The sequence below is a fragment of the Rhamphochromis sp. 'chilingali' genome, assembly GCF_963969265.1.
Source record: "Rhamphochromis sp. 'chilingali' genome assembly, chromosome: 11".
NCBI lineage: Eukaryota > Metazoa > Chordata > Actinopteri > Cichliformes > Cichlidae > Rhamphochromis > Rhamphochromis sp. 'chilingali'.
Genome location: NC_137938.1, coordinates 4,376,216 through 4,448,304, shown reverse-complemented (window position 1 = coordinate 4,448,304; position 72,089 = coordinate 4,376,216). Strand labels below are relative to the sequence as shown.

General features: G+C 41.2%; 2 protein-coding genes and 1 long non-coding RNA gene across 4 annotated transcripts; 1 reads left to right on the top strand and 2 right to left on the bottom strand.

Annotated features, from left to right (window-relative positions):
• The first annotated feature begins 38,092 nt into the window (after positions 1 to 38,092).
• Positions 38,093 to 46,701, top strand: LOC308406218 (sterile alpha motif domain-containing protein 3-like). Of its 2 annotated transcripts, XM_080897089.1 has the most exons (7): positions 38,093 to 38,353; positions 39,801 to 39,890; positions 42,313 to 42,466; positions 42,934 to 43,935; positions 44,558 to 44,716; positions 45,040 to 45,135; positions 45,546 to 46,701. In XM_080897089.1, the coding sequence occupies exons 3-7, from the start codon at positions 42,464 to 42,466 to the stop codon at positions 45,852 to 45,854; spliced, it is 1,569 nt and encodes a 522-aa protein (XP_080753215.1). In that variant the 5' UTR covers positions 38,093 to 38,353; positions 39,801 to 39,890; positions 42,313 to 42,463; the 3' UTR covers positions 45,855 to 46,701. The 2 variants fall into 2 exon arrangements, with proteins under 2 accessions (XP_080753215.1, XP_080753216.1); XM_080897090.1 differs by lacking the exon at positions 38,093 to 38,353 and having other exon boundaries at positions 39,686 to 39,890.
• Positions 46,702 to 61,459: 14,758 nt separating this feature from the next.
• Positions 61,460 to 64,875, bottom strand: LOC308406219 (G2/M phase-specific E3 ubiquitin-protein ligase-like). The gene is made up of 6 exons (XM_080897091.1): positions 64,796 to 64,875; positions 64,488 to 64,702; positions 64,100 to 64,367; positions 63,801 to 63,955; positions 63,346 to 63,584; positions 61,460 to 62,098 (listed from the first exon to the last, which is right to left on the bottom strand). Exons 2-6 carry the CDS (start codon positions 64,694 to 64,696, stop codon positions 61,848 to 61,850), a joined length of 1,122 nt encoding a protein of 373 aa, XP_080753217.1. The 5' UTR covers positions 64,697 to 64,702; positions 64,796 to 64,875; the 3' UTR covers positions 61,460 to 61,847.
• Positions 64,876 to 65,808: 933 nt separating this feature from the next.
• Positions 65,809 to 67,805, bottom strand: LOC308406222. Its single transcript, XR_013973480.1, has 4 exons — positions 67,619 to 67,805; positions 66,226 to 66,284; positions 66,078 to 66,143; positions 65,809 to 65,872 (listed from the first exon to the last, which is right to left on the bottom strand). It is a non-coding gene; the product is annotated as an uncharacterized lncRNA (long non-coding RNA).
• Between the last annotated feature and the right edge of the window lie 4,284 nt (positions 67,806 to 72,089).

The window sequence follows — 72,089 nt, the reverse complement described above, 5'->3', positions numbered from 1 at the left end:
GCCCATGCTGTACAGTAGCGGTCCCCAGCCTTTTTTGCGCCACAGACCAGTTTATATCAGACACGTAGCGGCCTTTAAGGTGTCGCGGATAAATACAACCACATAAAATGATCCGACCAAGACAAAAACTGTGGTACTTTGTAAATATAATAATAAACGTGAATGTACTGCTCATGCTGTACAGCAGCGGTCCCTTTTTTTGCACCACAGACCGGTTTATGTCAGACACGGTGTTCTGGGAATCCATCCAACCCAATGACTGTAGAAAACATGGACAACGTGACAGCGCCGCCTCCCATTGTGCAAAAATGAAGCCAAAATATCCCGCTTGTGGAGGCTGCCATCTTGCATTTTTGGAGCCAGAGTTTGCGCAGTAGTGACTTGAGGTGGAGCGACTGCGTCACACTCCCGCCCACATACCCACTGGACGTGACCGCAAACACGTCCCCCTACACTTTTTACGTAGCCCGGCTGCTCCATTTTTTTGCTGATGGGTTTACCGCGACTGACGACTCGTTAAATTAAGGTAAATACAACCACGTCACTGTTATGAAAAAGACACACAGCTTATCATCTTATAGTTCTTCAACATCTAAAATCACTCTGTTATTAATTTGCTAGATTAGCCGCTAGCATACGCAATGTGTTGGGGGCTTGTTGCTAGCCAGTTAGCGATGCTACACACCTGTTACTCTAATAGTCTGTATTATTGAATGATTCAGGACTCCTTAGGTTTTGTTTCCATTTTTAGACAGTGATGAGATCAGCTGCTCACTCCACAGAGGCCCAGAGTTACTGTTAATATCAAAAATGTAATGCTGTCCTTCAAGGGCGTAGATTTCGTTTTGGCATTGGTGGGGACCAATGACCAATGATTCAGTTTTTTATTTCCTTTTTGTCTGTGCTTCTTGATAACAAAAGGAGAAATGTACTTGCCTAAATATGCTCTTCTACATGGTTTTAAACCATTTAAAATTACAACTGATAGTTTTATATGTGTTATATAATGCTAAATTACAATTAAACAGTATTTTAGACTTTAGTTTACTTCACCCATATTCAATATAAATCAGGTACCATACAAAAATAAAAATGGCTTCAAATACAGCAGGGTTGGACTGGGACACAATATGAGCCCGGGCATTTTGACTAGTGACCAGCCCACCATGGTATTATAGGAAAAGTCATAAATCCTTTAAAGCCTTTATAATAAGCTTAAAACTACACAGCCTTCCCTATTCTGGTATTCTAAACAGTAACACCTAATTTATAATTACATATACCTAACTAATAGGGTTGCCAACTTCCAGCAAAAAAAGAAAAGAAAAAAGTAGGGAACCACTCTCCCACCCTCTACCTCAAGATGCTTAACTAACAAAACCGATTTTAATTTAATGCATGTATAAAACAAATGCACATAAATCTATTATTTTTCTCCAGTAATTAAATAGATTCAACATCTTTCTTCAACAGAATTGCAGACTGGTACCTTAACAAAGTAAAGAATACTATAACTTACTAGGGTATATACTAACTAGACTTAATATTTACTGAATACAATAATGGATTTCTACACATATTTTATATCACATGAAAACTTTGATTGTAAGATTCAGATAATTATTTATTAAAAGACATTTTACCTCTGAGCATATATTGGATTACATCAGGGAAGAATCCACTGGGAACAACACCTCTGGGTGGAAGCTGGTTTACATCGCGGATCAGTTGGCTGCGGTCGTGAGGTCTCAGAATCTGCTCTGTGAGCAAAAGAGTGAAAAGACCACGGAATTGAAGGTAAATAACATCATGGAGAAACTCACAGCTATCCAACGGGAGATTGAGAGACCAGTGTCGGTCTCGGAGTGTTAAAAACAGCTTGAAATTCTCATGAGTTGTTGTAAAAGAAAAATCACCATTATAATGCGGCTACCCCTTCGGCGCCAGCTGTGGGCTCAAGGCCGGAGCTGCGCAACACCCTGATAACGACTGTGTTGAGTCTGTTCCTTCCCATTCCATGCAAGGCCACCTGGGTTGGCTGGAAGACTGTTTACTTAGCCTGGCAGGGCAAAGCACACTGTCTCAGCTGAACTATGGACACGCACACACATACATATACTGATACTGATAAGCACTCACTGACGCATCACCCTCCCTACCCCGGATCCAACGCCACCTCCAACGCTTACCTCCCCTCTGATGTGGACATCGGGGCAGTTGGAGGCGCAGTCAAAGATTGCAGCGGTCCCAGATCAGATGTACACACTGGAACACTTCCCCATGTTGCTGTCTGTGTTTATTGTGCTATGGTGTGTTGATATCTGTGCATTCTTGTATTATCCTTCTGTGTTACATATTTCGATGTTTTTTTTTTCCTCGCTACCTAGCCTGACCTGTCTCCCCAATGTGATGTTTGTGTATTGTATGTACGGTTGGCAAGGTCTGTCATCTCGGTTGTGGGCAAAAGACCTGCAACTGACAAATAAAGGCTATCTCATCCATCCATCCATCCATTCACTTCCGCTTATCCTTTTCAGGGTCGCGGGGGGCGCTGGAGCCTATCCCAGCTGTCATAGGGCGAGAGGCGAGGTACACCCTGGACAGGTCGCCAGTCTGTCGCAAGGCTAACACACAGGGACAAACAACCATTCGCACTCACATTCATTTGCACATTCACACCTAGTGACAATTTGGGTTATCCAATTAACCTATCCCCACAAGCTATCTCATCATCATCATCATTTTAAATGAGAATAAGAAAGAAAAGTATTTCTTTGTGCCCGCCTCTCCCTGTTAATGCCCTACCTGGCCCCTTGGTAAAACTTTGCTAGATCCGCCCCTGCACGGTTACCAGCAGTCAGCTCCATAAAAAAAGATCTTGGTGTTATTTGTCTCTCAGAAACAGTTCCCTTCAATTCATCCATGTCACCTAAAAGGTAAACCTGTTTCTCCATCACCTGTTCAGCTCTGATGATTCAGTAAGGACATCTCCTGGTTTCATCATGTTTCCCTCTCACCAGGTAACCAAACCGATATCATGATCATGACCAGCAGCTTTTACAGCTGTGGCTTCAGCAAACATCAGCTTAGAAATTAATATTAAATAAATTCTAACAACAGCTGATCAAGCTTAAACGTGCTGCTGTTGTTTTGTGCGACCTCCGCTGGTTTCCTCTTTCTGGCAAAGAGAGAAAAGTCGATCAGCTGATCACTGATTCAATTCAATTCAATTCAATTCAATTTTATTTATATAGCGCCAAATCACAACATAAGTCGCCTCAAGGCACTTCATAGATACAGAGAAAAACCCAACAATCATATGACCCCCTATGAGCAAGCACTTTGGCGACAGTGGGAAGGAAAAACTCCCTTTTAACAGGAAGAACCCTCCAGCAGAACCAGGCTCAGGGAAGGGCGGGGCCATCTGCTGCGACTGGTTGGGGTGAGAGAAGGAAGACAGGATAAAAGACATGCTGTGGAAGAGAGACAGAGATTAATAACAGATATGATTCAATGCAGAGAGGTCTGTTAATACATAGTGAGCGAGAAAGGTGACTGGAAAGGAAAAACTCAATGCATCATGGGAATCCCCCGGCAGCCTATGTCTATTGCAGCATAACTAAGGGAGGATTCAGGGTCACCTGGTCCAGCCCTAACTATATGCTTTAGCAAAAAGGAAAGCTTTAAGCCTAATCTTGAAAGTAGAGATAGTGTTTGTCTCCTGAATCCAAACTGGAAGCTGGTTCCACAGAAGAGGGGCCTGAAAACTGAAGGCTCTCCCTCCCATTCTACTTTTAAATACTCTAGGAACAACAAGTAGGCCTGCAGAGCGAGAGCGAAGTGCTCTAATAGGGTGATATGGTACTACAAGGTCATTAAGATAAGATGGGGCCTGATTATTTAAGACCTTGTATGTGAGGAGCAGGATTTTGAATTCAATTCTGGATTTAACAGGAAGCCAATGAAGGGAAGCCAAAACAGGAGAAATATGCTCTCTCTTTCTAGTCCCTGTCAGTACTCTTGCTGCAGCATTTTGGATTAGCTGAAGGCTTTTCAGTGAGTTTTTTGGACATCCTGATAATAATGAATTACAGTAGTCCAGCCTGGAAGTAATAAATGCATGAACTAGTTTTTCAGCGTCACTCTGAGACAGGATATTTCTAATTTTAGAGATGTTGCGCAAATGGAAGAACGCAGTCTCACATATTTGTTTAATATGTGCATTGAAGGACATGTCCTGGTCAAAAATGACTCCAAGGTTCCTCACAGCGTTACTGGAGGCCAAGGTAATGCCATCCAGAGTATCAGTTTCATGATTGAATTAGCAACTTTCTAGCTGAAGTATTACGGGACAAATCACGTTCCTTTTCACCTTAACTTTAAAGTTTGTCCTCGTCGGCTGTAATTGGTCCAGCCCAGAGTCGATCATGACCAACTGGTCAATCCACCACCGTTCATTTATACTGTTAAAAAAAGAAAAGAAAGAAAACCCCATCGGTCCATAAAAATGAAAAATCACGAGCGGCCCACTGGGCAAATGCCCGGTATGCCCGATGGCCAGTCCAGCCCTGAAATACAGTCATGACAATAAACGAATATGAGTTTAAGGACTTAACAACATTACTTCAGTTACATTACACCAACATCTCTGATACATTAGCACTAAGGGAACAGTGAATGACCTGGTGGTTTATATCCATCTAAGATTACCACAAAGTAAAAGATCTCTCAGCAAAATTATGCAACATTTTAGGCACTTTTGCCCCTATCAAATCAGTGAGCTGGGATTTTTTATTCTAAACATGAACTACTGTTCACCAACAGACATTAATACTACTGGTGCCCCACACAACAACTCAATGTCCACTATGTGAAGGAGCCAAACACATGCCTTCTCCTCTCGTTAACTGAGATGCTGGCATATTGGTTTTACATCTATACTGTCCAGTCTCTCCTGGTGGACATGGCAAACAGCAGCATTGTTTAATCTCATTTGAGTTATTGTTGACTTTAGCCATGTTTTTAATCTTCTGAGAGCACTGAAGCTTCTTTCAGCCTCAACTGAGGATAGTGGGATGACTAAAAGCAGCCTGACAATTGTCATGATAATAAATACTAGTTAATCTATAGCACCAAATCATCAGTCAGTCACCTGTGACCTCGCCTCTTCACCTCTGTCTGAGCTACAACATGGCAGAGCTGCCTCTGTCACCTGATGAATAACAGTGAGACATTCCAAATACATGCAGTCACACATGTGCTTCAAATACAGTCATGAACCATCAAGTCATCATCCAGTTTCACCTGTGATCTTGTATCACCAGTACTCTCTGAGCTTTGTATTGGTTCTTCTGTCACCTGACAAATAGGACATACATGACAATTGAATAAAAATGTGGAGCTGCTTCAGTGTTTCTGTCAATTTGTGCAGATCTTGACTCATCAGTAATGTTTGCAGGGTGAGTGCATTTTTAAAACAATTTGTGCAAACTGCACTACAAGGTGGAATATTTGCAAAATCATGACTATTCATGACAATGACCTATGAATATGTCAGTGCCATTAGGATGAAATTTCTGGGTCACCAACATTTAACATTAGACATATAATTCTAACAGCCTCTGTAAACGAATATCCTGGCTTGCTCGAGGCTGCCGTTTTCTGAGAGTTTCAATCAAAATTAAAAATGCTGCTCTGAGACTGAGATAACTAATAGTGCTGCTTGTTGTGCAGTTAGTTTCCAAAACACGTTATTCATGGTTACATACAGTTTTAGACTGATGTGGGCCAAAGCCTAGCATAGCCTGTAACGTTATTATGATGGACACATTTTATGAGTGAACTTGACTTTAAAATACTTTCTTATATCCAGGTTCTTCCTTTTTGCTGCCGTCCTCCTCTCCTACTCGCAGGGCAGGGTTGCTGCTGCTAAAACTAAACAGAGCTCCCTGAAAGGCACAGCCAATCACATTGGCCATATTTGTCACATGACGTAAAACTCCAGTAGAGAACGGAATTTAACTCTTTCTGCGCCGGTGGGTGAATGAGACGTTGACAGATTGTTTTTTTCTTTCTATCGGGTTTGTTTTTCTTTACTCGAAGAGATCAAATTATTGGTGGGGACAATTCAATAATCGCAGGATATTGGTGGGGTGTCCCTTCCGTCCATGCCAAATCTACGCCCTTGCTGTCCTTTGAGATTTTAACATTTAAGACTGTGAGTGAAATTTGTTCTTTTCATTCAATAATTGTCCATGTTATATGAACAGCTACATTCACCCTGGTGAGAAACTAGTGAGGGAGACCATCAGGACTAAGCTGTGTTTCTGGGTCCAGAGGTTTGGAGGAACTTCCTCACTTTCTTTCATCACAGCTGTCCTGTGCCAGAAGTTCTGTTGACCCACTGAGAGAGGCTTCATCTAAGAAACAACAGGAAGACTGAAGCTCATTGCATTGATCAAGCAGGACTCATGATCTTCACCAGCAGCTCCCTCACAGGGAAATCTTCAGCACTCTTCAGCAGGCCCGCCCCAGAAGATGGACCCAGCATTTCATGAACACTGTGATGGAGACCTTTGGTTTGTGTAATGTTATAAATACTCGGATACTCCCCAGAGGCTCCGGACTTTTACATAACGATATTATATTCAGTCCTGTAGAAAGTTATATATTTAAAAATATGTGATCCTCTCTGGTTACTCTGGTATGAATAACTCTGAATCACTTTATGGTAAATAACACACCATCTGCAAAAAACAGTGAAAGAATTCCAGATCACAATTATAGTTAAGTGACGACCTTTGACCTTCATCAGGTTTTATTTAATTGTGTCAGAAAAACTCAAACGTGCTCTTCACGCAGCTGAGTACATAAAGTGTTTAAAACTGAAGCTGTGCAGGTCTGAGATCAGCAACTCTCTGAAACACCAAACTGAGGTCCTGTTAATGCTGATATACAGTGACACAGTTACAGGGGTGATTAATCAGTTAATCAGTTTGTTTTTTTGTCTTTAACTTTATCAATAAAACAGCTGCAGCTTTCACTACAGCACATGTGGTACTTTATCCTTTCTACTGTTTTCATCAGTTCATTTTGCAGTTATCATGTGAACATGTTGGATGATCTGTCTGCTGTCACTGGGTGGTGCTGAGGTCTGAATCTGAGGGCAGCTCCTGTATTCACAAAGAGAACAGAATCATCACAAACTGAAATATAAAGTTTATCTCTTAAATCTGAAAAAAGCCGATCCTTCTCTGTCCTCACACACTCAGGATCTGAAGCTCTTCTCTTACATTTTTTCAGTTCTACAGTTTAATCCATAGTTACAGATTAATGAGGAGTTACTGAAGTAAAAGCTTAAAAAAAAATTGTTGTTACTGTCTTTACACATGTGGAGACTGAAAACATGCTGTTTTTTTGCACATATTTAATAATCAGATCTGCACAGGAGCTGAAGCAGAGTGCAGCCTGTTGCTTTTACAGTATAACACTTGTAATGAAAGTACAGTAACGATAATTAGTGACTGAGCAGCCCAGGGCATTTCTCTTGATTTCTTCAAATTCAAATTCAAATTTTTTTATTTGTCACGTACACAGTCATACACAGTACGATATATAGTGAATTGCTTGGACAACTGCTCGTGACCTAAAGAAAACAAAAAAGGAAAAGGCTATGAATAAGATAGGAAATAAATATGAAAAATTAAAAAGGGTAAATTTAACTAAGAAGGAATAAAATATAAATTAAGGTTAAAAATGAAATAACTGTACAACACAAATTAGAATGAAGGGTAAATTTAACTGGGAAGAATAAGATAAAATATATAAATTAAAGTTGAAAATAAAATAACTGTACAACAAAATACACAATATAGAACTATATAAGAATGTATGAAGAAATCTAAATATAAATAAATATATACACAATAACAGCAGCTGTACAAGTATTAACCGGAAATGAAGACTATAGTGACCAGTGTTGTGCAAAAAAACAATGTGTGCAAAAACAATGTCCAGAAAGTCCAGTGTGTGTGTAAGAACCATATGTGTGGGTCAGTACTGTGTGGTGGTGTGATTGAGAGACCGTATCGCCTGCGGGAAGAAGCTCCTCCTCAGTCTCTCTGTGTTGGTCTAGTCTCTGTGTTGGTTTAGTCGGGGTAAATTCATTCACCTGCACGGATTAGCTAAACGAACTTTATGAAACAAGTTTCACGACAGCCGAGTGCTCATCTTAGCTAGCTAGGTCTCAGGACCTAGCTAAGGACTGTAGTTAGGGATTCGCTTACAAAATTTAACTTACCGAAAAAGTGCAGCGGGGCCTCGGGTCCTTCTGTCGGGTAGTCCAGTTTACTAGTTTACTGAAGAACACCTCAGGCTGTCAGGTTAAGACGGTTGTGTTTTTGTAACGTAAACGCTGGCCCTCCTCTCACAGCCTACGCTCTATCTGCTATTCCCGAACAGAGATACGCAAGTTTCTCCGTGACTGCCAGTCAAGGCTGCTATGATGACGTTTCACCCCAATTTAACATCACCGCAGTAGGAATTAGAATCAAACTTATGGGACAAACATTATGGACATAAATGAGCGTGATGAGAACTATTGATAACAAAAGAAAGAATCTTTGGAAAAAAATTATCTGAGGAGAATTTATTTATTTTAGTCTGACCCCAGTCCCCTCCGCTAACATGGAGGAGGCGGGGTTTATGACCTATACTGCAGCCAGACACCAGGGGGCGATAGAGACGTTTTGGCTTCACTTTTGTACAGTCATTGCTCCAGCCTTAAAAACCATCCTACCCGTTGTTTCTACATTTGCGCACAACACGAAATTCAGTGGCGAACCATCCTACCTTTGTGAATATAAGCTACAAACATGCTCTGATTGGTAAAATTAAGTGCCAAACCGTCCTACCTTTGTAAATGTGACGTACAAGCATACTTTAACAGCTATAATTAAGTGGCAAATCGTCCTACCTTTGTTAATAAGAGCTAGAAACATACTCTGATGGGCAAAGTCAAGTGGCAAACCGTCATACCTACTTACATTTGTGCTAGAATTACTCTGTGACAGCAGAAATGTGCAAAAACTACTTACGGCAGGAGGTTTTGCCAGAACAACGGACCGGCCTTTAAGGTGTCGCGGATAAATACAACCATATAAAATGATCCGACCAAGACAAAAACTGTGGTATTTTGTAAATATAATAATAAACGTGAATGTACTGTATAATTGTGTAACTTATTAGCAGCGTCCTCCTGAAAATGCGCCAACAACATCCTCCTCTCTGCCGCTTAATGCTCTCCAGTCGCTATGGTAACATGTAAATAGTTCTTTCAAAATTAGACACACAACAACAACAAGGGAAAAGACCCAGGGAAGCCGAGTTAACGATAAAAACCCTGAAAACCATAAATTTCACACCGGAGTCTTAACTCTCGTGGCCTGGTACCAAACAACTCACGGACTGGTACCGGGCCCGGGTGTTGGGGACCGCTGCTGTACAGGAGACACGGCACTAGACTGATTGACAATGGTCTACAGTAATCACAACGCACAACACAATGTGCTGTAAAAAAAAAAAATCAGCAAAACAGCGAGTCCGCAAAAGGTGAACCACGTTATAGCGAGGGACCACTGTACAATAGTTTAAAGTAGCACTGCTGATATATGAAATGGTGAGCTTTGAGTTTGTCTTCAAACAAGTGCATTGTACCAGAAAAGGGTGTTTGAAGGATTAAAAATGTAAAAAGTAATGACTATTTTATGTAAAAACCTTTATGCAGAAAAAGTAGCAAAGAAACAAAAGCAAAAAACATAACACATGGAAACTTTTGGCCATGAACAAGCTGAAGAGGTGATTTTTTAACAAACCCAGAGTGTTAAAAACACTTAGAAGCATGTTTATTTCTCAGCAGCATCAATAGTAACAAAAACGCATGTAGTTTTCGCTGTCAAAGTCGATTTACCTGAAGTTACCTGTTTCCGGTTACTGTGGAGGTCGCAATATGGCGCTCCCCAGTGGCTGCAGCCAGGTGCTCTTGTTTATGTTGGATACTCATTGTTTGTTCAATAAAGTTTCTTGGAGAAAAAAAGGGGGCTGTCCACAGGCGCTCTCTTCCTGACCGTCTAAGGACACTACCTACGTGACGTAGGTAGGTACTGTCCTTATGAGCATCCTTCCCCTGAATTTGGACACAGCAAATGTTTTTGTTGCTGCAAGTGGTTTTTATGCAATCTTTGCAAAGCTATATCCGGAAGGAAACCGTGACCTAGGACAAGCTGATGGCATAAGATGGAAGTACAACTCCTCTGGTTTCATATGCAAAACAAATTATTGCGCAAGCTTACATGGATGTAGTTCTACAGGGATTTAAAAATAGTTGCGCAAAACGGAGCATGCCCACTCTGACTGGTTTTAAAGGGTTAAATATGCCATTTCCATGAGGACAAATTACCTGTGTGACATTGTCAAGTTAATAAGATTGATGTTTAATGTGATGTTGAAAAACTACCCCGCATTGTTAAGAGCTGAACTCTTGCAACTCCTCATCATCCTGAAAATCCTTCAATGAATCCAAAACACAGTAACAAGTCTAGGGACTAGAAATGCCATGTTAGCTTCTCCTCACTGACCAGAATGAAATTTTAAATAATTACCATCTCATTTAAGCTCCCCACAAGATGAGGAGTTCATGTTTCCACATTGTCCCGATAAAACTTCAAAGTCTACGTTCTCACGTACACTCGGAATCTTTTAATCATCCTGCTAAGAACTGAGGTCTCAGACTTGAATTTGCTAAATGTCAGTCCTTCAGTTACTGCCAGAGTCATACTCAACTTGGCCTCCCAGGACCTGTCAGTTGTCTCCCTCTGGACTTCCAAAAGCTAATTAAACCCAAAGTACCTTGAAGGCTCCCTTTATCTCTGGTGTCCTCCATCTATTTTGGGGATTACCACCATGACAGGTAACATCAACCTTGTAGCCTCAGCTCCCTGCAACAATGCTCTGTTGCTAGCTAAAGGTCCAGGTGCTGTATTTCACAGGGAGGGAAAAGAATCAGAGCTAACTTTTCTCAGCGATGGAGAAAGATAAGAAAGACCGAACGGGAGAGCAAGAAGAGAGGTTATTTTTTAAGGTAAGGGACTGCTCAGTGGTGTTTGATAAACTGGAATTTTAAAACGTACATAAACGTCCTCATTTTTAAAAATCATATATTGGGTCTGTACCTGTGGCATTATGTTTTCTTTATATTGTGAATCGTGCTGCAAAACAAACTAAGGTAGACTAACTGTGTTATCTAAAGGTTGCATGTAAACGCACCAGATAAACAGGTTACTTTTCAAATTTAGTTTTCAATTTAAGTTAAGCTGATGATGCTTTTAGTGGATTATTTGTTAACACTATTATCTGTACTTCTACTTAAGTACAGGGTGTCTGTACTTTAGCCACCTCTGCCCTGGAGGTAGTGGGCCAACATGAAGGAGGCACCATGTCATCTCTTCTGGTTTCGTACTTGGCCCTTGTTTTTTGTATTGATTAGATAGATGGTAACTTACAATAGTAAATTATAGTTTGTAGTTACAAAACATAAAAAATAGCCATAACCGTACTCCCAGTAGAGTACTGTAAAATGAAGCAAGTGTCTAGTCTTTTGTATCACTTCTGTTATAATACAGTGGCTAAAACTGTGACGGAGAACTGAGGAAAAAATGAAAATAAAGCACATTGGTTACATATGGGACACAAACCAGAGTCTCCCGGATCAATGCCTCATGTCTGACCCATCCTAGAAAAACATTTTCTGCCAGACACGGCTTCTTCAGATCTATTTTACCAGCATGGAGAGTGCCATTAGATCACTTATGATTGGGTGCCATACGAATAAAATCAGACTCAACTGCAGCTGAGGGATATTGTTTGGTATGGACCCAACAGTCCAATGAACTGCATGAGCAAAGTGAGCTTTGCATGAATCGATGTGTGTGTGTGCATGAGTGTGTGTGTGTTTGTGTGTGTGTGGTGACACTGAAGAGGCCTGACAGACTTGTCCTCTGTCAGCAGATGGAGGCATGCATAATTCAATCGGGAGGCAGTTTCATGCTGTTTCTCTTCCCATCTCATCACTGCTCCCAAAGACAGACAAAGTAGGATTTGGCTACAGAGAAGAAGGAGGGCGGCAAGTCGTCTTCCCTCCCTGTCCCAGCATTTGTCTGGTACATTGCAACCAAATCCCATTCATAATGAGGAAGGTAGTCAAAATGAAGACTGTACCTAAAATTACACATGGTAGGTAATGAGCCTCTATGTTTTAAACTACTAAAAGCAAACATTATACGAATAAAATGAGAAGGAGCTGGCCAAAACATTTTTTGAAGGTCATTGTGATAGACCCCAAAATCACACTTTTGTGCCACTTGTCACAATTTGTTTTTTTCAAAGCCTTTCCTTCAGTCCACCTTGGAGCTCCTTGGATGTCCTGTAGTAATGTCTGGAGCATCTGTCCTCTTAAATGTCCGTCTGTTCCTCTCTCTGTGCTCCCGCTCCCTACCGCTACTCTTCTCTGTTCATGTAATTTGCAAGTGGAATATGCCATCATGACTCTCCAGATCTTTTTCTTAGTCATCATAAAGTGTGACAAATGGGAGCTTGTCCATCTAAATTGATTTGTTTGTGGCTGTTTTGTTTTATTCTTGCTCTGGAGTTGTTGCTAGCACATTAGGTTTTGTGTGAAGCATGCAATAGGAATTGTGTTTGATGCATCTTGTGTTTAGCAGATGTATCTTCCGTTGGAATTAAGTTGTTGAGTTATTTGTTTGGTTAATTTAACTGCTAAATTGTGTCTCAGTCTGGTGAGGTTTTGGCCCTGCAGCCAGTTTGTCTGGACACCTGGGTAGGTCTGAGCCAATAGCAATCATGTGGACGACCCCTCTACAGGTAAAGAAACAGATCCATCTAGGCTTGTGGTTTTGCTTTTACTTTGTTTTTGTGTGTGGTGTGCAGTCTGAGCATACAGCTCAAGGATTCTTCCAGAGCTGTCACCCAAGTTTGTTACTTACATGTTACTTATGCTCAAAAACCTATGCTGAAAAACTCAAAAACTGTTTATGCTCAAAAACCCTCCACTGTAGCTGAAACAAAAGAATTCTGCAAAAAACAGTGGTCCAATATTCCACAGCAATACTGCAAATGCTTGATTGCAGTTCTTGCTGCCTTGGGTGACTTTTTCAAATTCAAATTGTATTTGTCACAAACACAATCATACACAGTACGACATCCAGTGAAGTGCTAATTGCTGTGCATTGCAATGCAAGAATAAACTAAAATTTTAAATCAAGTATAAAATTGAAACACTTTTTCTCCTTGGCTCTGGTGGTGTCCAATAAACGGCCAACTTTCTCATTTGAGAAGGGAATAGTGTGCTCAATGAAAGGTACTATGGCAGGGAGTGATTTGTTCACAGGGGAGGCTGGAGCTGAAATGGGACAAACTGGCAGGTGTTACAACCAATGTTCCCTCTAAGCTGCGCACGTGTGCAATTGCGCACTGCTGGCACGGTCTCTGCGTACAGAAAATCTGCTTTGCGCACAAAAAAAAATCTAACCTGAATTGAAATTAAAATTAATACTTTAACAAGTCTCAGTCAGTAAGTGACTGGCTGCTCCAGTATGGGATTAGAATGATACCACCTTATCCCATAGTCCAGCAAATAATGCGATTCACCTTCGTATATACGCAACTAATCAACGTCGTTGACAGGCTATGACAGCGTCCTTATGTGCTGACTGACTGACTGACTTATGTGTTTTAGCTAGCAAAGCGGCGTGGCTGATGTGGAGTGAAGCCACGTTAATGACAACGTGTACAACCATTGGAGACGGTTGTACACATTGTACAATTGACGGAAAAAGTGTGGACTTTATACCAGTTTTTAAATTGTGTTGATCGGCCACGTAAAACCAGAGTTATGATAAAAATATCAGCAATGTTTGGTTTTCTTCTTGAATACTGTCGTCGTTTATATTTACTGCAGGAGGAAACGGTAAAAACTGCGTTTTATAGGGAAAACGCTCAGAAGCCTGTGAGCAAAAACAGAATAAAAAAAAAACTCCACCTTTCCTATTGGTTGAAAAATGTACCATGTGCACCAATCAAAAAATGATATGGCAACATGGCATTTAGTTGTTTAGGAAGGAGGAAGTTTTTGGAGTGACGGCGGTGTTTTGAGATGTGAGAGATTTGCGACGTTTAGCGCAAATCTTGTGTAGTTAGTGTGTAGTGTAGTCAATAGTTTTGTTGTGTGCGTCAGAACTAGGGTTGCCAACTCCCTGAAAAATAAATAAGGGACACCTCGTGGCCAGGGCCGGGCAACCCAGTTCACCCTTCCCATTGTGGTGAATTTTGTAGCTCTTTTTTTTTGTGTGTGAAATTATTTTTTAAGCATTTGACTTGAATTTGATTTAAGCAGATGCATATTCTTTGTGATATGACCATATGGGAAACAAATGATCATTTAGCCATTTATTTTTAGCTCAAAATGACAACATTAACACAGTAAAACAGGTCTCTTTCTTAAACAAAAGCCTGTCATGCTTAACTTAAAATTATATAAATTAATAGAAAGCAGTAGAACGAAAAATATTCTTGTAACTGTGCACATATAGTGCATTTAGTACAATTGGCTTCAGTTGAGGTATTATTTCAGCTTTTCTAAAGCTAATCAGCTGCTCCTGTTTGTAAACCCGCTTGTTCCCATGATTACGCATCTTAACTCATCATCATTATTCATCTATGTATTACTTTTATGTATTAGTGATCTATTTGTTGTAATCATCTATCCTTGCAGTTGTTTATTACACAAAATAAATTATATTATCACACTTCTGGCCACATAGCACTGATATTCACTGCACATGTCCATATTAACCTTAACCAGAGGGTTTAAAAAAACAAACCAGTGTTTACATACCATATCTGCTTCTGCCGTGGCCTGGTGGACAAAAAGTTGGATAAGGGTTCCCCGAGCTTTCACGCCCCTCATGTTCTTCATGTGCCCACCACTAGAAGCATGCCTATGGAAAAAGGCATACAGTGCAGTGCGCTTTAAAGGCGTTATCGTGCATTTTCCCAGCCAGGTGTTTCCCTTTTCCCATTCCTCCCTGTACTTTTGCAGGGCTTACACTGTGTGATTTTTGGCCCATTTTGAGCCAGTTTTTTGAGTCATGCGACCGTTTTGGTCGATCGGCCCGATTTTGGCCTTCATCGTGCGTCGTGCATCGTATAGTATACGTGGGGTAAGGAGAAGTGATTAACACCTCACGGCCAGCTCCTGATTATCAATCGCTTGGTCGTGAGGGTGTCACTGCAGCCGCTCGCACTGAATTTGAATATTTTAAATTTGAATTGCTTGGATTGAATCTTAATTGTAACTTGAATAAATGCTTTTAAAAACTGAATATGAATTAGCCTAATTTGAAATTCAATTTATTGGTTTGAAAATGATCATCACTAAATTGAAATTGAATTTTATTTTTTGAAAATAAATTCATTTACTTTGAAACCGTATTTTATCCTTTAAAAGTTTAGCTCTTGGATAAGTTCAGATTCACTTCTCACCATTCAGTTTCAGTTCCAAAATTCAGTTTTTTGGGACTTACATCCGGTTCCGGTTCAAGAGTAATCGAGCGCATATTACAGCGTCTTGAGCTGAATTAAGACTTCAGAAGTCATTCGTCATGTCGAATGACCAGCGGATAAACTCTCAGGTTGGTAATAAATGTATTACATGTATAAGAACAAGCGTCATGTTAACAAAAGATAGCCGTACAGTAACTTTTATGCTTCTTGTAGCTGTTAGCTAAAGACGCCAATTTAGCGTAGTTTGCCCTGGATTCAGCTTTGACAAACAAATATGATCGACCGTTTCTAGTAGAATTCCAAAGTTGTCATCTTTTACCCACACATATGGAAAAGAAATAGTAAAAACCTATATGATTTACTCATGAAAGTGGCCACTTTCTCATTATTTTCATATATTGTTTTAGTAAGTATCCAAAACATACAAGATTCATTTATATAATTTTTCAAGGGATCTTATATCTGTTTTCACTCTTGTATGCTTTTCATACAAGTTTCACACAAGACAGATACAAACTTTATAAGATTTATATATATCTTTTCCATATGGGGAGCTCAGACAAGGAGGAGACGGAGGTATCGTTTGGTCTTGCTTCCCATGAGCTAGCCAGGGAGCACAGCCATTTACTCTGCAAGCAGTGACCCCTACAGTAGGGAAACATGCAAAACGGTGTCCAAACCTTTGTGTTTTAGCTTTATTTATGTCTTACACAGCATCCCAACTCTTTAGCTAACTTAACACTTACATCACCACGGACTGCCATTTGGCTTTTTCTACCTTTAAAACCCGGAGAGCAGCCAAATGGCTTTTAGCTAAGCTTTAGCTTCAGCCAAGTGGAAGCTAAATTGGCTAGTCATTCATATGTATATTAGGTTGTTAGCTGGGAATTCTGGAGGGAGGGGAGTGGGGGTGTGTGGATGAGGGGGTGGGGGAGCTGCTAAAAGCTGTGAACTTCCTTTTGTGTTTCATCTTGATGCATTCTCAATCATCCAGGGAAATAAATCTCCAAAAGTCACCAACTTGGAGTGTTTCAGTTTGCCGTCTTAGGGAGAAATCAACACACATGGGTGTAGGTCCTTTGTTGCTGAGATTTATTGATAAAAACAGTACAAAAAACCAACCATTTGTACACATATTTACAAATAATAATAAAAAGTGAGTGAGTACATTTCAACATTATACCAGTGGTCTGATTGATGCCACAATGGAGCAAATCAAGCAAAGACTGATAAGTTCGCTGCAATTTCCAGTGTGTGGGGATCATTGGTCACCAACTGCATCACGTGCTACAACCCTGGTCTACATATCACCGTTGATGAACAGCTTTTCCCATCAAAGACTCGGTGCTGTTTCCTGCAGTATATTGCAAGTAAACCTGACAAGTTTGGGATCAAGTTTTGGGTGGCCTGCGACCTAAAATCCAAGTACATTTGCAATGTCTTCCCATATCTTGGCAAGGACCCCAATCGTCCCACTGGGGAGAGACTTTCTGAAAATGTAGTAATGAGGCTGATGGAACCATTCCTAGACAAGGGCAGAAATGTTACCACGGACAATTTTTTCACATCGCTTTCACTTGCGCAAAAACTTCTTAGACTGAAAACCACCATCCTCGGCACAGTCAACAAGATTCGCAGGGAAATTCCTCAATCCACTAGTGGATTGGCTAGTCATTCATATGTAAATGTGGTGGAGCTTGCAAGAGAGTTGGCTCACTCTCATGTAGCTGAGAAGAAGGCAAGAAAAGAACAGTTGCTTCGGACACAACCCTCCACACCTAGTCCTGGAAAAAGAGCCATGTGTCAGGTCAAACACAAATGCAAGAACAATCATGCCACTGTGCGATGTGTTCACTGCTACAGATACACATGTGGTAAATGCAGACTACAGATACCATGGCAGTGCCAGGATTGTGAGTGATTGCTGAAAATGTTGAAATGTACTCACTCACTTTTTATTATTATTTGTAAATATGTGTACAAATGGTTGGTTTTTTGTACTGTTTTTATCAATAAATCTCAGCAACAAAGGACCTACACCCATGTGTGTTGATTTCTCCCTAAGATGGCAAACTGAAACACTCCAAGTTGGTGACTTTTGGAGATTTATTTCCCTGGATGATTGAGAATGCATCAAGATGAAACACAAAAGGAAGTTCACAGCTTTTAGCAGCTCCCCCACCCCCTCATCCACACACCCCCACTCCCCTCCCTCCAGAATTCCCAGCTAACAACCTAATTTACATATGAATGACTAGCCAATTTAGCTTCCACTTGGCTGAAGCTAAAGCCTAGCTAAAAGCCTACCAGCCATTTGGCTGGTGGTGGGTTTTAAAGGTAGAAAGGTAGAAGCCTGGGACTCCTAGTGTTAATAACTTTAGCTAAAGTGAATAGTTGGTCTAATTCATTAGTGCAGCATTACTGGATCACCTCTTTTTGAAGTGATATGATATGTGACTATCACTCTGTTTAAATACCATAATAATTCATAGGGTACTGAGTGCATGCTTAATTAGTTGGGGGTTTTTAAACATACTGCTCCATTGCTATGTTTGAGAGGCTGAAGTTGTCGGGTCACCTCCTAAATCGACCATCTTTTACAGGTGTTTTGTGCCAGAAATGGAGTGTCCACTGAAGACTGAAGATACTGAATCTCTACGCCTTGCCATCGATCCCTCTTGTGCCTTCATCTAGACAAGAGACATTAACTTAACCACTCTCACATGCTCTGTACCTACATCATCTTCCCTGACAGTCGTAGCTTGGGTCATCTGAGGGTGAAATTATAAGAATGTGTTATTTTGCAAAGTGCTCTCTAGGGTTCCTAAATAAAATATGGCATTGAGGTCATTTCTTTTGAATTAATCCCATCTTCTGAAATATAAGAACCTCTCCTGGTTTTAATGGCACTTTGGATTTCTTTACTTTCTGTTCCACTCCCAACCCCAAATACATGCTGACAAGCTGACACAGTAACAAGGAAGAGGGAAAGAAGTTGGAAAGGACTACTACAAATAAATCTAATGCCTAACAATGAAAAATGTAAAATAAGAACAATAATAATAATAAAGATAAAAGATGAAGTAACAAGTTTTTAGTTTCTTGTTTATTCCAAATGATCATCCAGATGTCTGTGACAAACACCATAATGGAAGGCCTTTGTCATCACATGCTTAAACTAATCATATATTTTTGCATATGCTGAACAGGTAGTCAGACATGCTGTAACTGTGGGGTAGAAAACTGTATGAACACCATATGGCAGGGGTCTAAAACTCCAGTCCCCAAGGGCTGCTGTCCTGCAACTTTTCCATGTGTCCCCGTTGCAACACACTTAGTAGGTCATTAGCAAGACTATAGAACTTGACTGCATGCTGAGTTGGCAATTCAGCCATTTGATACATGTTACAGCAGCTCATGAGTGAATGAACATGGTGCAATAAATGTATTTTAGAAGTATATGTTTCCAAATACATACATTTACTTAAATTTACTTGAGTAGGTATGGGTTAGGGGTTGCCACCTCAGCATGCAGTCAAGTTCTATACTCTTGCTAATGACCTACTAATTGTATTCAGGTGTGTTGCACCAGGGACAAATGGAAAAGTTGCATGACACCGGCCCTCGAGGACTGGAGTTTGAGACCCCTGTCATATGGAATATGACAGGTGTGGTTGAACTGCATGAAGACTGAAGTTTCTCTTCTCTTCTGGCAGGACAGGAATGTGGCCTTGTCCTGTGAGCCACTGTAAGGATGTACTTAGAGTATAACTGGACTGTCACCAGCCTCAGGCTCTTCACCTTTTCAAAGACAAAGGAGTCATTTAGATAAAATATTAGATATTGTTTACCTGTAAATGCACAAAGAGAATTTAGAAATGTAATTATTGTCAAGAGTGACATTCATTTTCAAAATATAAAATTCAATTTCAATTTATTGATGATCATTTTCAAACCAATAAATTGAATTTTTAAATTAGGCGAATTCATATTCAGTTTTTAAAAGCATTTATTCAAGTTACAATTCAGATTCAATCCGAGCAATTCAAATTCAAATTTAACTTATTCAAATTCAGTTTCTGACAGACGCCAAGTGGTCAGACTGGGCAGCATCACCTCATCCCCCGTCACACTGAACACTGGTGCTCCACAGGGGTGTGTACTGAGCCCTCTCCTGTACTCACTCTACACCTACGACTGCACAGCCACTAACAACTCCAACATCATTGTGAAGTTTGCGGACGACACTACAGTGGTGGGTCTTATCACCAACGGTGATGAGACGGCTTACAGGGAGGAGGTCAGCGCCCTGACCCACTGGTGTCAAGACAACCATCTCACCCTCAATGTCGCAAAGACAAAGGAGTTGATAGTGGACTTCCGGAGGTGCAGAGAAGTACACACCCCCATCACCATCAACGGAGCTGCTGTGGAGAGAGTGAGCAGCTTCCGGTTCCTTAGTGTACATCTGGCTGAGGATCTTACGTGGTCAGTACACACAAACAAAACAGTGAAGAAGGCGCAGCAGCGCCTCTTCTTTCTCAGGAGACTGAAAAGATTCGGCATGAACCCCCGCATCCTCAGGACCTTCTATCACTGTGCCATTGAGAGCATCCTCACTGGATGCATCACCACCTGGTATGGCAACAGCACCGCCTACTACCGCAAAGCTCTCCAGCGAGTAGTGCGGTGCTCTGAACGGATAATTGGAGGTGAGCTTCCCTCCCTCCAAGACATCTACAGGAAGCGGTGCCTGAGGAAAGCGGGGAGGATCATCAAGGACTCCAGTCACCCCAGCCATAAACTGTTCAGACTACTTTCATCAGGAAGGAGGTTCTGCAGCATCCGGTCCCGTACCAGCAGACTGAGAGACAGCTTTTTCCATCAGGCCATCAGACTGCTGAACACGTCATAGACACCTCAGCTTCACTGGAACTTTAACATTATGCACTCCATACTGTACAGTAATGCCACTGTTTTGCACATGTCTCAACTCAGTATATTTTTATATATTTTATTCATTGTTGACTCTATTTAATTTGTAAAATATGTGTATACACACACACACACACACACACACACACGTAGAAAAACATTTAGTATACACATCCAGAAATTATTATTATTTTTGCATATACTATTATATATTGTACATATATTTATTAGTTTCAGATTTAGCCATTCGTATATTTTGCCTGTTTATGTTATTGTATTTTGCACAACTCTGTTGCTTGTGAAGCTCGCACACAAGAATTTCACTCGCATGTGCTGTACCAATGTACCTGCACATGTGATGTGACAATAAAAGTGATTTGATTTGATTTGATGGCACAGATTTCTGCCCATAGAGAGCGAGCGACGGATTTTCTGTTATAACCTTCATTTTATGGACGCACACTGTGAGCACTCGGGTAGCATCAGAGTATCGGGCCGTATAGTGTGAGACCCTGCATCGTGACCTACGAACTTATAACCCCTGCGAGTCAATCGTGCAGTTTGTGCAGAAGCTGAATAACGCGACTGAAAAAATCGCACAGTGTATGCACAGCTTAACATAAATGTAAATGCTGTAATTTGATTACTTTAATAAACCATGTAACTTGGATGGATTTGATGCTGGCGTGACCACAGTGCACACGTCTACTGTTGCTCACAGTGGTCCAAGGGATTGCTCAGGGAGTTTGTGTGTTCGCTCAGACACACGAAAAATTAGAGGGAACATTGGTTACAACCGATGGCTGTTCATCAGTGAAAAATATCAGACTTTTGAAGCAGATGGAGGATAAAGTGAATGAAATAAACCCAGAACTGAATGTGGTATTTTTTTATTTTATCATACACCAGCGGTGTTGTGTAAGTGCGTGCTTAAAATTTGCCATATTGTTGACGCTGTAACTGAAATAGTTAACTTAATTAGACCAAGATCACTGAATCAGTTTGCTTCATTTTTGATTCAATACTGGCCGAGCACTTCAAGTCAGTCAGATATGGGTTCTCTTTGACTCTACCATTATATGTGAACAAACATTGTCGGTAAATTACAGATGCAGATCCTCTCTTAGTGATATATACTATACTCTGTATTTGTACCTTACATTTTATCTGACTGTGATGCACTCGTTCAAGCTCAAAACAGACTACATTTCTGTCACTAAGCAAAGGAAAATAATTTTAAAAACTGCTGATGACAGAAGTTTTTCTCAAAAATTTTCCAACCGCTTTTATTTTTAACAGAGCAAGTAATTTTTATAATATTGCAAAATGTATTCACTCACCTGTTCAAATCCACTTCCTATCAATGTGGTACCGTAATAGGACGCTACTTGTCCAACATGTCCAGTTGTGAAATTTCCTCGCTTACTAAATATTCCACAGTCAACTGTAATTGGTAATATAAAAGTTGAAGTGATTGAGAATCACTGCAATTCTGCCATGAAGTGGTAGGCCATGAAAAATCCCAGAGCAGGATAAGTTGATGCTGTTCCTCCTGCATAGTGTGCCGAGGTTGCCAATTTTCTGCAAAGTAAATCGCTACAGACCTCGAAGCTTCATGTGGCCTTCAGATTAGCTGAAGAACAGTGTGTAGAGAGCTTCATGGAAAGTGTTTCCATGGGTGATCAGCTGTGTCCAAGGCTAACATCACCAAGCACAATGCAAAGCGGTGGATGTGCTGGGTTATGGGACAGTGGAGATGTGTTATCTGAAGTGACGAACAACATTTTGCCGTCTGGCAATCCGATAGATCAGTCTGGGTTTGGCGGTTGCCAGGAGTACAGTAGTGTTTCCAATGTAGCGTTTCTATGTTGAAAATACAAATTTACTTAGAAAGCATAACTTATTTCTATTTGCACACAATAATAAAATTAAAAAATTCCCAGGATTAATATTATTAGCTCATGTAAAACAGACCCTTTAAATTGATCCATAACATAAACTGTTATTGTGCAAAGATGTGCTTAAAGCCTTTACAAGCTTCAAGAATTACAAAGTTAAAGTTAAAACTTCCAATTAACTCGTAGTATAAAAACATCAGCAAGGGTCTGAGCTGTTGTTTGAGAAGCCAACGAAAGAAAACCAAAGAAAATAGTTTAGACTTGAGAAAAACATTGCTTATCTTCACAATGCAGAAGATGGATACGAAGTTACCAGATTATTTCCAAGTGTCAAGAACTGCAGGGAGAAGTATCATCAAGAAATTCAAGGACAGCCACAGAGTACAGAGCAGAGGTGTGAAAAGAAGAGTCAGAACCGTCAAAACGGTCTCAGGCCAAGAAAGATTAAGCTTACTTAGGAAGTGTGTACTTTGGTCAGATGAGACAAAACTAGAACTCTCTGGCCACAGAGGTGCTGCTTATGTTTGGAGGAAGAATGGAGAGGCGTACAACTCAAAGAACACATCCACAAATGAAACATGGTTTTGGGATTACTTTGCTGTGGGGGTGCTTCAGTGTCTGTAACTGGATATCTCGTAAAAGTGGAAGGAATCATGCAGAGAGAAGGATATGTGAGTATTCTTGAAGAAAACCTCAAACAGTCAGCAGCAAATCTGGATCTGGGTGATCGCTCTGTCTTCCAACATGACAACAACCCAAAAAATATCAGTCCTGGTAAACAACTACCATCAGAAGTCTAAAGTCAACATTACTGATTGGTCTGCTAAACTGAAGATCAACATCCGTGCCAGAAGATCATCAAATCTGGAGAAGCTTGAGAGATCGCCAAAGAAGAATGGGGTTGGATTATTCAGGAGACATTTGTGAGACTTGTCGAAAACTTCAACAAATGGCTGCATACTGTTATCCAGCAAAAATGATACACCGCCTTTAGCAAAGGAAAGCTGATAATAATTTAGTTTTTCTGAAATAATTTTGCTTCTGTGTGCAAAATAAAATACTGTAAGCAGCCAAAATAAAACAAGAATGTTTGGAAAAGCTGTGTTAAAAGTCCCTTGCTATGTTTGACAGAATTTGGAAATTTTCATAGGAAGGCTAAAGGATTCTTTTCACATATGGGTTTCACGTTTTCATTATAAAATGTTTGTTTAACTAGAATGTAACTTGAAACATTACTTTTTTTAACTGCCAATGATAAAACCACCTTTTTTGGCCAGTGAAGTGGGAAAGAATAAATAATTGAGGGCCTCAAGCCATAGTGTATTATCACCAACCAAAGATTATAGCATAAAATCATTAAGCAGTTTCAATTTGGTGGGGAAAGTTTGAGATCATATGTTAGTCCAGATCTAACTCTTCATGATCATGGTCCTAGGTTTTTTGATACAGTATTTGAACTTATGGACTTTCCGTTATTTCGATATTTTCTTTTTATTCTGAGCTTACTTTTATTATTTGCTTTGTGTTTTCAAAATAACCATCTTCCAGTTGCTGGTTTTAGCAGGATAAAGCACCATGTAACAAAGATCAATCTATTCAGATGACCTCCACAGTCATCAAATGCCAGTCCATAAGAGCAAATTTTTGAGGAAAGGGAGATTTGTATCATGGATGTGAAGCTGACAAATCTGCAGCAAATGTGTGGCACTATCATAGCAATGTGGACCAAAAGGTCTAGAGAATTGTGGGTGACTCTACAATTGGTTACTGTACATTGAAAACATGCATCCATGCTAACTGGTGTGGTTTTCCTTTTTGTTTATATGTATATATTTTGGTTAATACATATAATGAATTAAGTTTTTATCACCATAATTGCTGTTGTGGGGCAGCTTGCTTCAACCACTGATAGCATGAAGATTAAGCAGAGAGGAGAATCTTCCATCAACAGAGACGTGGACAACACGGACTGGCCGAGATCCAGTGTTGTCATTAACAGCACCATTACCACATAGATCAGTCTCACTCTGGACAGGACAGCTGGACTCACTCTCTGCCTCTCTTTGCCTTGCCATATGTATCACATCGTGGTCAGACTGTTGGTGGGTGTGAAGGTCACTTTGGTGTCAGTGAAGCAGATGTCTCTGTGGATGCAAAATGCCCCTGGGGAGAGCCCAGTTTGTGGTTCAAAAAGAAGAACAGCGTTCAGCTGCTTGACATTGAAATGAAAAGAATTTTAATACCAGAGGCTCAAAACATGGAGCTTTAGCTAAAACTACATATATATCTACAGGGAGTGCAGAATTATTAGGCAAGTTGTATTTTTGAGGAATAATTTTATTATTGAACAACAACCATGTTTTCAATGAACCCAAAAAACTCATTAATATCAAAGCTGAATGTTTTTGGAAGTAGTTTTTAGTTTGTTTTTAGTTTTAGCTATTTTAGGGGGATATCTGTGTGTGCAGGTGACTATTACTGTGCATAATTATTAGGCAACTTAACAAAAAACAAATATATACCCATTTCAATTATTTATTTTTACCAGTGAAACCAATATAACATCTCCACATTCACAAATATACATTTCTGACATTCAAAAACAAAACAAAAACAAATCAGCGACCAATATAGCCACCTTTCTTTGCAAGGACACTCAAAAGCCTGCCATCCATGGATTCTGTCAGTGTTTTGATCTGTTCACAATCAACATTGCGTGCAGCAGCAACCACAGCCTCCCAGACACTGTTCAGAGAGGTGTACTGTTTTCCCTCCTTGTAAATCTCACATTTGATGATGGACCACAGCTTCTCAATGGGGTTCAGATCAGGTGAACAAGGAGGCCATGTCATTAGTTTGTCTTCTTTTATACCCTTTCTTGCCAGCCACGCTGTGGAGTACTTGGACGCGTGTGATGGAGCATTGTCCTGCATGAAAATCATGTTTTTCTTGAAGGATGCAGACTTCTTCCTGTACCACTGCTTGAAGAAGGTGTCTTCCAGAAACTGGCAGTAGGACTGGGAGTTGAGCTTGACTCCATCCTCAACCCGAAAAGGCCCCACAAGCTCATCTTTGATGATACCAGCCCAAACCAGTACTCCACCGCCACCTTGCTCCAGTCTGAGTCGGACTGGAGCTCTCTGCCCTTTACCAATCCAGCCACGGGCCCATCCATCTGGCCCATCAAGACTCACTCTCATTTCATCAGTCCATAAAACCTTAGAAAAACCAGTCTTGAGATATTTCTTGGCCCAGTCTTGACGTTTCAGCTTGTGTGTCTTGTTCAGTGGTGGTCGTCTTTCAGCCTTTCTTACCTTGGCCATGTCTCTGAGTATTGCACACCTTGTGCTTTTGGGCACTCCAGTGATGTTGCAGCTCTGAAATATGGCCAAACTGGTGGCAAGTGGCATCTTGGCAGCTGCACGCTTGACTTTTCTCAGTTCATGGGCAGTTATTTGGCGCCTTGGTTTTTCCACACGCTTCTTGCGACCCTGTTGACTATTTGGAATGAAACGCTTGATTGTTCGATGATCACGCTTCAGAAGCTTTGCAATTTTGAGACTGCTGCATCCCTCTGCAAGATATCTCACTATTTTTGACTTTTCTGAGCCTGTCAAGTCCTTCTTTTGACCCATTTTGCCAAAGGAAAGGACGTTGCCTAATAATTATGCACACCTGATATAGGGTGTTGATGTCATTAGACCACACCCCTTCTCATTACAGAGATGCACATCACCTAATATGCTTAATTGGTAGTAGGCTTTCGAGCCTATACAGCTTGGAGTAAGACAACATGCATGAAGAGGATGATGTGGACAAAATACTCATTTGCCTAATAATTCTGCACTCCCTGTATATATATATATATATATATATATATATATATATATATATATATATATATATATATATATATATATATATATTAGGCGTGCAACGATACTCGTATCGATATTGAACCGTTCGATACAGTGCTTTCGGTTCGGTACGCATATATATCGAACAATACAAAATTTTAAATTTATTTTATCAACTTTTCTTCTGACGATGCTGTCTGTGTTGAGCGCTCAGTGGATCTGCGCTCGACAGTGCAGCCTAGGCGGAGTAGTCGAATGCAGATTCACTGAGCGCAGGGCAAGCAAGCGAGACAGAAGTCAAGCTCCCCTTGCAACATGGTAAATTGAACCTCCCCCATCATCATTCAGATCTGGCGTTTGGAATTATTTTGGTTTTCATGTGACGTATGACCCTGAAGGTAAGCGAGTCATGGACTAAAGTAAAACAGTATGTTGGATGTGCCACGCAATGCTCAATTACATGGGTGGGAACTAGTGTGTTAGCGCAGTTAGCTCATTAACGTGTTGGCCATCTAGCCCCATGCATGGGGCGATCCGCGGTAGCTCGTTATCGGAGATTTGCCGTGTTGTGGCGTTAACGTTATTTCAACGAGATTTACCCTGACAGCACTAGTGGGAACACAACGAATATGACTACACATTTACGCCGACATCATCCTAGTGCAAAGACAAGTGGAAGCAGACAAAAACAACAAGCACACATGCTACAATCTTTACCCGAGTCATTTAGACAGCCGTTAGCACATGATTCTCCTTATGGGGACCTGATATGTTTAATATGCTGCTGAGAATATAGCCCAGAAGAATCGTATAGTATAGTTTAGGAAAGAGCCCTTTCTCTGTAATATGTAATAAACTCTCTTTTTGTTACAGGAAAAATGATTCTATGTTTCTTTACCTTCTTTTAAATGTACAAAGATGCCTTTTGTCTGCCCTCTGCCTATGGTTAGATTAGTTTAGAATTATCTTTTTAGACTTTCCCAGCAAACACATCTTGTTTCTGGGACATATTGTTTTAGATTGTTTTATCTTCCCTAGCTCTCTGCTGACGAGACTAGCACCATATATGGAGTTGTTTTATTTTATCTGTTTATTATTTGTTATCCTGTTCTCACTGTCTCTGTGCTCTGTGCCTATAAAAATTACCAAGCCACTGTGCATGGTGTGAGTTGTTCTTAGCAGCTCACCCGTGTACACGTTTGATAAAGAAAGTAACTTTGTCTCATTGTGTCTTTATTTCTCCTGGGTTTTTTACAGAGTTTTCCCCCAACATTTCTTGGTCCTTCGGAGCCAGAGCGCCTCCATCGTGTCCCATCTCCGTGACCAGTCCACGTTGTTCGTCTGTCGACAGCCCACACACTAGGTGTGTGGTCAAAGACCAAGGGCGTTAAATTCGAGTCTTGGCCAACGTTCTAGAAAGCGACCCACGGTGGTGGGGCCCGATCGAGGTGGACCAGACCCGGCGACACTGACCAGGTAGATACAGACACACTGACACAATCTTGCGTAAAAACGTATTTTAAATTCAGGGAATTTAAAATAGCGAAAGTAGCTCGTCGCGACTGGAAGCTCCCCACCTCTGTGGGTTTAAAGTAGCTCGTCGGCTGGTAGCTTGGAGCTCGTCGACTGGAAGCTCCCCACTTCTGTGGGTTAGGTTTGGAGCTCTGGGTAGCTCCCCCAGCTGGGTCTAGGGAATAAGTAGCTCGTCTATAGAAAGACTGGCAGCTCCCCTTATGATAAGGGTTCCGATCGCGCGAATAAGTGTGAATGTGAATGTATGTGTGTGTATTGTTTTAATTAACGGAGCAAGCTGAATTTTCACGGTCCAATAAGAGACTGAGCTGCTCCTCCTGTGTTTTTTCTTTTACTGCTATTCACTGACGTGCTGGTGAGTTGAGAGAACGGTCGAGTTCCGTCTCGTAAAGTTCACACCGCTTTTGGAAATAGTCCGAAAGTAGAAGGGCGTGTGAGCAACCACTCTCGTCTCTAATACCAGCGAAGGTGATAGCAGCTGTATTGTGTATATATTACTTAAAGAAAAATAAGTAAATACATAAATAAGATGGGTAATCAAGCAAGTGAAATTAAAACTCACTCCTGACGAGCAGTGGTGAGAAAAGAAAAGTCCAGACGCCGGACAAAAACAGTGTCTGTAAACTGAGAGATTTAAGAAAACAAAATATAAACAGTCAGAAGAATAGAACTCAACTGCCAGTTTAGTAAAACCAGAAGACGAGACACTGTGCAGTGCCCACAACCCTTTTAGAAAGCCATCACTCATTCCTGCAGCCGCATCTGCAGCACCACCCATATCAGGAAGAACTTAATAATCCCTTATTAAGTGAAAACTAGAGATCAAAGTAGTTTGAAGTAGTTTAAAAGGGTTGAAAACAGACCCCACTGAGTAGATATAAATATAAAAAGTACGAAATAAAGATGAACAAAGGGAAAATTACAGTAGAAATTATCTTTAGAGTATTTGAAATTAATAATAGCAAGGATAACAACCTGTAAAGTGATATTAACAATGAAACACAGTTGGCATGATGACCATGCCCAGCATGTATAAAATGAATATAAAGCAAATAATTCACACGAAAATATTTTAATAACATAAATAAGGTATATTAAGGCTGTGTCACTGTTCAGCCAAGGACAGTGTGTGAAAAGGTAACTGTCTCCACCTTGGGAAAAGGATGATTCTGCAGGTCATCTGAAGCCCTTGATGGATACAAAATAAAATATAAATAATATAATAGAACTGCCTGGTCCGCCATGCAACAGAGAGAACAAATGTGACCGCAGATTGGATGAATTCTAAATTATCTGTTTGCTGAATAAGATGATCCTAACTATCAAATTGGCTCAGTAGTAGTATAGTGGTACACACTGATAAAATATTATAATATGCTATTGCTGTTATATAAGACAAAGAGGATAATATTAACAATGACATAATATTAATATGAAGAGGCACCTTAATCGGTTATGATGTGAGGTGGATAATTGTTAAGCAGTAGTCTACATCAAGCTTAAGGTTTGCTGAAACTCAGTGTAATGACATGTGAGATGAAGACAATACAGAGAATAACTAAACTAATGAAGTGCATAGAGGCACTTGACCAGCTTGAAACTTATCATTCTAGAATGACACATTGCTGAGATATAGAGCACACCTATAATAACAACCAATAAGCAAAACCCTGTAGACAACAGCTAAAACTACAGGATTGAGAAGCTGAATTAAATATGTAGACACTGCTAAGCTGATGAGCATGTTCCACATTTTCTTTTCTTTTTATTTATTTGTTTCTTTTAGAGCAGAAGCTGCTATTCTGCCCAAAGAAAGACTCTAGGTCTGACCAACCGTTTCAGTCATGGGCAAAAAGATGTCAGTCAATAAAATTCTAAAAGATAATTTATTGACGAAAAATATATCAAGAGATAAAAGATAAAACAGTCCAGTGTCCCACTTATGAATTGTATAAAAACACACAGTCCCAAGGCCAGAGCCAGCTATGCCACACGGCCAAGTTGCACCCCACATGTTGCCTTTAACAGGGTTAGAAGTTGTCCTTGGAGACCCACCACCCTGCAAGCATATAGTCAGTGGTCACTCAAGCCTCTGGAACTCTGCTGCCTTTAGGCTGTGGCATATAATAGGCCCTGGACTGCACAGAGAGACAAAACAACACAGCAGTGTTTGTAGTGTGGGCTAGATGTAGACCAGTGTATCAGTGCAATCAAGTACACCTGCCTCTAATTAGTCCAACCCCATTCCAGCCATTGGCTCACCAAAAATGTGACACACACAAAACCACTCCCAACCCAGTGCAACTTCACACAATAATATGGAGCTGAATTAACACAGGCACATTAGTCTACCATGTTACAAGCTGCATGCTATTACAAGCCAACATATGCAGACTTCTGCCTTGTACGGGTGGCAGCATTTTTCTTTTTCTTTTGTGTCCTGACACGTTTATGTTTTTTGTTTTTGTTTGATTATTTTGTTGGTTTTGGAAACGAATTTAAACGAACTTGTGACCATACTTGAGAATCACAGTGACACATAGTGATTAGGCATATGATTGAAAAATGCCTAGGTTTAGAGCTGTGAGCTATGAGCTGTGAGCAATGCAAAGTTAAATATATATATATTTGTATAAATGGGAAACAACCCTAACTTGAAAGTTTGAAATGTGTGAGATCCATGACTTGTTTGAAGAACTAGAAATTATCTAAAAATGCCTTAAGTGAAAATGTAGAGTTGCATCTATTCTCCCAAACCAAAAAAAAAAAAAAAAAAAAAAGGAGAAGAAGCATTCTGTAACTTAGAAATAAGGCTGACGTGTTGACAACAGACTAAAACACTAATTCGCAGGTGGCTATCAGGAACAGAGAGGCGAGCAAAGTCACAAACACCAAGGCTGCAGACAGCCACGCAGCAACAGCAGATAACATAGAGACAACGCCTGCTAGAACCGTTTTGAAACCTCAGCAAAACAATTTGTCAGAACGTGCATGACGTGTCAAAAATATAATGCTCAGGGAAACCTGAGACCACACAATCCATATGGACTTTATTGAGCTAAATGAATGCCAAGGGTAAAAATACATCCTAGTGGTTATAGATGTATTCTCAAAGTGGCCAGAAATCTACCCAGTGAAAAAGGCAGATACAATTTCAGTAGCAAAATGTATGTCTAAGTTGTAGGAAAATAAAGAGATGATTGTAAATGACGAAGAATGTAATGATGTCTATCAAGTGTCTTGCAGATCACAGCCCGGTGACTGGGTTCTGATCAAAGTGCTCCAAAGGAAAAACTGGAGCTTGCAAAATTGCGGAACGACCATCCTGGATCCATCAGAGTCACTGCAGGCGAGTCAGTGAAGCCATCTAAACACAGCTGACGGCAGGCTTGCCCACTTGTTGTGATCTCGCCCGGTGGAGGGGTCAGCTTTCCTGGCCGGGGGGTCTACTCGCGACAGGAGGGTGTGTCCCGTCGTCATGAGGTGGTGGCTCTTAATAACTGCAGTGGCCCTGACCATGGCCGGGCTCCTCATCTTTGCTTCCGTGAGGGACAATAAGTCACGCTACATGGAGAAAAGGCAGACACTGTATGACAAAGGAAAGTACACCAAGTTTCCCCATGGCTATGCCACTAATTTCTGGTGGCAGTTTATGAACACTACAGCTTACTTGAATAATAAAACTGACTGCTATGCAAATACATATACACTTTCTGCCCACCAAGGAACGAGAGGAAGTGTATGGACTGTTCACTCAACGAAACCTGTGCCAGTAACGCGACACTGATGAGCCTCAACTGTCGCTCCAACTACAGCTACCGAATGATACTACAAACAAAGACTCATTACCAGACAGGATGTGCACGGACGGCACCAAGCAGTAAAGGAACCAGAGTTTCGCATCTGAGGAGGAGTGAAATTCTTACAGAGCTTGATCCCCGGCATTGGAGTTGCCGAGGTGCGGGATCACGTGGAAATCAACCGATATGCTCTGCTACGACACATCAACTTGACTAAGACCCTGGGAACCGCCTTAGCAGGAGAACAGCAGGCCATCAGAACGATGGTGCTGCAGAACAGACTGACTCTAGACCTGCTAACAGCATCACAAGGAGGAGTTTGTAAGCGGAGACATTTATGAAGCTTTGCAGAATTTGACCATTCTGCAGAAATATGTCACTGACCACACATCTGGAGCAGCTACACCGCCATGTCTAAGAGTAATGATTTCAAAGATGATAACAACTACAATGACTGCTTATGTTGCCATGCCTCAAGAAGAACAGCATCCCGTTGCAATTCTGTTAGAGGAGAACTTGTAATAACTGCTAATGAATGACGTGGTGATTAAAAATGACTTGTCAAGTGATCACGCACTGATTAAAACATTAGTAGGTTATGCAGGTTTTCATCCTTTTATTTTTTGAAGTTTTCATCCTTGTATTTTTTGAAGTTTTCATTTTACATATTAGGTTTTCATCATTTTTAAATACAAAGTTTTCATTTTAGTTTTCATCCTTTTATTTTTTGTAGTTTTCGTTTTAAAATATAAGGTTTTTATCCTTTATTTTTTGTAGTTTTAGTTTTATTATTTTTTCTTGTTTATTCCACTTGTTATTTCATTTACTATGATTTTCATTTACTATGTTTTTCTTTTTATTATTTTCTTTTGTTTTATTCTTTAGACCAAATGACTTCCATTTCTGCTATGCTGACATTTTGAAAATTAAAAAATTGCTTAAGATACTTAATAAATAACCTTCACAGACAATTGTTGTATACATTTAAAATAAGTTAAAACAGGAGGGAATGTTACAGGAAAAATGATTCTATGTTTCTTTACCTTCTTTTAAATGTACAAAGATGCCTTTCGTCTGCCCTCTGCCTATGGTTAGATTAGTTTAGAATTATCTTTTTAGACTTTCCCAGCAAACACATCTTGTTTCTGGGACATATTGTTTTAGATTGTTTTATCTTCCCTAGCTCTCTGCTGACGAGACTAGCACCATATATGGAGTTGTTTTATTTTATCTGTTTATTATTTGTTATCCTGTTCTCACTGTCTCTGTGCTCTGTGCCTATAAAAATTACCAAGCCACTGTGCATGGTGTGAGTTGTTCTTAGCAGCTCACCCGTGTACACGTTTGATAAAGAAAGTAACTTTGTCTCATTGTGTCTTTATTTCTCCTGGGTTTTTTACAGAGTTTTCCCCCAACACTTTTCCAAAGATGAGTGATTCCTCAATCAGATACACGGCTCGCAAAATCGCTAGCCCGACGTCCCAGGGCTAACGATTTTTCCAGTCGGGCTACCAAAATCTATCTCTGCCCTGCCCGTCGGCCTACCGTAGGAAGGAAAAATATATGTCAATGCTTTTGCATTCTTTCGCAAATGTAGCTGGGTAATTATGTCATTGGCATCGGTGAGCCACTGTGTCACGGCGACGGATGGCCGGTACTGAATAGGACCCAGGTGCAGGAACCCAGAACGGAGACGGTAGATGATTTAATAGTTTATTACAGTTAAGTGCAAGGGGAACAAAAAAAAGGGAAACGTGGCAAAGACAGAAAATGACGAGACGTGGAGCCTTGGTGTGGCGTGCCCAGGGGAACGTGGCTAGGGCGAGGGAACGAGGCCTGAGAAGTGGAACGGAGCTGAGTGGGGAACAGTCACACTGAGGGGAGAGGATATAGAAGTTAGGCAGGTAGTGAAGGCAGCTCAGAAGTGGCCAGTATAAGAGCAGCAATTCTTACTTTGCAGTTAGGGACCTGGAGTGTTTGAGAGGGGGATGATGAAGATCCAGGGGAGGCTGAGTGGCGTGGAAAGGCTGACCTGAGATCCGGGGCTCCAGATGGAGTGTGATGGCAGGAGGGCAGGCAGGTGAGGCACAGAGGGATTTCCAAAATGATCACTAGGTATTCCGAGTCCGGAGGTGGAGTGAGCCAGGGTGGGTACAGCGACTGTAGCACAAAAGAGTCTTAGTTAGTAAGATGAATTACAGCGAGAACTTGAAACACAAGACCTGTTACCAACATGGGTTGATGACGAACTGGCAGTGAGTGAACATCGATGTGTGGTTTAAATCCCTCTGGCTTGATAGCCTGCAATAGGCTCCAGGTGTGCAGGAGCTGGAGTTGGCCCTGCCCAGGGGCGGATCCCAGGTCAGTTCAGGAGCCTAATGGAAACTCCAGCCACCCACCGTAGACCATGACACACTGTCAATATGTGACATATTGAAATCGCATTTGAATTTGCGCTTGTTTGCGCAAACTGTGTATAGAGAGCGACAGCACTGATTGGTGAGTGATGATAATTTGCGCACCAATTCCTCTGACATCGTCTTATCAATCGTTAGCTTACTATGCAAACATGACAAGTGAAATCTCCCGCAGCAAGCTTAAACATGTGAGAGGTTGATCGCGCAGAGAATCGCTGAGCGTTATGTGAGTGCGTGTGTAAAAGCAGCAGGATATATATTTTAGTTCTGCTGAGGCAAATAAGACAGGTCAGGGTGAAGAAGTGACAGCCAAAGAAAAGCTTACCACAAAACGGAAAAGTTATGACAAATCAGACTATAAGGCAAAAAGAAAGTGCAGCTTTATCATGGACAAAAGAATTTCTGTGGCTGCAATATGACAAGCTAAATAACCAGGGCTGCACATAAGTGGTCCGCAGGTGCGAATTCACTGTCAAAATAAAAAACGTGCACAAGATAAGAAGTTGCAAGGCGTGTTTGCGTACATAAGATTTTCAGGAGGAGGACAGACATTTGTTTAGAACTCTTAAAGATGTCGAAGAAGCTCCTTTAAGCAATTACTGTGATGTTCCTCCACCTCCAAAGAAATGTCAGGAGTCCGAACCACAAAAGAACCATGTATTCTCGGAAAAGTGGTTGCAGAAGAAGATACGACCTCTCCTAGGAGGTGTGTGATCTATGCCAGAACACTCTGTAGAGGAGTGAACGCACCCCCCTCTTCATGCTACACAGAGTTGTTACAGACCTCCTAGGATGAGACATTCTTTCAATCTACAAATGATTATATACTTCTAAGCATATATGAGTAAATATTTCTAAGCATAAATGACAATGAACAATACAAAACCTAACAGCTGTGGTAGCTGTTTTGGTTCAGAGTGCCTCTCATTCTGTACAAGTCACCGACCCTGGATCCGGCAAAGGAGCCCCAGACCATCACACTTCCTCCTCCGTGTTTGATAGTTGATGCCACACACTCTGGAACCATCCTTTCACCTACTCGATGGCATACATAGATCCTGCGTGATGAACTGAAGATTTCACAGTTTGATTCTTCAGTCCATAATACCTTTTTCCAGTTGTCAGTAGTCCAGTGGCGGTGTTTCATGGCCCAGGCAAGTCTCTTTGTCCTATTTTGATATCTTAGCAATGGCATTCTTGCTGCAACTTGTCCTGTCAGACCTGCAGCTTGAAGTCTTCTCTTCACAGTTGAAACTGAAACTTGCTTACTGTGACCACTATTAAGCTGTGCTTGAAGCTGTTGTCCTGTGAGCCGCCTGTCACGCAGTGATAGGCGGCTCAAAGGACTTACAGGACTTATGGCTCACAGGACTTAGCTGTGAACTCTGGCAGACCCAAAGTCACAACTGAATGAGAGTTTGCCCCAACTTCAGAGGGCCTTTTGATGGTGAAGCAACTGTACTCACCTTGACTTTCTTTGCAGTTTCTCTGTAGGAAAGACCTACATTTTTAAGTATTATGATGGTCTGTCTCTCTTTCATCGTTAATTGCCTTTTTCTCACCATTTTTGTAGCAATAGACTACTTTCTGCAGTACAATACAGTTCAACTGATGCTCACAAGGGTATGGTACCACAGTGTGTTCCAATAAGTAATCCAGAAAAAAGTTGGAACACCTGTAGAAACTATTAGCACCAGTTTTCAAGGCTTGATCAACCTCCATTGCTGCAGAACAGCTTTCAATTGTTAAGCCATTTTTTTCCACAAAAAAGGCGTTTTTGTATAATTCTGAAATGTACAGTATTTTTTTAGTTTTGGGTAACCTTAACTTTTTTAACCTCTGGCAGTTCACCACTTACCTTTATACCATTTCAAGCTATTCATTGGACTTGGATGACTTAAACTGCAATAAGTAACTGGAAAATAGAATGGGTATCATTAGGAATTTGTTCATACTAATGCCGCTGCTGATATTTGATATTCTTATTGACACTATGCTTGTATTGGTTTGAACTTATAGTCAGAATTAGTGATTACAAAAAAAAAAAAAAAAAAAAAAATCAGAATAAAGCTGTCTGTCAGAGCTTTATTTGATGATGTGCCCACAGGGAGCCAAGAAGTGCAGTGTATGAGTACAGGCTGTAGCACCACACCAGGTGCACGTAGATGTAATTATGTGTGAAGATTCCTTCAGGAATTTAATAATATGAATGAACAAACTATTGGCCTCTGGGCTTGATTACTGCTCCCCTCTGACAACTCAATTTTTAGAACACGACATTTTACGATGTAGAGTTAACACCTACATGTCACAGGCTGGGTCTCTGACCCAGCGCTCTGAGTTCATGTTTGTATTTGTCTCATTTTGTTATGTGATTTAGTTTGTGTTATTTCCTATCTGCCTTTAGTTTAGGCAGTTATTGTTCCTGGGTTTTCTATGTTTTGGGGTTTTGTATTTATTCATCACATATTAGGTCTGTTAAGTTGTGTTGTCATGTTTTAGTTTTAGTATTTCCTGTTTTATTCTGACAATGTCATGTGTTCTTTGTTTATTGTATTTAGCTTTCCTCTCCTGGTCCTGTCATTAGGTTTATGTCTGTCAGCTGTTTCCCCCATGTGTCTCCACCTCCCCTGATCACCTCATGTATGTATTTAAGCCCTTTGTTTTCTGCATGCCATTGTCAGGTCGTCTGCTCATCCATGTCTCATCCCCAGGTACCCATGTCAGTTCACTATGGTTAAGCTTTTTCATGTTTTGTTATTAGTTCACCCAGTTTAGGTTATTGTTTAGTTTTCACCGATGCCCGATTATTTTTACCCTCATTGCTAGCCTCAATAAACGGCTTGTTTTGTTTAAAAAAAAAAAAAAAAAAAAAGAATTAGTGATGGGATTTCCGGCTCTTTTTAGAGAACCGGCTCTTTCGGCTCGGCTCACTAAAAAGAGCCGGCTCTTTCGGCTCCCAACCGGCTCTTCGGGTTGTTTTGTTGCTTTAATTAATTAATTGTCAACAACAATATAAAATTATGCACAAAAGGAATTAGTAATGTAAAAAAAAAAACCCCGTGGTTTTCTTTATGTATGTTTATATATAAATATTTATGGGGGCCCTAGAGACGAAACACGTACAAACTCCAAAACACATTTCTAGAGTTAACTGAACTTCCAAAACAGAGCTACCTAGATCACTTAAATTACACAATCGAATTCATATGTCTATTGTTTTTGTGTTAATACACAAAAACTCATTCATATATATATATATATATATATATATATTATTTTTTTTTTTTTTTTTTTTTTTTTTTTCAAAGAATTTAAAAAAAAAAAAAACTTCATTTACCTGTTACTACCACACACCCAATCCGGTCCTTGGTACTTCCTGGCTTGTATAGCCACTAGGTAACAAAAGCTCAACACGGCCCCTAGCATCCTGGAGCACTTCCGTTGTGTTTTGGAGTTTGCACATGCTTTGTCTCTAGGGGCCACTGTAAATATACTTTTATTTATTCACTCCACATAAAATGTAATAAATAAATTATAAAATACAGAAACCAACTATTTACATTTCATACATTTTAACTTTTAACTACTTAAATTTTCAGCTTTCTCCTTTTAAACAAATTTAAAGTGAAACAACACAAAACACTGCAAACCACAACACAATAAAATATAAATTAAAATATGGAAAAAAAAGGGAAAAAAAAGAACACCCAGATCTTTAATTAAGGGAAAGGTTGTCATTTAGAAATATTAATATCACACTCGACTGACTGCGTTTTATCTTCCCATTGCACTGATGCACTGTAAAAACGATAACTAGCAATTGTTGATTTCACTAAAGTTTTTAAATTAAACTGACTTAGAAATAAAACTTTCTATTTACAACCTAAAAAAGCTTGTCTACCCAACAAATTTCTTTCATTGTTGTCCTAACTAAGATTTTCTAGACAGCATAACAAAGATTATCAACTTTTGAGCAGAGTTTCTGAGTCAAGTTGGGAACCAGTGGGAAACCCCGTAGATGACTGGCACATGTGGTCTGAACAAGTTTGAACTAAACCAAACGGACTTTCAACTGAGCCTGAGCAGACCTGAGCTGTGTGATAGTGGTTTACCATGTGTTCTAGACTAAAAACCTCCTAAGAAAATTTGAACCATCGTGGCTGGATTTGGATGCAAATTGCAATTTTTCGACCATTGAGGATTTTCACTTCTGCAGTTGGAGTGTATAATTCTTTTGGACAGGTGCTGGAGCTGCCGACCATTTACCCTAGCAGGTAAGCTAACTACATGTGTTATTAAGATTTTCTACAAGCGCCTAGGCTGCATCCTCCTGAGGACCCGGGAGAATGGAACTAGTAAAACACTGAAAAAGGCCAACAATAGCATTTTTAAGTTATCTAAGTGACTTAATTGACACCCCCCCCCCCCCTTGGCTAGCTATCGAGCTGGTGGGTAACAGACGTCTCCGAAAGCGTCGGCGCACTCTTGCAAGTATATGTTGTCTTAATAAACTGAACAGATATTAGCAATTTACATAGCTACATTAACGCCTGAAAATATCTTAAAAGTTTATTTTGTGACCCAGAAAGAGTAATATTAAAACTAATTCCACAGGTAGAATTTGCACATGCGCAATAAGGATCGGGGAGTCCGATCCGTAACTTTTTTTCTCTCGTTTTTTTTCTACATTATATTGAAATGTTTCAATATTGCAAACATTTTAAGAGATGCTTATTATAAGGAGGACGTATTTCTCGGACAAATTTAGAGGAGTCCACTATGAATTTGGGCAGCCTTCGTCGCGCCGCTGTGTCGTAATCGGGCTACAAGCAGCCTCTGAAGGCTTTAGCTCAGAGTAGTGGCCAGCGCAAAAAGTAATGTTTAATGTTAAACACTCTGATATTTAGACAGACATCACTAAATGACGGTATCTCACACTGGCTTTTTACAGCACTTCTGCCATGGTAAAACTTATTAGCTTATTACCCGTTTTGTAACCAGTTTCAATGTTATCTTTGCATGAAAACGTTATGTTAACATTGACAACAAACTGGGCCAAGCACGCGTTGTCATGGAGACGCTTTCATGGGTCGGTGTTGGATATGTGCGCCAATTATATGACAGTGATATAAGTAACTTGCATATTGTCTAATATTGTTTTTTCACTTTTTCAATAGTCACCGTTTATCCGGTGCAGCACTGTTACTTTAAAGTAATGTTTAAAGCTGACTTGACAGTTTGTCAGCTGGTGTAAGATTGCCTAATGTACTGTAAGTTAATGTCACACGCAAATTAAAGTTGTACTTCATGCTCTGTATTATAAGATTGCTACATTTTCAGAGCTTTTTACATAATGGGGAAGGAGACAATATTTAAGGAATGATTGTGTGTTGCTGATGTATATTGTGTTACAGATAGTATTATTTTTTTCTATAGTTATTGCATTTTTTTTATCATAGTAACAAAAAAATGTTTGAATTCAAGCTTGCATTTATGTTACATGTCATGTATGTTATCAATCATATACTTGATATAGTAGACAAGTGGTCATATGTAAGTTAATATGATTCCTTACATATTTTTTTCATGATGTCTCTGGTTTTGGCTTGTTGATGTATTCAGCTCCTGCATCTATGGATTCCTTCTGTGTGTTAGATATGGATGTTTTATCCCATTGCAAAAGTGCTTTTGGCAAAATTGACTATGTCTCTTGTGTTTCAGGGGTGGATTTCATGCAGTGCCGATTTTGCAAATTCACAAGCTCCAGTCAAGAGACTCTTTTGAAACATTTCCGCCTTCATCACGGACAAGGTGCACATTGGCCATGCATTCACACAGACTGTGTATGTGTATTTAAAACACCTGGAGCATTACGATCACACCTCTCAAGGTCACACTCAATAGTAAAAATCCACAAAAATTCCACATTTCAGTGTGAATTGTGTGACTTTAAGGAGATTTGCAGTGAGAAAACCTTTTGGAACCATCTTGGACATCATTTAAAGAACCGAGAAACCGTACAATGTCCCTTTTTAAGGTGTAATTTTAAAACAAACATTCGCCCAACCTTCAGTTCTCACAGAAGTCGAAACCATAAAAATTGTACACTTGAGGATTTTCGAACAATTGCAAGAACTGTTTCTGAAGATGAGATAATTGAAAGTGAGCAATCTGATTGTGAAGCAGGAACATCAGCTTATAATTTTGTGAGACCAGATGAGCTTGACAAGATTGTAAAGGATGTGGATAGTGAGACACTTGAACACAAACTGGCATCTCTCTTTCTGTGTATGCAAACAGTGTTGCATGTTTCTCGAGCTGCAACACAAAAGATTGTAGAGGATTTCCATAACCTGCTCTCTTTCTCTAACATTCATACTCTCACCAGTGTAAAAGAGATCCTTTCAAAGCATGAAATAGAAGTAAATGATTGTGTTTTGCAAGACATTTCTAATGCCCTAGTTCAAACTAATCCACTGCTTTTAACAACATCGGAGAAAGGTTCCCTATCTACAGATCACAGAAGGAATATATATTTCAAAGAGCAGTTTTCTGTTGTAGAACCCACAGAGTATCTGTACAACACAGCTCATAAAAACTCTTTTGTTTATATATCTGTCACTAAGATACTTGAGACTTTACTGGGACGGGCAGATTTTTTGGACCAAATTGTATTTAATCAAGAAGCTTTATCTGGACACTTTAAGTCATTTCAAGACGGCAAGTACTACAAGGGCAATAAGTTACTGGGACAACAAAACTTATGTATCAGTTTGGGGTTGTATATTGATGATTTTGAAGTTTGTAACCCACTGGGCACCTCTAGAAAACGTCACAAGATTACTGCAGTATATTGGGTAGTTCTTAATTTACCACCCAGATTTCGATCTAATCTTTGTTCAATTCAGCTTGCTCTCTTAGGTAAAAGTGTGGATGTCAAACAATATGGTTATGAAAAGTTTTTTGAGCCACTGATTAAAGATATAAGGTGTCTAGAAGAAGAGGGAATTTTTGTGGAAGTTGTAAGCCAGTTTATTAAGGGCACTGTATATTGTGTGAGCGCAGATAACCTTGGTGCACATGGTCTGGCAGGCTTTTATGAAAGTTTTACTGTTGACAAGTTCTGTCGCTTTTGTTTGATAAGTCGGGACAAAATTGCAACGACTGAAGTTAATGACTTCCAATTGAGGGGTGTTGATCAACACAATTCATTTCTGGAAGAGCTTAGGCAAACTGACAACCTCCAAAGTGTTAATGGGGTAAAAAGGGAATGTGTACTGAGCAAACATTTACTATTCTTTCACCCAATAACCGGATTTCCTCCAGATATTTTGCATGACCTTTTTGAAGGCGTCATTCCTTTGGAGTTGTCCTTATGTTTAAAAAAGCTGATCTCAAAAGGGTTCATTACATTTGATACATTAAACAACTTCATAAAATCATTTCCCTACAAATATTCGGACAAAGTAAACAAGCCTCAAAAAATTCCAAAAACAAGCTTTGAGAAAGGAACAGTTTTTGGTAATGGACATGAAAATTGGACACTGCTGCGCTTACTTCCTTTTATAATTGGATGTAAGATACCAGAACAGGAGCCAGCTTGGGAGATTTTAATGGACCTCAAGGAAATTGTTGACATTGTTGTCTCAAACAGACTCACTGAGGAAGCATTGTGTTATTTATCTTGCAAACTACTGGATCATCGCTTGTTGCTTACCAGTACCTTTCCGGACTTCAGACTAAGGCCAAAACACCACTTCATTGACCACTACCCACATCTTATACGCTGCTATGGGCCGTTAGTGGAATTGTGGACGATGAGATTTGAAGCAAAACATAGCTTCTTTAAAAAGGTGGTCCATGACACTCACAACTGGAAAAATGTGCTGCTAACTCTTTCCTTGAAACACCAGCAAATGATGGCATACCATCTGGATAGTGGGAACCTTTTAAAACCAAAGCTCTATGTTGACAATGTGAAAGTGGTCAGGGTTTCAGAATTGGATCCATCAATCAAGTGTGAAATACAAAAGAAGTACCCTCATCTAGACAGTGTGTCTCTGTCTAAAACCGTTCATTTTTTTGGGACACAGTATGTGGCGGGCATGATTTTATCTGCTGGGCAATGCAGTGGCCTCCCAGAATTCCACAAGATTGTGACCATTCTTGTCAATGCAGAGGAGGTGACATTCATTTGTAAAAGACTGAGTTCCTGGTACATTGAACATTTCAGGTCCTATGAGCTTGTTGAACACACCTGTGCAGACCTTCTTGTGCTGGATCCAGATGTGCTGACGGATTATCACCCTCTAACAGCATACACAGTTGGTGGAAAGCTGATGGTGACCCCAAGGACGTACCTTCTCTATTAAAGCAACTTTATAATGGTATGTTCTCTCCCCTCCACCCTGTCTCCTATTCTGATCTCCCCTCTCACCCACCCTTTTTCTCTATTGTACTCTACTTCAAAACTCATTTCCCCTTGCTTTTTCTTTTCTTCTCCACACACTTCTTTCTTCTATCACTCTGCTATCCTCACCAAATTATCTCTCTCTCCTTTGTTTTCTCCTCATTAAGCATTAGTTTTGTGCTGAATGAATTGAAGGTTTTCCCAAGTGTAGGCCAGTTGAGTACAGTGGCTGAAGAAAATGAAAACTTGGATATAGACTTGAGCTTTATTTAAAAAAATTTTGTGTGTGTGTGTTTTTTACATTTGTAGACTAAATCATTTGCAAATCAAATGTAGTCAGCAGATTCATCTGGAAAAAGGCAGCTGTATGGTATAGGTGTCAACTGTCTTCTAATTGTGTTTGGCTATTGATTTTCTGCCAACTTTTTTTTCTCCTCTTTTCAGACTTTGTTACTTCGGGTAGTTCTTTCCTCCAGAGAAGCCCGGCGAGTCCAGCTTCCTGAAGTACCAGCATCTGTGGGACAATTGATTGATATACTTAAAGAAAGACTTGAACTTGCAGGTGACTTCTCACTACAGTTTGAGGATCCAGATTTCGGAAATGCAATATGCAATCTTACAGCAATATCTGAATTACCAGCTGAGCGTGCAGTCCTGCATATAATGTGGAACTGTGATTCATCTACACTTAACCAATCCATTGCTTCAGTGTCCTCTGCTTCAGTCTCTTCCCAGGACACAATAAGTGTGCACTCTGATGATTTCAGGCCTAGCTGGACCGATACTATCCAGATGAACTTAAGACATGTGTCAGAGTGGCCCTCTCCATTTTCTATTCCCAAGTTTTCACATGATGTTGAACTGAAATTGTGTAAGGCTAATGTGACATATGAAAAATCTAAGAAGGGCCTTGCAGTAACAAGAGACATGAAGATGGAGATTTTGGATAAAATTGCAGAGGCAGTGTTTGAAATTAAAGCCTACCCTGAGAAAGATGAGGTTGAGTCAGTGGCTTCTGCACTGGTTCTCAAATATCCATGCCTGAAGGAGCCAGGTAGCATCACAGGCTACGAGGGATGGAAAGCAAGTATCAAGCACAAACTTGGAAACTACAGATCAAAGCTTCGTCGGGCAGGCTGCAATGAAGTAAATGTAAACAGGAAAAGGAAAGGAGAAGATGAAGCCAGCAGTCCTTTCACCCTTAAAAAGCCCAAACGTGGAGAGGTCAATCATGTCCCAGATTATCCACAGCACCATGATGATTCTACTCTTGAAGAGGAAAGAGTTGCTCTGGTCAGTGAAATGAAGAAGAAACAAAAGAACTTGAAAGTCATACAGCAGAAGATGGCGCTGACATTTTCTCTCAGGCGGAGAGAGGTTGTGGAGTGTCAACCTATGGTATCTGAGGTCCAGGAGAGATGGCCTGGGCTGTTTTCCTCTGAGGAGGTAAGAGTGTCCAAATTTATTTATAATTTAATTATTATTCAAATTGGGCATGACTTATACTAGATGGACTATTATTGAAGTAGTACAGTATTTGCTGGTGTAATGCATTGGCCAACTTTATTATACCTTGTGCAACCAGTCCACATTGAAATCTGTGACCCATTAGATTATTTGACCTGTCATAATATTCTTACCCTGAACATTTCTGCCAGTACAAGAAAAGAGTCCCCATGCTAAATCAAAATTGTTCTTCCTGTGAAACAGAAAGTCAATCACATAATTTTTGACTTAGCATGTATGTTTTTTTTATTTTAGTGCTGGAAATAGGACTTCTATAGACTGAGATTTTTAGGGAAAGAATACTAAGGCAGGTCACATAATCTGATTCGTCACAGATTTTGGTGCAACGTAGAACATAATATGTATTTGCATATTGATACTGTTTTTTGTGGAGGGTGTTTCTATTCCTGTGCAAAATGTGTATTCATGAGAGATTTTTGAAGTAGGTTTTGCGGTTGATAACACAGTCAGGCATATAACATGGTGCAGACTGTACAAGGCAGCTACCCAGAAATTTTCTGTGCTGAATAAATGGCAATATTTTGGTTATTGTCTTGTTTAGATATCTGAAGAATTTCATCGGATCACAAGCAAAGACCTCCTAGGGACGTTCAATGCATCCCTCAACAAATTTGTGCCTGGCCTGCTGAAACTATACCGGTCTAAGAAGGGAGCTCTTGGTGAGGACATGGAAGACCTCTTGGATAAACTTGATGAACAGGTAAGTGCTCCTTTACCTGACATTTTTAGAAGAGAGTATACCTTTGTCATAACAGAAAAAAATGTTGGCTTCAGCCAAAACACATCAATGGAAATGAATGTAATCAGTCATTACTTTGTTTTTATTTGGCGGTATTTTATTTAATTTGTAAAAAGAAAGTAAAATCGTTAAAATGGTGTTTTGTTTTTTTAAGTTTTACATGTTGCTGGGCCTGATCTGTATTTTATTTTCATTACTATAAGAGTTCTGATTTTGCATTGTGTGTAGGTACACCACGTTACTATACTAATTTAAATGCTTGTTTTCCACTGAATGCTCTTTAGACATCTGACATTGTGTCCCACCGAAAGACAGCAGCACTGAGAGGCCTGCCCATTTTCCTCAGAGAGGATGCAACACAGGTTTTCCTGAAGTGCTTAGTAAGTACAAAAAAGTAATGCAAGCAAAACTAATTGCTATGAGATGTTTTTAAAAGATGATTTAATCCAAAATGGAAATGTCCACTTCCTCAGTGCAGTCCAGATAATTTTATGGTGAGGATTGCAGTTGTCATAACTCTCGCTGCTTTTTTTTCTGCTGAGGAGCACCTGGGCATTGTTAGTGGGTGTTCAACAGCAGAAAATATTTTTGTACAAAACTCATCACAAGGTTGGTTGGTGAAAGATATTGTGCTGTTAATTAAAGGAAAATAAGCTTTTTCTTTTTAAAACCTCCATGAGTCAAATGAGCATCATGGTATAGAGGTTAAAGTTAAGATCTTTAGAAATGTATTTTGTCTTTAATTTTTCTTAGCTTTCAATAATTCATATTTTACTTTTCTTCTCTTCAGGACACTGACATTTTGGAACCAGTGTTGAACGGTGCATCAGTTGCCATCCTCACCATCCTGCAAGATGACGATGCCGATACGTCTGTGCGAGAACATGCTGTTGTGTTGGAAGGGGACATCGTGCTACATAACATTCCAGACCTCTCTACTGCCTTGGCATACCTCTTTGGCCTTCTGTATGCCCTCAACATTGATTATCCAAAGCAGATGAGTTATACCTTTGAAGCAATTCAGGGCATCTTTTTTGAACTCGGTGGCTCTCGATGCTCACAGCGCATAAGGTCTCTAAAAACAAAGCTTTTGCTGTGACTGTTAATGGGGAAGCCAGACATGAGTTTAACTTGTTCTTAAACATGTTCAAGTGCATTGTAGAGTCATGTAAAAAAAAAAACCCAGTAGTTCAACCCCTTTCCCTCTATATAATCGTTCACCTGTTACAAAGAGTTGCATATTTAGTGTTTGAACTGTTAAAATTAATTAGGAATAAGTGAAGGAAAGAGGGAGGAAAGGAAGAAGGGAGAAAAGAAGGAACAGTCAAAACAGAATGGTTCATTTTGACCTGGTCGGTCAATATGAAGTTGAAGTGGATAAGGGATTATTTGAAATGTAAATATTAGTCAGATGAATCTGTATTATTGAGAATCTATGGTGAAATTTTGTCTTGTAGGATTTTAAAAGATTTGTTATAGTGTTTTTCACTCCACCTGAAGTATGGAACTGGTATTTTACCTGATAGTTCGCTGTTCATTGATGGTAACATTTCTAATAACTTTTGACTTCTGTAGTTCATCATAGTAAGCCCATGTAAAATGTCGATGTCTGGGTACATAGGCAATTGTTTGTTGCACTACCCTATTTAGTGTGCAATAGTTAAGTTAAGCTTTTACAGGACAGCCAGGGTGTGAACGTGAATGACTAAGCTGCTGGACACTTTTCTTTTTTTCTGGACTCTGGAATTTTAATGTCTCTGCTGGGGTGCTCAAAGCACCCTAAAGAAACTGGCAACACGTTTTTTTCTGTTTGTTTGCTTTTTTACAGAAATTCACCCCACTGCCCATGACCTTCTGAAATATACTGAAAGCACTGTTGAAAAAAATAAATACGTTTTTACATAACATTCAGTTGTGCTTTGTTTTATTCTATATCTGTTTGAGTGTTTTTTCAAGTACGATAACAGCATACATTTTTCTTTATTTATATTGGTAAATTTTCAACTCACTGGAGTAAGAATTGTATGATTATTCAACAAGAATATCTGCGTTTGGTGAATTTAGGAATACATGGCCTTGGAGGGAATAATTGTATGTTAATTCAACAGGAATATCTTTGTTTGGTGAAGGCAGAAATACATGGCATTGAAACCAGAATTTCTTTGTTAGACTTACAGGATTATCCTAATTAGGTGAACAAGTAGATCCAAGTTGGCAGAACATGAAAATATTAGTTAAGTCAACTACAGTTGGCAGAAGTTGAGAAAACTCAAAAATCTCTTGCATCATGTTGCCTTGAAATTTTAAGTTTTCTCAACTTTTTCTTTTTTACAGTGTGGGTGGACAGTTCTTAGGTGCCCGTGCATGTTGTTTGTGGAGCCGGCTCTACACCAAGGGCGTAGATTTGGCATGGACGAAAGGGACATGTCCCCACCAATATCCAGCGATTATTGAATTGTCCCCACCAATAATTTGATCTCTTTGAGTAAAGAAAAACTGACCCGATAGAAAGAAAAAAAACACCTGTCGACGTCTCATTCACCCGGCGGTGCAGAAAGAGTTAAATTACGTTCTCTACTGGAGTCCTACGTCATGTGACAAATATGGCCAATGTGATTGGCTGTGCCTTTCAGGGAGCTCTGTTTAGCTTTAGCAGCGGCAAGCCTGCTGCCAGGAGGAGAGGACGGCAGCAAAAAGGAAGAACCTGGATATAAGCAGAGGTGGGTAGTAACGAGTTACATTTACTCCGTTACATTTACTTGAGTAAGTTTTTGAAAAAAATGTACTTTTAAAGTTCCTTTTTTGCACGATACTTTTTACTTTTACTTGAGTACATTTGTGAAGAAGAAACTGTACTTTTACTCCGCTACATTTGCAAAATTTGACTCGTTACTTTTTAATAAATAATTAGTTTAACACATTAGATAACATGCCGCCAGTGGAGTTTCCGGTAACTTTTTTACCAATCAGATCTGGCCATACAGTCACATGACCAGTTTGAAACTGTGGCGGGCAGAGCGGCCCAAGCGTTTCAAAGTAGCGGACACACGGAAAGAAGAAACCCATGAAAACATTGCAGAGCCAGTTGTCTACACTAGAGCTGAAGAGGATGAACACCCTTGGCCTCATATACAAAGAATGTTTCCCTTAAAAGCAGTACAAAAGAACAGCTATGTCTTCAGCGTCGGTGTCTTCAGTGAGAGCCAAAACAACAACTTTTCAGCGTGAAACAACTCAGCTCGTGTAACCTGAGGAAACGCTAAGTTTTCTCTAAATATCTTTTTAGCTGTGGTTAGCTGGATGTCAGTCTTATGTTACAGCAGCTGTGTCGAGCTCGAGCTGCGAGTCATATTTTCAGCGCGTTGTAGTGAGATAAGTTTGTGGGTGTTTTGTGCAGCTTCAGCTGTCTTTTTAACTGCTCGCTGGTTAGCTAGCGTGAGCTATAAGCTAACAGCTAGCCTGGTTAATGACGCTAGAGTTCCACGCACATGTAAACAGCTCGTCTCTTGTATAAAAGGCCCCAAAGTTCATATAATAGTTTTACTGGTGTTTATAAGTTTATATAAGTTCATGTAATGTTCCGTCTTCTGTCAGTTTGGGCCAGCCCACCTTCTAGTGACATCATCCGGTTAGTAAGGTGGGCAGTTTAATGGCGGCTGGGCAGTGTTGGTCCGGAGGGGGTGCACTGATTCCTGGGGCATGTTAGGTGTGCGTAAATGACAAGAAACCACACACACCACACACACCCACACACCCAGACACACACTGATGTACACCCGCTGTGTTTACAGCCCCAGAATTAAGTGGTGACAATAAAGTGCCTCAAACGGAACCTCAAGCTCCCTCCTTCTTTCGTACTCTGGGACAATTTGGCCTTAAGTGGTGTTCTGGCCGACACACCGGGGTGACCGTAGTGCTCAAAGACTGAATCAGTGCCACAGCCGTGCCTATCTTTGACATCTCCACTACATTAATTGGTCCTTCGAGCCGGATGTACTAGGTTCGCCTCAGAGATGGAACCAGGCCCAGAGTACGAGGCTCGTGGCGCACGCCCCAAACGACATGCTCGCCCACCGGTGCGCTACGCAGATTATGAGGTGGAGTACCCAGGCTACATTAGCCAGGCATATAGAGAGGATGTAGAGCTCAGACACCAAGAGGACAAGGCCAGGATGACCTCCCTTGCTTCCCCCTTTAGCTGCAACCTAGCCAGCCCTCAGTGGAGGCGGGATGCTATTCTCCATGAGACCGCCTCGCGCTATGGAGCTCAGAGCCAACAGCACATTCAGGAGAATCAGCTAGCCCCCCAGCTGTATCCAGAGAGATGGCATGGGGAACAAGCCTATGATCACTCTACTCCTCTACCCTTCGTACTCCCCTATACACATCCAAATAAGGAAATAAGTGCAGAGTTAGAGGATATCCGTCAGGAGCGCCACCTCATCCAGCAGACCCAGCAACGTATGTCATCAGATCTGGTCGAACTCAAGGCACTGCGGGCAGAAATGAGACAGTTAGTGGAAGCTGTCCAGAGCATGCAGGGCCCATCTTCTCTCCAAACCAGTAAGTCAATGCAGTCACCGCTACCGGGTGATGCACCAGAGATTGAGGAGGATGATGATTGGCCTGCCCCACCACCGTGGCCAGATCCAACTGAGGAAGCACCACTGCCTAGTGACCCACCAGTGTTGAACCCCCATCGCCAAGATGCATGTGTGTTTCCAGCCATTAAGACAGAGGCAATCGCAATCCCACCTGCTAATATGGTCGTGGACCACCCAGGACAGAGTCTGTCATCAGATCCTCCACCAGCTCTCAGGTTTCCAGATAAAGCCTCCCATAATTCACCTCCCTGGTTCAAGCCGGTTCATCTCCCACCTCGCTCAGGCAGTTTCCCACTGGGTGGGTCCAAGCATCCGCGCGCCGCCTATGGGGACAGTAAGACTGAGCATGGCTGTAATCCAGCATCCCCTGAGCAGCAGTTCAATCTGTCCTCTCCACAGCCACTGCCGGACAGACCAAATCCGGGCAGGACTCCTATCACCTCAGAGACAGTTTACCGTGGTCCCCGCCCAACAATCCCCAACTTCTCCAGTCGAGACCCTAGTGAGTTTGCTAGGCTTAAGATGGCATTGGGGAATCTTCTACCTGAGGACGCGACTGAGCTGTTCAAGTATCAAGTGTTGGTTGATCACCTGCACCTAGAGGAGGCCAGATTAATAGCCGATGCTTACCTCAACTCTGCCACACCCTTCACTGATACGATGGAGGCCCTCAATGACAAATTCGGCCAGCCACATCAGATAGTGCTGAGGAGTATTGCTGCGATGATGGACTCACCTGACATCAGACGTGGAGACGTCTCGGCATTTGAGAGATTTGCCCTCCAGATACAGTCACTTGTGGGGATGTTGAGGACACTAGGCCCAGAAGGAGAAGTGGAACTACACTGTGGTTCACATGTTGCTCGTCTGCTTAGTAAACTACCCCCCGAGCAGAGAGCAGAGTTCCGCCGCTGCATGTTCCAACAAGGTGTGAGGATGCATACCTTGGCAGATCTCGCAGGGTGGCTTAAGTATGAGTCCTGGTGTCAAGACTCTGAAGGGCAGCTAGCAGTGGTAACGACGAATCCACAGGCTTTGAGGCCAGGTGGTGTGGCCAATAAGAACAAGCCATACTGTCCATTCTGTAACACGGAAGAGCACTATCTCAGTCAGTGCACAATGGTATCTAAGTTGACAAAGGACCAGCTAACAGAGTGGATAAAGAGTAACAAGAGGTGCTGGCGCTGCGCACGGTCACACCAGGCAGCCCAGTGCAATCTGAGGAAGACTTGCAGCCTCTGCCAAGGGAAGCACCTGCAGGTACTGCATGATGTCAATGTTAGAACACCTAAAGGGTCACTAACAACAGCGGTGGTGAGCGGTGACTCGAAGGCAGCAACCGACGTCCTGTATCTAGACAGACCCACTGAAGACTGCAAAGTCCTTCTAAAGATCGTCAAAGTCTGCATTCATTATGGCAAGCGAACAATCAGCACTTATGCTGTACTGGATGACGGGTCAGAGAGGACAATGCTTCTGCCGGAGGCTGCCGAGAAGATAGGCATGCAAGGGATCGCAGAGGACGTCCCACTGCGCACGATTAGGCAGGACGTGCAGACTCTCAGAGGTGCGTCAGTGTCGTTCTCTGTTTCTTCTCCATCAAGGCCCAGGACCAGGTTCAAGATTGCTGGGGCCTTCACTGCTGCACGCATCGGACTTGCAGGCCACACTTATCCCATGGAGCAACTCAGAGAAAGGTACAAGCACCTGATTGGCCTTCCGATCCACACCTTGTTAAATGTGAAACCTTTGCTACTCATTGGCAGTGACCATCCCCATCTGGTTACCCCCGTTGAACCAGTCAGGCTGGGACCTCCAGGAGGGCCTGCTGCTATTCGTACCAGGCTAGGTTGGGCGCTACAAGGGCCAGCAAGTATAGTTGGCCAGCTTACCCAACCGCAGCAGTGCTTGCTGACGACTGTTGCACCTCAGGTCAGTGAGTTAATGAAACATGCGGAGAAACTGTGGCAGGTCGACATCGTTCCATTCCGAAACGAGAAGCTTGTTACTCGTTCAAGGCAAGACCAAGAGGCCATATGCATTCTGGAGACCAGAACTGTCCGAATAGAGGTTGAAGGCATACGTCGCTATGCCACCCCACTGCTTCGCCGGAAGGGGATGCCTCTACTGCAGGCAACTAAAGATGCCGTCATGCCAAGTCTACGGGGTGTGGAGAGAAGGCTGGCCAAAGACCCAGAATGAGCTGAGGCCTACAAAGTGGAGATGGAGAAGCTTATCAAGGCTGGCTCCATCATTAAGTGTGGCTCTGGGACACCTGTGACAGAAGGTCAGGAGGCGTGGTACATCCCTCATCACATGGTGAGCCATAATGGCAAGAACCGATTGGTTTTCAACTGCTCATTTCAGTACAGAGGACAGAACTTGAACGACTGCCTGTTGCCTGGGCCCACCTTAGGTGCGTTACTTCTGGGAGTCCTATTGCGCTTCAGAGAGCATGCAGTTGCAGTGAGTGGGGACATTAAAGGCATGTTCCACCAGGTTCATCTCTTACCAGAAGATCGTGCCCTGCTCAGATTCGTCTGGCGAGACATCAGCGACGAGAACCCTCCAGCAGTCTACGAGTGGCGGGTGCTCCCGTTTGGAACCACGTGTAGCCCCTGCTGTGCCACATTTGCCCTGCAGCGTCATGTTATGGATAACAGCCAGCCAGATGATGACGTGAGACTCTCGGTCGAAAGGTGTTTTTATGTGGACAACTGCCTTCAGAGTTTCCCCACCGTGGAAGAGGCAAGGAAACTTGTCGACAGGTTACGGGCCATCCTAGCCTCAGCAGGGTTTGACCTACGTCAGTGGGCCAGCAATGAACGTGACGTCATCAGTCACTTACCAGAAGAGAGCTGCTCCGCTAGTGTGGAGCTGTGGCTGGCCCAGAACAAGGTAGATACCCCAGAATCTACCCTGGGATTGAGCTGGCTATTCCACACAGATGTCCTAGGCTACAAGCATCGTCAAGTTCCATATGCAGTCCCCACGATGCGCAATATCTACAAGGTCTTGGCCAGCCAGTACGACCCCCTAGGGTTCATCTTACCCTACACAACCAGAGCGAAGGTAATCATCCGCCATCTTTGGGACAAGCAAAGGGGTTGGGATGACCCACACCTACCTCAGGAGCTTATGCAGCAGTGGACAGCCTGGGAGGAAGAGCTGCAATTTCTACCTGAAATTACTCTTCCCCGACCATATGTGCCTAAGGAAGTGGACCCCTTCAGCTGTCAGAGAGAGGTGCACATATTTTGTGATGCCTCTGAAGAAGCTTATGGCTCAGTAGCTTACCTTCAGACCACTGGCAGAAATGGTGAAGTGCATCTGTCATTCTTGGTGGCCCGTTCCAGGGTTGCCCGTAAGTGGTTCCACTCCATGCCCCGATTGGAGCTCTGTGCTGCACTCACTGGGGCACAGCTCTCACAAGTGCTGGAAAGGGAGCTCACCCTTAGAATCGACCAGACGGTCCTATGGTCTGATTCTACAACAGTGCTGACCTGGCTGAGGTCTGAATCCTGCCGATTTAAAGTCTTCGTGGGCACTCGTGTAGCCGAGATACAAGAGCTGACAGACAGGCACTCCTGGAGATACGTCGACTCTGGAAGGAATCCAGCCAACGATGTGACACGTGGGAAGAAGCTGAAGGAGCTCACTGTACCAAATAGATGGAGCCAAGGACCATCCTTTCTCCTGCGCAGTCCAGACTCCTGGCCAGAGGATCTCACGGTTGACCAAGCAGGAGATGCCTCGGAGCTGCGCAAAGCTGTGTTCTGTGGGACCACAGCAACTACTCCGTCAGGTCAGCCAACTTCAGATTTGAGCCGCTACAAAACCTGGAGTGAGATGTTAGAGGTTACAGCGCGGGAGCTACATGGGGCGGCCCAACCAGATGGTCATCCCACTGTTGAGGACTATCGCAAGGCGGAGAGGCTGATCCTACAGAGGGCCCAGATAGATAGTTTCCCGGAGGAGTACAACCTGTTGAAAGTCGGTAAGCCAGTTCCCAGGAGCAGTCGTCTTCTCTCTCTGTCACCCGAGGTGGATGAGACCAGACAGCTCATTTGTGTTGGAGGACGACTTCGTCGATCTGAAGACTTGGCTCTGGAGACACTCCATCCGATTATCCTAGACCCAAGCCACCCAGTGACCAAACTCCTGATCCAAGACTTTGACCGCCGCCTCCATCATCCTGGCCCGGAGCGGGTGTTCGCAGAACTTCGGCGCTCCTACTGGATTCTGCGAGGGCGTGAAGCTGTCCGGCACTACCAACACCTCTGTGCTGATTGTCAAAGGTGGAGAGCTAGACCTACAGTGCCAAGGATGGCAGACCTGCCAGCAGCCCGGCTACGTCTATATAAACCGGCTTTCTACTCTACGGGAATGGACTGCTTCGGGCCGTTTGAGGTCAAGGTTGGTCGGCGTATTGAGAAGAGATGGGGAATCATATTCAAGTGCCTCACCACCAGGGCAGTCCACTTGGATGTTCTTAACACCATTGAGGCAGATGCATTCCTGATGGGTCTTCGGCGATTTGTCGCCCATAGAGGAACACCTGCCGAGTTGTTTTCAGACCAGGGGACCAACTTCAGGGGAGGTGAGAGGGAACTGCGTGAGACCTTTCTGAAGATGGCCCCGGAACTACAACAGCTTCTAGCACCCCAGAGGATCAGCTTCCGCTTTAATCCTCCAGGTGCCCCACACTTTGGGGGAGCATGGGAAAGGGAGATCCGGTCGGTTAAGTATGCCCTCTATGCCACCGTTGGTGCTCAGTCAGTTCCAGAAGAAGTGCTTCGCACTGTACTCATCGAAGTGGAAGGGATACTCAATAGTAAGCCCCTGGGGTATGTGTCTTCCGATGCCAGAGATGCAGATCCAGTGACTCCCAATGTTCTTCTGATGGGGCGGCCGGATGGATCGCTACCTCAGCTAGTATACCCAGAGAGTGAGCTCCTCGGTCGCCGTCGCTGGAAGCACTCCCAGGTTTTGGCTGACCATTTCTGGTCACGTTTCATTCGTCAGTACATTCCCAGTCTGCAGACTCGCCAGAAGTGGCAAACAACAGCGGCTGATTTGGCTGAGGACTCTGTGGTGATGATCGCTGATCCACAGCTTCCCAGGGCTCTCTGGCCTGTGGGGAGGGTGATTAAAACTCATCCTAGCCCTGATGGACGCATCAGGTCAGCTGACGTGAAGGTGAAGGAGAGAGTCTACACTCGGCCAGTTGCCAGACAGTTTATATAAGTTCATGTAATGTTCCGTCTTCTGTCAGTTTGGGCCAGCCCACCTTCTAGTGACATCATCCGGTTAGTAAGGTGGGCAGTTTAATGGCGGCTGGGCAGTGTTGGTCCGGAGGGGGTGCACTGATTCCTGGAGCATGTTAGGTGTGCGTAAATGACAAGAAACCACACACACCACACACACCCACACACCCAGACACACACTGATGTACACCCGCTGTGTTTACAGCCCCAGAATTAAGTGGTGACAATAAAGTGCCTCAAACGGAACCTCAAGCTCCCTCCTTCTTTCGTACTCTGGGACAATTTGGCCTTAAGTGGTGTTCTGGCCGACACACCGGGGTGACCGTAGTGCTCAAAGACTGAATCAGTGCCACAGCCGTGCCTATCTTTGACATCTCCACTACATCTCTACTGCTTTAACTGTTAAAACAGAAGGCAAGACTGCGGCTGACAGGGTTTATTACGTGAAACAACAGCTTGTTTAGTTTAAACAGTCTGCATTAAGCTGGGCAAACACTGTGCGATTTTTTTCAGTCCCGTTATTCAGCTCCTGCTCAAACTGTACAATTAAATCGCAGGGGTTAGAAGTTCATAGGTCACAATACAGGTCTCACACTATACGGCCTGATGCTCTGATGCGACCTGAGTGCTCAAACTGTGCGACCATAACATGAAGCTTATCATACAAAATCTGTCCCTCGCTCTCCCTCTCTGTCTTTCACTCACTCACACAAACACACACACCATCAACTTTGCTAAATTACTAATGAAAAACATTGACCAGGCAGCTGTGATTGAGCAGCAATGTCCATCCAACTCTTTTCATGGTTGTTGTAGTCGTGATAATTTTGTGAGGCCACATTGAAAATACTTGGATACGGAAGCGTAGAGCTGCCACCCAGGCAAAAGAAAAATCGAAAAGTGAAAAGTATATTGTTCTAACAATAGTCCTTTCACGTTTGAACAATATAATATCACGTTATTACAATATACAGAATTATCACGTTCTTACAATATAAATATTATATAGGCTACATCGCAGCTCCAGTCATGCTTCCATCACCGTCTTTCTCGTCTTTTCCCAGAGTAACAGCCAAACAGGAGGATCTATTGGCTAGCACTGCTTAGCCTTGCACGCATTCTTATTTTAAACTTAATCTGGAATTCATTGCAAACTGTTTGTGCGGGATATGAATGACAAGATTTTGTTTTTACAAGATTTTTGTTCTACAAGAGTTAGTAAAAAACATCTCCAGTGTGATCAAATCTTCTTGCCAAACATCTGCAGCTTTGCAGTGTATACAGCACTATAATGACCAGACCTAATTCTTTTGAAAACCATACATCTTTCCACAGGTCTCAATTTCATCAGACATCACCTAGACACAGAGCTGGATGAGGCCAGCGCAAACAGCAGCCTAACCGACTAAAATGATGGATCCATGGGGTCAGGAAAGCCAGAAGCAGGGCTGGAGAGGTACCTTTCATGTCCATTCACTGGAGGTGTGGATCTATTGCATGGCGTTCCTCACATCAAGAAGCTGTCGATCAAAATCAATACAGCTCTTCCTGCATCTGGAGCTTGTGAAGGACTTCTTAGTCATGCAGGACTCCTGTTCACTGCTAAACAGTTACAGCTTCACAGAAAGAACCTTGAGAGCAAACTGCTGCTGAAGCTTAACCATCACCTCACAGAGTTAAGAAATGGCACATTTTTGCTAAATATGCAGAAATAAATGCACACCCATAAAATTTATGGTAAACTGAGCTGCCTTGTATGTACATACGTTGAAGATACCTCGTTCTGTTTTCTCTGAGGCTGCTGTGCCATTTGGAGCAAAAATGAATATAAAGTTTACAGCATATCTTGTCACTGGAAATAGTTTGCACTGTTTATATATTTATATTATTTACTGCAGGTATTGGTAAAAAAAAAAGCTTGTTTAAAAATGTTGTGAAAATCTGAAATCTGGAAATTAGAATTGTTTTGCCTTATTTTGTTGATCTTTTTACATATATTCCTTTTGAAAATACTAAAATTTGTATATTTATTTGTTTTTGTTTGTCTGATAGCATTTATTTATAAAATAAATCTGACATTTTAAACAGTTACTCGCTACTTGAGTAGTCTTTTCACCAAGTACTTTTTTACTCTTACTCGAGTAACTTTTTTGAAGACTACTTTTCACTTTTACTTGAGTAATAATATTTTAAAGTAATGCTACTCTTACTTGAGTACAATTTTTGGATACTCGACCCACCTCATCGTTGTATTTTTACTCAGTTGTATATAGTATTTGTATTTGTATTCTATTTTTATCTTATTGTATATTTATTTTATTTTATTCTACTGTATATAGTATTTTATTTTATTCTATTCTGTACAGTTGTGTACTGTATTTATTCTTATTGTATTCTAATTTTTGCCTCATAACTTTTGCACTGTCCACTTCCTGCTGTGACAAAACAAATTTCCCACGTGTGGGACTAATAAAGGTTATCTTATCTTATCTTATCTTACCTCTGGATATAAGAAAGTATTTTTCAAAGAAACCCTGTAAGTCACTTAAAGCCAAGTTCACTCATAAAATGTGTCCGTCATAATAACGTTACAGGCTATGCTAGGCTTTGGCCCACATCAGTCTAAAATTGTATGTAACCATGAATAACGTGTTTTGGAAACTAACTGCACAACATGCAGCACTATTAGTTATCTCAGTCTCAGAGCAGCATTTCTAATTTTGATTGAAACTCTCAGAGAAAACGGCAGCCTCGAGCAAGCCAGGATATTAGTTTACAGAGGCTGTTAGAATTATATGTCTAACGTTAAATGTTGGTGACACAATAATTTCATCCTAATGGTACTGACATATTCATAAGGTTAATTTTTGAGACAAAATATCATGAGGTAGTCATGATTTTGCAAATATTCCACCTTGTAGTGCAGTTTGCACAAATTGTTTTAAAAATGCACTCACCCTGCAAACATTACTGATGAGTCAAGATCTGCACAAATTGACAGAAACACTGAAGCAGCTCCACATTTTATTCTATTGTCATGTATGTCCTATTTGTCAGGTGACAGAAGAACCAACACAAAGCTCAGAGAGCAATGGTGATACAAGATCACAGGTGAAATTGGAGGATGACTTGATGGTTCATGACTGTATTTGAAGCACATGTGTGACTGCATGTATTTGGAATGTCTCACTGTTATTCATCAGGTGACAGAGGCAGCTCTGCCATGTTGTAGCTCAGACAGAGGTGAAGAGCCGAGGTCACAGGTGACTGACTGATGATTTGGTGCTATAGATTAACTAGTATTTATTATCATGACAATTGTTAGGCTGCTGATGTAAATTGATTCATTAGTGTATATTTGACAAAGAATCTGAATTGACACGTCTCACTTTTTATATGGCACGGATCAATATGTTATTTTATCAGGTGGCAATATGTCCTAGTGCAGTTAGAGGGGAAGAGCCAGGGCCAAATGTGAGGCACATATCAAGCACAGAATAATAATTGTAATCCGAGGATAAAACGCATGTACTGAGGCTAAAAGATGCTTCAGTGCTCTCAGAAGACTAAAAAGATGGGTAAGGTTAACAGTGACTCGAATGAGATTAAACAATGCTGCTGTATGCCATGTCCACCAGGAGAGACTGGACAGTATAGATGTAAAACCAATATGCCAGCAGTTTATCTCAGTTAACGAGAGGAGAAGGCATGTGTTTGGCTCCTTCACATAGTGGACATTGAGTTGTTGTGTGGGGAACCATTAGTCCATGTCTGTTGCTGTAACAGTGGTTCATGTTTGGAATAAATAATCCCAGCTCACTGATTTGATCGGGGCAATAGTGCCTAAAATGTTGCATAATTTTGCTGAGAGATCTTTTACTTTGTGGTAATCTTAAATGAGTAGTAATGTTGTTAAGTCCTTAAAGTCATTTTCTTTTATTGTCATGACTGTATTTGAAGCTATTTTTATGTTTGTATGATACCTGATTTATATGAAATATGGCTGAAGTAAACTAAACTCTAAAATACTTACGGTGTGTTCACACCGAACGCGATAGAAGCAGGCGGAGCGTCAGGCTTACATGTAAAGTCAATGGAAAGTATGGCAAGCCATTAGTGCCAAAATTCGCCACTTTCCTAACCCGTTTGGTTAAGAAATGGCGTAAAAAACGCCGTTTAATTATTCAAAACGCCGAAAAAAACGGCGTTCTGTTCCGACAAACGCCGCTTTTTCCGCCGCTCGGATGGCGCCCTGAACGCACCATCCGAGTGACGTAAAAAGCGGCGTTCAAAGACAGACGGAAACGCCGTTTTTTACGCTACTCGGCACAAAACGCCGTTTTTATGCATCTTTGAACGGCGTTTTTTACGGCGTTCTCTGCCAGCTGTAACGGCGTTTAAAACGGCGTTTTATTGAAATTATGCAGGGCACTCCCCATGGTTCCCTCATCCAATTACTTTCAACTCATTTCACCCAATCAAAGAAGAGGAAGTGCAGACCACACTAATGCATCACCGATTCACCTTGCTGCTAAGTGATTGCCTATTCAGTACCAGTGCTTGTCACAGTATTCACTTGTATTATAATCCCACTATGCATTTTGATGTGTTTAAGGCATGATCGAGCAAACAAACGACAGAATACTTTTTCTGAAACCTTAACTGTGTTACCTGTTATGGCAGCTAACAGGTAATGAGCAGAGCTAGCTCTGCTCATTTCTGAGCTTCTTTCTTATTTTCCTCTTTACTTCTCTTAACCTTTAACTTATGTTTTAGCAATCAGATCCTGCCATCTTGCATTACCGCTTCGTGCTAGTTATGTTGACTTTTCTCTTCTTTTGTCTCCACTTTTTTCACCCGTGTTTGGACACTCGGCGCATGGCTCCTTTGTTTACATTAGGGATCAGCTGTTAGCGCTGCGCCCTGCAGCTGCGCTACCGGCAGACAGACCCTACATCCCCAGTGAGGGAAGAAACGGGGGTGATGTCTCCCGAGGACACCTCACACACCATCTCTCCTTCCTGTAATCACTTTAAATGTGAGATCGCTCCCTGATATGATTGAGGAGCTAATGACGCTAACCCGGTCACAGTGGCAGTATCCCGGCACTGCCCGGTACTCCCTCTGTGAGTAGGCTGCCCGGCTTCCAGCTGCTGCGGGCGGACAAGACGAGAGACAGCGGTGAGAGGAAAGGAGGGGGGCTGGCAGTGTTTGTTAAAGACGGTTGTGGTATCTCTGGGCACATCGCTGTGAAAGAACAACTCTGCAACACAGACATTGCGCTATTAGCCGTTAGCATCCGTGGAGGTAGCCTGTGACTCTCTGTGGTCCGCAGACTGCAAACGCAATCTCCGAGAGCTCTTCTTCTAATATCAGGGGACTTTAATCATGTCTCGCTGGACTCCACACTGCCCACCTTCACCCAGTATGTGACCTGCCCCACCGTAGGCAATAAAACATTGTACTTAATGTATGCCAATGAAAAAGTGGCATACAGTTCATCACCTCCCCCTGCCCAGGGAAGATCCGATCGTAACCGAGTGCGTCTTGTCCCTGTGTGCAGCCCTTACTGTGCAGGGAGCCACTAATCACCCACGCAGTGCAGAGATGGTCCGCGGAGGGCATATAAATAAATAATAAAAGCAAGTAAATGACAGTATGCTCTTTTTTCTTTTCGAAATAAGTGGAGACATTAACTTTGATCAAAATTCTTTCCCCCGCCATCTCCCTCCTAAGTGGTTAAACTGTCACACTGCTAGACTGCAACTGCACTCTTTGGTATCAACTTCTGTAATCCTGTAATTTCTGTGTAAAAGAATTAGATTGTGTATTATATTGTTAGTTTATACACCTGTGTGCGTGTGTATTTATGTATGTCCATACACATATATGGATTGTGTTTTACTTTTTTGTGCTTGAAAGACGCCCTCAAATGGAACCAAATTCCTTGTATGTGTTTGCGCATATACTTTTCCAATAAATGCGATTCTGATTGAGATATTTCCCTCTGTATGGCACACACGAGTAAATTAAGTAGAAAAAATGTCATGTGTATAGCCTCTTTTAAAATTGTTTGTTTTTAGGCTTGTAGAGATGACAGTAGGCAAGCAGACAAGTTTCCTGAGGTTGGGCTGAATGAACCTATAACACAGAGAAACCTAAACAAGCAGAAGGAACTTTAGCTAAATATATTTTCACGTACAGCCAAATGACTGTAATAAAGTAGGTAAGCCGTGACCATAGAAAAAGCAAAGCAATCACTGGATATACTGTCCAAATTGCTACACACTTTTTAAGCATCGTTCACCAACAAACTGAGTCTAACAAATCATTTTCTTTACTTTGGTAATTACAGTTATTGCCTTATGTATAAAATATAATTTTAATACCAGTGTTCATTATCTTGACGTGATTCTTTTTTTTTTTTACAAAAAAAGCTTTACAGCCTCTTACATAATTCTACCACAATTACATAATTGATTTTTAACCAGGTTATAGTGAAAGGCCAGGTGTCAATCTCAGAGTTAACGCCGGAGCTTAAAGTCAGTTTGTTAAAACTGCTTTGTTCTCGAAACCAGTAAAATTAATTCGTAACTTTTAATTCTGAGTTGAGATTGATTCTTCAGTTCTTGGTTTGAGAACAGATGAGGGTAAATTCATTTAACCTTTTACCTTGACTTAAGCACATAATTGTACTACATAGCCCTCGTCAATGGAACCCAATACCAGTATTTGACAGTAACAGGTAAGCCTCAAATTTAATTTTTAAATAGACAAGACACCATGAGAACTGACATTACAATATTTTATTTTACAAAAGTCAGTGTCTTTTAGTTCAAAGTTTGTCTGGCATCTCTTGTACATCTTGAAAATAAAAAACAAAAACCACTCTATGCAGTGTACTATAATTGAACATAAACAACAATATTTCAAAAGAATATTTCTAGATGAATTGTCATTTGAACTATTTCCTGGAAACTTTCTGAACACCACTTATTTTGCATAGCTTGATGCATGAATACCCTAGTTGTCTTAACTGGACTATAAATATAACTATATACACAATGAACAGTCATTTGTAAAAACACTTTTAAAATGTAAAATCTTTAAGAAGCCTGAGTGCCAGGAGCAATCCCCTTTAAGAACATTTACAATAAGAACTTCATCCCAAAAGCCCACATGTTTTAACCACAGCTTCCCAGCATCAGTTCATGTATGCAGCTACACCTTTCCAAATCCCAGGGATCCTTTTAAGGCATCATTCATAAGATCTTTGAATTGATCTTCATCTGCAACACCTCTTGGGAGATACAGGGATAAGCTGCACGTTGATGTGTACGGGATACGCCGCATCCCTGACTCCTGATCGTAGAAGTCGATGTTGCAGGACTGTGGGAACCCCAGTGGTGGAAGTAAGTCAGCCCCAGTTATAAAGACGAGGAGCTCTTCAAATGTGTGGTCCACCTCTCGCTCTGTTAAAATACATACAAGTGTTAAATAAGGTGCAATGTGTAGATTTATAATCAGTTACACTGACTGCATAGTAGAACAGTTGCGTTAATGACTATTTTGGAGTCAAAAACAGGTTGTTAGGCAAAACAATTATTGCAAAGCATTGCATTAAAAAAAAAAAAAATTACTCAAAGCAATCCTGCCCTGCTAAGACAGGAAATTAATTTTGTCCTCCGAGTCAGACCTATATGTCAAGGACTGTTTATGCAATGTGTATTTTTTTTTAAAGAAGTTATTCATTCTGTCCTTGCAAGAGTACATTGGCTTTCTAGTGATGTCACATTTGCGTGGGTGTTGTCATTGCACCACTCGATTACTCTAAGACACTAATATACAGGAGGTTTCGTTATAGTCAACGTAATACCTGAAGGTTCTTCTAGTTAGGCAGTGCATCTAATTAACAAATGACCTTTGTCTCAAAGGGAGACAGTTTCAAATTGTGTTATTCTATCTTAAACACTGCAAAAACACTGGGGGTGATCGTGGCTCAAGAGTCTTGAGTCTTGTAATCGGAAGGTTGCCGGTTCGAGCCCCGGCTCGGACAGTCTCGGTCGTTGTGTCCTTGGGCGAGACACTTCACCCGTTGCCTACTGGTGGTGGTCAGAGGGCCCGGTGGCGCCAGTGCCCGGCAGCCTTGCCTCTGTCAGTGTGGCTGTGGCTACAATGTAGCTGCCATCACCAGTGTGTGAATGTGTGGATGACTGCTTTAGTAAAGCGCTATACAAATACAGGCCATTTACCATTTACTTAATTCTCAGATGTGCTAATACAATTGAATCATAAATTTTACCATATTTTAAATACAAGTATGTAATATAACTATTTAATATTTTAGTGTTAGAAGTTTTCGGTCATGTAATAAAATTAATGTTTTACCAGAAATCACAATGAAAATCAAATTACATCCTATCAGTCTAAACAAGCAAGATCTGGTAGAGATGACAGAGGATAAAAGAAATAATCTTCCAAAAATATTTGTTGTAGGTGGTTTCCTTTCAAATACCTCACCTAAAAAGGTAAAATAATCAAAAAATTCCTCATATGCTCTAAGAAGGGGTGGATTTTGCAAAGTTCTAAGGTTTTATTGCACCCAAGTGTTGTTTCGATTTAGTTGTCTGTATTTTGTATTGTGGACACTGTATTTAACATGAAATGCCTGAAGCAATTCAAACAGAAACAAGACATGTGTTGTATTCTATGTACTCACCCTGAATGGCCATAAGCCACCATTCCCACTGAAAGATGGTGGCTTCCTCTTCTTCACGTCTGTTACTTCCAGCTGGACTCCATCCAATGGTGAAGAGATCCTGGAAGCTGTTCCTTGTAAGTTTATTTCCTGCATTTGTAAATACAGGAAGGAACTGCTTCCAGCATCTCTTCACCATTTGCCAGAACCGACCACATGAGTCCATACCGGCAACAAACTGCTGAATCATGCTGGCAACCCTGTTGACCACAGATTGTACTCTCAATTCATACAACATAGCAAAATTGTGAAACAAAACAAAAAGTTTTGTCAATTTAAACACCACCTTAACTGCAATACAGATATAAACTCAGCAGATTGATGATTTGTTTAAGTGTTAACTATTAGGGGGGAACACAATGGGAAGACGAGCACTGACCAGGAAAGTACTTTGTAATTTTCTAACAAATCCTCACCTGTGAAACGCAAAATGAGATACAATCTCGCCCCTTATCCTCTTAACATCAAGTAGTGTGGCAGTGTAGATGTCAGGGATACCACAGCCTGCAATCCAGTCCCCAAGGTGACTTTTCAAGTCTGCCAGGTCTTCTGGGGTGCTGCAGCTGGAAACCTTGAAAATTAGGCACCTCCATAAATACATACGTTTAAAGCATTCACTAAGTGTACTTACATTTTGAGACGTTCCACTGATGAGTTAAGCTATGCATTGTGTTTCACTGAATTTAATTACACCTCAGCATGCACACAGTTTTACCTTTTCTATGTTCTGTTTGATGTCTTCGTCCATGAAGACCTCTACATCGAAGTCATCAAGAGATGTCTTCTGGCCACACATCATACAGAACAGGTGTCTGTTGATACACCGTGGCCCTGGCCCATTGTGTGCTATCGACCAAGCAATCAGTTTACCAGCCGTATAAAACTTGTTGCTTGACAGCAACTGCTGGCTATAGCTGAACAACAGACTGCCAGGCTTCCCCTCAAAAATCCCTAGGGAATTCTGAGTTTCGACCATAAGTAAGCTGCAGGAAAAGATAGTAAAAAATAAAAAAAATTGAGTCAAATTGTGATTTCATCTTTGCAACAACAAAAAACACATTCACACATTCTATTATTGTGTGGGAGAGATGGGAATGGGTTACCGAAAAAATTCCCGCCTTGGGCCTCCATAATCATCGGCCATTTCACCAACAAATTCAATATTTGGCAATTTATGCCAGGCAAAATATGACTTGGAAAGTGCCATGCAGGCACTATGTAGGATTTTCCTACGTCGGGCTATTATTGCACAATAATTGCTGGTGTCAAGATGCGTTTCCTGGAAATCTTTCAACACAGTCGCAAGGTCCATCTCGTCCTGAAGAAGGGGGGGAGGGGGGAGAGAGAGAAGGGTCATGACTACATGAAACACATACACAGCAGTTCTGGCAGTGTTGTTCATGAGACATACATGCGAGTCATTTTGTTCAGGGGAAGCCAGGACAGCCTCATCCAGGTCTGATACTTCTGACTCTGCAGAGTCGATGTAAAACTCTTCCCTAAACAGAACAAATGCATTTGATTTTTTAATATCATGTATACATACTGAAATGGAATGACTCATCTGATAAAAGAATCTGATTTCACATTTTACTGTATAGATACAGGCACTTAAAATGGCCATGTGGTCCTTGATTGCATCTGTTGGAGCCATTTGTATTTTAACAAATTTCAAAATATTAAAATATAAAGTTTGTTGTTAGTTTACTTCTATTTCTGGGTTAATCATTTTTTTTATTTGTAGGTTAATGCTCACTTCATTGTTTTGTTGTTTATCTTATCAAGTCAGCCAGGAAGAATTTCAGGGCTATTTTTGATAACTTAAGAGACTGGTATAAGACCAGCATGCACTGAGATGGGCCTTTTGTTTTGTTTGTTTGTTTTTTTAATTTGAGAGACAAGCAGCATGAAGGAACAAAAATGGATCTTGTTATTGGTTGCCAAAATGGATCAATAAACTATAAAATGCAACTTTCAAGTTTTGACAGTGCAGTTTTCCTGCGCACAAAAGATTATCACAGGCCAGCAGTGTCTTTTTTTCCTTTTTTTGTGAAACATAAGGAACTGCCCATTTACTGGGAATAGTTTGGGTGATTTGTAGTTCCAAGTGTCTGAATGGTCAGGCTGACTAAAGTGTTATCGATGCATTTTCAGCAATTAAAAATACCAATATCATGACATCAACAAATCTGAAAAACATGAAAAAGCAAAACAGAAACCGAATGAGGCAATTAAACCATTGGTCTATATTCAGAGCACATAAATGTTATCAGTTCAATACATGCAACCTTTCAAATTTTAATATTCGCTGGTCTCACCCCGTATATTGTACTTATTGAGTGTCTATTTACCTATGGTGTGTGCTTTATAAGTTCCAGTTTACACTTAAGTTTTGGCATGTTATTCAACAACTACCACTTGCCTGTTAACCTCTGGTTCCTGGAGACCATGCCTACTAGAATGAGCTGTATGGTTTTCATGCAGACCACTGCAAAGGAATAGCAGAAATATTTCATAGCAGGAAGAGGACCCCAATGCAGATATTTATTGATCTAGACTACACAAAATGATCCAAGTTATAATAATGATATAATTAGTTTGTACCAAACTAGTTTTTACCAAAAAAATAAATGAAATTGTGCAATAGTTTAAGATTAAAATTCCAACTCATAAACAAACAGAGTGCCATTTACCTGATAACCTCTGGCTCCTGTACATTGTGCCTGCTATGGTCAGGTGTCTCGGTGTCATGCAGCACACTGCAATATGGTAAATATTGTTGATGAGAGGGTGTAATGCATTTACAGTGCTACAGTCCAAAGGCAGTTGTCAAAGACTTACATTGCCATCTCAGACTGCACAACTTCTCCACCAGTTGAGTCCTCATTGGCTTCTGTAATCTAAAACACCAGATTATTAAAATATAAACAAAATGGAACAACAAATGACAAACAAGAACAGAGGACAACACGCCAACTGGCAGGGAAACACACAAGGCTTAAATACATACTGAGGTGATTAGGGAATGTGAAACAGGAGGAGAGCACAGCTGGGACTCATCAGACATGACGAGGCAAAACTCAACACATTGACATAGTACACAGACTTTCAAAGTAAAACAGGAAACTGAACAGACGTGGACTAACCTAGGGGATACGGTGACAGAACAAGAGACACACTGACAGAGACGACTGTATACTAACAGAACACAGAACCACGACCTAAGAAGGAGAACACAAGAAATGCCCAGGACCTAGGAAGTTAGGAATACTAGCGACAGAAATCAAACCCAAGAGAATCAAAACACATCATGAAATCAAAGCTAACTAATACAAACAGAAAAACACCGAGTCCACAGACTCAGGACCGTGACACTTTGGGTAGGTAGAACTTAGGATAACTGAGGGGGAAAAAAATAAATAAATAAATAAAGGAAAGGTTAAGGACATTAACAAAAGACAATGAAAAAGCCAGAACCCAGGAAACTAAGATTACAAGAACAAAATGACCCTAACCCTAAAATACTGTTAGACCACAGTTGAAGCTTGCTCTACTGCATTTCTGTTATTAACAGTGAATCAATTGGCGGGGCATTATTTAAGCATAGCCATCTGGCATAGTGATCAGATGAATGTCTCAAATCCTTTGGGGAAAATCACAGCATTTATTATTCTGAGCAGTAACATGTTAAAGATGTCTTATACAATACTAGGGTGACTGGAGCGCCACTGAGTTACAGTAATAGTGACAATTATGCCATATCAGCCACCCGAGTGGAACATTTGAATACCTTTGGACGGATATAAAGATTGGAGCGACCCAGTAGGTTTCTTGCTCTAATTTCTTGGGGCGTCTCCTCTTCAAGAGGAAGAATGAGCCGCTGTCCATTCACTTTGCATAGATCGAACTGCAAGGGTATGTCTGCAATATTGTCCCGTAGTGCCTGCCTGAATTCAGCTGCATTTAGGTTTACAGGAACGACCACCCGAGTAGCAGGAGTGGCATCTGTAATCAAATTTAAACCAAATTAGCTTTCCCTAAAAACGGAAAAGGGTAAATTGTCCCATTGTAGTGTCTCAACATCAACTTATTGGTGCAAGGAAATAAAGATTACAAAGGTGCTAAAAATCTAATGCCAAATTCTACAATTTGTAAACAACTGACACCATGATGTAATTCTCATTTTTCAAACCCATCACTCCAAATAATTAATATTAATATAAATATTGATTACCCCTATGAGATCGGTAGTGTGTCAGTGTGGGATTCCTTAGTACTGACACCTTAAACGTTAACTGGCGATGTCTGGTTCTCCCGCCTCTTGGTCTGCGCACTGGCCCACCTCCGTGCTGTTGGCGGAAAACTCCAAAGCTATCATTAGACCATGAGATAATTTTAGTGAAACTAATCACACAGAGACACCCCCCCCCCCCCCCCAAGAAAAAAAAGAAAAGAAAAAAAAAACCACCCAACACACTCAGAGTAAGGAATGAGTGTTCAATCGGTGTTTATTGCATGCATTTTTCGATTGTCTCGCAAATTAAATGCTCCCTGAAAATATGGGATATGCTACATTTATAAACTAAAATCTTTATGCATAAATGCACATAACAGGGATTAAAATGACTGTCATTTGAAGTCGTCAATCTAGGATAGACATTTATGATTACAGAATTTGTTGTTGAATTGTAACAGATAATTAGTAAACGAGCCATTTATTATTTAAAAATGTAAAAGTTATTTCCTTTTGTAAAAACAAAAAAGGCGCAAAGCTAAAAGCTTGCCAATAGAGTAACCACCACCAAAGCATTTCACCTTTGTAGAAGAGATGTCCCCTCTTCACTGTCATCTTGATTCAGTAGCCGGTTAAATTGGGCATTCATTCTGTCTCTGATATCAGTGACTCTCCGTCGAAATGCAGCGCTCCGTTCGGACATGACTGTTCCCAAAAAGTCCGCCAAAAGGCTTGGCAGAAATATATATATATAGCATCCCTAAAATTCAAAGTACGGCGGGAGAAGGTACATTGTTTGTGATTGGATAAGCAAGACTGAAGGTTGTGTTTTTTTTTTTAATCCACCCCTTACCACAACCTGTGATCAGAATTTGTGTTAACCAATCACAGTCAACATCATATTTGTGTTGTCTCAATCAAGCTATGTGCGACAAACTACATACAGATGAATGCATGCGAAATCTCTGCGCCAACAAAAAACACCGTAAGTACCCTAGTTAATCTCAATTATTGTTCGTCTTTGCTAACTAAAAGCTAAGCGATGATTCAAAAACATTGCTTTGTCCTTTTAAGCACATGTTATATGTTAGCTTTGTATTGTAGTAAGCGAAAAAAAAGTCATGCTGAGAACCTTCACAGACAAGTCATGCTAACCTTTGTCCGTTAGGAATGTTGCCAACATGCCATTTTAGGTGAGGCATGTTAATAAGGTCTTTAATATGGTACTCCGTTTAGCCACTTTATATTATTTAAAATACGGTTTTATATCACTTGTTACATTAGCCGGATTAGGCTACACGGTACTGCACTGCCATCCCAGATAGCAAGACGACATTGAATTGATGTTGATTTTTTTCTATAAAGTACCGGAGAAAGTAGATTGAATGTTCTTTTGTTATCACTGATTTATGGTCTAGTTACAGTTCACTAGCTATGTCGACGTGCAATTTAGGTATATCTGACCGGTAAATTAAAGCAGCGATCACCTGGACTGTTCCGTATCACCCCTCTCACAGTGGTACATCCCTCCAGGTAACCATTCACAAGTCTTGTACAGTAGAGCGGGAATTAATCTCAGCGGAATTGAGAGGAGAAAGTGGATGCAAGCTGCCGTTAAACTTGACTGAAGAAGAAGAGAGGAGAAAGTAGAGAAATGAATAAAGAACAGTCAGTATATGCAGAAAAGAAATAATAAAGTTAAAAGACAGCATGGTCTTCATGAACCCAGGGTACAATACAAAAATGTCGTTTTATTTAAGTGAGCAAAACAATGTAGACCATGTTCATTTTGGTAATTAGTTGGGGGAAAAAAACTAATGACAGCATTTAAAATAAACAAAGATGAATAACATGGATGGGAACATTTGACAATGGAATCGGAGCATTATCAAAAATGATTTTTCAGATCTGCTGAGTAGAAGATGCGGAGATTCAAATTTTTAACTTGGGTGTGTGTTTGAAATATGAAAATATTGGTTGACATCGTTGACATACTGCTATTAAAGATAGGAATATGTATGAAACGTAGATTCAAAAGCTCTATTAACAGAACTATAACCTGTTAGAATGTGACATTTATTTCAGATGCATTCTGTAACTGTTCACAGTCCCAATACTTAGTGATGACAGAGTGTTTCCAAAAGTGCTCAGTCACAATTTTCAGAAGACTAACATGAAATTTTTTGATTTATTTAAATATATAAACCTGTTGAAAGCAATAATTTAAATTTTTGTCTTTGTAGAATCACAGTACAAAGTATGGCCTGGAGGATTTTCATCTCAAGGTGCAAGAACATTCATAATGACTGTACACGGCGGCTGCTGATGGACGATGTTGGGCCAGATGTGCTACAGTTAGCGTTAAGGAGGTATGATGAAAGCATGATGGAAAACATTTAACATTTTAACTTGCATAAAATGTTTAAGGGGAATATGGCCTGAAAATATAACATGAATTAAGAAGTAATTTTTTGATGTCTTTGAGGTTGGAGACAATGCAGAGAAGCCTTCGGTGGGCAAGAGGAAGACTGATCAGTGTAACTGCAGCAGATCAACTTCTGCGTGACTTGGCTGAATTGATTCAGGAGGTCGAACTGTCTACTCAGCATGGCCAACAAGGTAAGCACATATTGTGTCGATTCCTTGACTGATCAAAAGTGTGAAATAAATTATGACTCTGTCTTAACCTATTTTCCAAATACACCAAACGCTTATATATTTTCAGGCTCTTTTGGATACCAGGCACCAGTGGTTTTCAACAGAGGTAGAGGCAGATCCCTTTACCTTATCACTCGGGAACAGCTTTCATTCCTGAAGTCATGTGGATTCACTGCACCTCAGATGGCTGATATTTTGAATGTTTCACTTCGTACAATTCGAAGACGTCTGCGGTCAGTGACTTTTGAAACCAGTGTGACTTTCAGTTCTTTTGTGACACACACCCACTGTTTATTCAAATTAAATGGTATTGTGAAATTGTAAAAATTAGTATATTTGAATGTGCACTAACTAGTCAAGTAATGATGTGTGTTGTTATGGCAGTGATAAAATACTCGTGTTCTTTTTGTCTGATTTCAGACAGTATCATTTCACCCGTGCATCAATGTATGCGGAACTGACTGACAGTGCGCTGGATGAACATGTGCAGGACATTGTCGCTGGCAATGAACAAATTGGTCCTGAGGCTGTCAGAGCCTCCCTGCGAGTACGTGGACTACGTGTACAGCGAAGGAGGGTTCGAGCAAGCATGCTACGGATAAATCCTGGAGCAGCTGCCATAAGAGCAGTTTTGCGGAGACCAGAACGAAGAACATATCAGGTTGCAGGTCCAAACTCATTGTGGCACATTGATGGAAATCACAAGCTGATAAGGTAACCAAGCACACTGATTTGTTGAACACCTATTTTGACCAAAGTGAAATTCAGCATTACATCAAATATAACTGTTGAACAGTAAGACACATCCAATAGAGCCAGGCCCTGTGATGGGCAGTCCTCTAACACAACTGGTTATGTTTAAAGGGGAAAATGAGAGAACACAGACATCGCAAGCAACGTACAGACAAACTTGACATGCAATAGTGCCATGTAAATCAATTAAGAGTGTGTGTTTCCATTGTTTCAATAACAAAGCAGAAATAAGATTTTTCTTCTTATGGACCACGGTTTTAGGTGGAGGATAGTCATTCATGGGGCTATTGATGGATACAGTCGTCTTGTGGTCTTCCTTCATGCCTCAAACAACAACCGTAGCAGTACTGTTTTATCAAGTTTCATCAGAGCCGTGGTATCCTATGGTGTACCCTCAAGGGTCCGGACAGACAGAGGAGGGGAAAACAATGCTGTCTGCCTGATGATGAACATTTTCAGAGGCTTTGATCGTGGAAGTGCCCTAAGAGGAAGGAGTACCCATAATCAGAGAATTGAGAGGCTCTGGGGTGATCTGTGGCGAGGAATGACCAATGTGTACTGTGATTTATTTCACCACCTGGAGGAGGAAGGCATCATTGACATTGACAATGAAATGCACCTTTGGGCTCTCCATTACATCTATCTCCCAAGGATCAACAGAGATTTGAAAGACTTCACTCAACAGTGGAACAATCATGGCTTGCGGACAGAGAGACACTTGAGCCCATTACAGATTTTTGTCCGAGGCAGCCTCCAGCAACAGGGCCGAGCCTCAACTGCCATGCAGGACATCTTTCAGACCAGAGCAGCTGCTGCTGATGGGACTATTGGTGGGACAGCTGATGGTGGTGTGACAGCCACTGAGAGTGAGACGACTGCTGCTCAGGGCTCAGGTGCAGATTCTGGTGGTGGTGCTGCTGCTCATGGTACAGATGAGCTGGGATTGCTGGTCGACTGGCCTGAGAGGATTACTGTGCCAGACATTGAATTTACTCTGGACGGAATGGTGATGGAGCAAGTGGTAGAACTGTTTAATCCACTAAGTGGCACCAGAGGGAGT

Excerpts from the sequence above, each read along its gene's own strand:
- LOC308406218 (XM_080897089.1), top strand. Across the intron at positions 44,717-45,039 it reads TGGATAAACTTGATGAACAG|ACATCTGACATTGTGTCCCA; the intron begins GTAAGTGCTCCT and ends AATGCTCTTTAG. Across the intron at positions 45,136-45,545 it reads AGGTTTTCCTGAAGTGCTTA|GACACTGACATTTTGGAACC; the intron begins GTAAGTACAAAA and ends TCTTCTCTTCAG.
- LOC308406219 (XM_080897091.1), bottom strand. The coding sequence starts at position 64,696 with ATGGACCTTGCGACTGTGTTGAAAGATTTCCAGGAAACGCATCTTGAC. Across the intron at positions 64,368-64,487 it reads CCAAGGCGGGAATTTTTTCG|CTTACTTATGGTCGAAACTC; the intron begins GTAACCCATTCC and ends CTTTTCCTGCAG. Across the intron at positions 63,956-64,099 it reads TCAAACAGAACATAGAAAAG|GTTTCCAGCTGCAGCACCCC; the intron begins GTAAAACTGTGT and ends CTAATTTTCAAG.